The sequence below is a fragment of the Catharus ustulatus genome, chromosome 4 (assembly GCF_009819885.2).
Source record: "Catharus ustulatus isolate bCatUst1 chromosome 4, bCatUst1.pri.v2, whole genome shotgun sequence".
NCBI classification, from domain to species: domain Eukaryota; kingdom Metazoa; phylum Chordata; class Aves; order Passeriformes; family Turdidae; genus Catharus; species Catharus ustulatus.
The window spans coordinates 41614117-41686205 of record NC_046224.1 but is presented as its reverse complement, the minus strand read 5'-3'; the positions used below and the strand labels follow the sequence as shown (position 1 = coordinate 41686205).

Genomic DNA, 72089 nt, shown 5'->3' with positions numbered 1-72089 from the left:
CCACATCACTACTGCTTCAACTGAATCACATCTGTCATTGCAAGAGGACTGCAACCACCGATTTAATAGCTACCAACACCCTGCCTGACAGGGTGTCAGGTTGGACTCTGACTTTGTCTGGGTTTGGAGTTTGTTTTTTTGTAGTACTGTATTTCTATTTTAATTTCCCTAGAAAAAAACTGTTCCTAATTCCCATATCTTTGCCTGAAAGCCCCTTGATTTCAAAATTATAATAATTTGGAGGGAGGGGGTTTACATTCTCCATTTCAAAGAGAAGTTCCTGCTTTTCTCAGCAGACACCTGTCCTCCAAACTAAAACAGCAACTTTTCATTCTTTGTCTATATATAAGCCGCACCTGGTTATAAGACGCACTTTATGTTAGGACCAAAATTTTAGTCAAAATGGTGCGGCTTATAATCGTGAAATTACTGTAACTCACTCTAGCTGTAACCAGGATACATGTTTTTAAGAAGAAAAAAGTTAAAATAACTTTGACAAAGAAGACTGATTTTATTTTAGAAAGCCCAGAAATAACTGCTTGATGAGTGGTTAGGACTAGATCTTTTGTCATGACAAGGACATGTGCCACAGTGCATTCTGTGAAGCAACTCCAAAACAATCAACCAACCAAAAATACCACAGACTGTTTAGAACATCCTGTGGAACTAACTGGAAATGTGTTTCAGTCAAATTATGAAACCCATATTTTGTGGACTAGAACATTTGAGACACTAAGCCAAAGTCCATCAATATCTTGTCCCTTCTAAGACAAAATATTTTCTCCTACAAGAAACACTGAATTTTAGTGATTTCCAGTGGGAAAGCTAACCATTGCTAAAATAGCAAGGGATGGAACTGGGACTTTTCTTTGTTAACCTAGGAGAGAAGAGTGACAGAAACTGTTTTAAAACATTTTTCTCAATATGGAGAACAAGGAAAGAAAGCAATGAAGCAATTTAAGAAGGAAGGAAATGCTTCCTTGTCCTACGAACAGTGATCAAATCCTAAACTTAGAGGAATGAAGTCAGGATATTTCATTAAAGGTATCTGTCCCCTCATACTCACACTTCTGGTGAGAAATTCCTTGCTAAATATCCCATTTGGATATAGTGTCCTCAAATGGTTTAACCTGGACCCCACAGGTAGATGAAAACCAATCCCACTTCCACAAACACAGGTTATATGTCAAGTCTGAAGCTCAGAATTCCACAGCAAGGCAGGAAGCACGGTGTGACAGACATGATACCAGCATTCCCCAATTATTCAAAACACAGCTCTTTGCTGTGCATTGTGCAACCTTGTGCTCAGATAACATTTCCACCTAGGTCTCCCTTTCTATCTAGACCATGAGAACCATGGTGTCTTCAGTGTATATACACACAGCCCTCTGCACCCTTTGCTAGAGGATGGGGCATCCAGAGCAGCACTGGTGTGCCAGACATTGCCTCCTCTTCCCTGATGAAGGCTGTGAACAAGCTGAGCATCCCGGGATGCTTTCAGTGGAATGGGGGTGTGATAACATGGAAAGTCTTTTTGAACTGTAAAAAATCCAGTGGTAATGTTACTAATATATCTTGGTATCATCTCTTTAACTTCCTTCTCCCAAAGGATCTACAGTCTTCATACCTTCCTCTCTCCTCTAATGCTTTCCGGCTTCACCCACTCACTCCCCAGTGACATACAACCCACAGCCCACTGCTGCTCAGATTACCTCTTCCCTGACACTGTTTCCTCGGAGGTTTCAATTACACCAGATTGCCTGTTTTCTGCTTTGCTGGGAGATGACAAGAGTCAAGGGGGAGGGAAGCAGGCAGGGCAGAAAGTGGCTTTATAAGCAGTTGCCTTGGCTCAAGGCAGTGAAACCCCAAGGGCAGGAGAGACAGGGATCGAAGGTGCCTGATCAGGGTCTGCATAAAGGATACCACCACTGGGAAAATCTCCTTCCCCTTCCTGCTGAGCCAGGAGCTGCTGTTCTGTGCTCTTTCCATCCACTCCTCAAGGGCCTTCTCCTCCATTATTAGGCTTTTGGTAAAAATCCTCTATTCAGTGAGTGAATATGACTATTCTCTTTTCTGATGGACTTTCAACATCCCAAGACCAACAGTCCCTGCCCCATTGAGCCAGATCTCTTGTCTCTCACCATCTCTGCTCAAAGCACACCAACCCTACTCCTTGTTACTCCTTGTGTCCTTATCTCCCATGCATTTCTTCCAACTTACTAACAGTCAGTGCTTTTACCTGATACTTCCATATCTATAATGTTATCCTGTAACAGGAAATCAAATCTATTTTTCTTCTCATGCTGTCCAAAAAGATTTACACTAATTCATAACTGGTGTCTCAGAATTACTGACTTGATTTTATAGCAAACCTGAACAGGGAAAACACACTCACTGAATTATATTTTGATGATGCTGGTGAAGACTGTTCCATTTGTAAACCACTGATAGAATATGCCTCTTAGTTAGATATCTCTTTAACTCTTCACACTTAAAGCATTCATAGTGGATCATCAGTTAGTATTTTTATTTCTCAGTTCTTTTTGCTTATGCAGTAGACTTTTGCCATTATTGTTATTATGAATATTAAAGCAAGCTACTGCTACAGGAATTCTGTGATTCAAAAGTCTATACAAGAATATCTAATGAATTCAGCTGATGACTGAGAGTGTGTGAGCTATAGATGTGTCAAGGGAAAGCAAGTTCTTGACTCTCCTGATTCATTCTGTGACAGATGTTACATTCAAGGAGTAGGGGAATGTTAGAAATAAGCATTTATTTATTCATTCCACAGTCTCCTGCGGCAAAAAAAAACTAGAGTAGTGACAGTGCTCACCCACACTGAATAGCTTAGAAATGCCAATTTATGATTAAAAAGAAATCTGATTGTTCTGTTAACATGGAAACTTTTCAGAACACAACAAAGGAAAAAATAATCTACTTTCAGGGCCCTACTGGCTGCACAGTATGACATGTATCAGAGCATGCAAGTTTTATTTATTTCAACGTGCAGGTCAGGATGGCAGACATTTTTCATGCAAGCCTAGAACTCACGCTGGCCCTTTTCAGGGCCCAATATACGAGATTTCTCTATAAATAGCTCTAGCATTTCTTGGCAAATAGGTGAATTTCATCCTGAATACAGATGATACTTCTAGATGAATGACATTCCCACCTCTTCAGTCTCTTCCTGGAATATACACTGACACAGGTGGGTGCCACTAACAAAATCAAATCAGTGCAAGATGAACTATAATTCTCACACTTTCCTCAGTATCTAAAGAGCCAGCAAAGGACAGTCATATGACTTTAGTATCCAGTAGCTTTGCATATTTTGGGATATCAAACTTCCATTTCCACTGTGATTCTGAAAAATTTGTGATCTTTGCAGGGAGACAGTGGACGGAAGTGGATGATAGAGAAGGGTGCATTCGAAAGAAAACCTTACCACTATGCTGATTCCGTTTTTTTTCCTCTAACTTTTTTCTTTTTTTAAGAGATGAACAAATGTTTGGCAGAGAGAAAGACCTTAAAATCATACGATTCAGAACTTGCAGGAACTTTACCCTTTGCTGGCCCATCTTACCTTCAGCCTCGGTTGAAGCTGTGGAAACTGCTGGTGATGCCATGGCACAAGCTGTGAGTGCCCATGTGCCTCAACTTTACCTCTGAGCCATGGGCAGACTATGATCCAATCTGCTGCTTCCAACAGTTGTGGGAAATCTGTCATTATTGATCTGTTTAGACCATTATACTGTCTAGAAGCTGTGTTAACTGTTGATAATGAGAGCTCACTGCGATCTCCTTTACTCTTCCTTTCCATCTCCTCTGACTTCCTTCAGCAGCCATGAATGTGGAATGATACCTGCTTGGGTGTATTCCCAAAGGATAATCTGGTAGGGAAATTCAAATGCAACAAAGCAACAAAGCAACAGCTCACTGGTTGTATGTAAAAAATGTAAAGCCTTTTTTCTCCTGGGCTTTTCAAAATAGCCTCTCTACAGTAAAGTATAATTTTAAAATATGTCATTATTAGTGTGATTTTGTTGTGGTTTAGGAATGGACCCCCCAATGTACTGTTCCCACTGAAACCCCAAACCACATGCTATTAACTCTCTGTTCCCCTTTCCCCCTTCCCATCCCCACTGTAGCAGACTGAAGAGGAGAACTGAAGGCACAAAATGCAAATACCACACATTGAGACAGGAAAAATGGAAATACTAACAAGATATGAAAACCAACAGTGACAGCAACAATATTAATAACAAAAGTGTGGAAAATAGAGTGAAGAGCTCGGCTCAACTGCAGCCACTCACCCCAACTGCTTCCCCCAGCTCAGGACAAGTGTCACCCCACTGCTCTGCCCACCACACTTGCTTGACCCAAAGGAACCCTTCCCTTCTCCCTGGAACAGAGTTCCTTTACCCAGCCCTCAGCAATAACCTGAGGTTGTATGGAATAACCTCTGTGCTCTAGCAGCCATATTCCCTCCTGGCTAATGCAAAAAATTAACCCTGTCCTTCCTGGTACCAGGATAGATCTCTTACAGAAAATCTCTATTTTTAAATTCAGGCAATATCCCTTTGTATTCTTGTTTATTTCTTTCCTTATTCGTGAAGGGCATATACAATGGCTGTCTCCTGATCCTGAAACTATGCAGCTTCATTCTTCAATGAAATCTGTCATTTGCTTTATTGCTTTATGTATTCATTAGTTCACCATTTGCTCTAGTTTTATATATTCACTAAAGGTCTGTGAAACCTGCTATCAAAATATCAAGCCCCTTGCAGCTCTGATTCATGTCTGCCCAGTATTCAGGTATTAGTTCCAGCAAACCTTATGTGAGCTTTTAATTGCAGCTGGTACAAACCTTGTGTTCTCCCTGCCTGTCTGCAAACATCTTTTGATACTGTTCTGTGATGCATTTGAAAGGTGAATCTTGTCTTTCTATAGAAAATGAACACTCTTCTTTCCGTTTCTCTGACTGAATGAAAGTGCTGTCAGCACCTCAGAGGATCAATTAGAAACGATTTCACTTGTGTGACTATAGAAAGACAATCGGAGCTCTTTCTCCAATGGGAAAAGAATATCAAAAGACTTATTTATGTCAGTCCTTCCTTCTGAATTCATCAGAGCTATGAATTAGTGGAGTTATATTTTCAGTCTTTCAGAAAGCCCACAGGCAGACAGTGCAGTATGACAGCAAGACCACAAATGGTCCACCCCTTAGATCACCATTCCTAACCATGCCCCACAACTGGTTTGCAACAGCCGCTCTAAACCATGTCTGACTGCAGTACACAAGCACCAGAACATCACTGACTAGCTGTGACTATGTGACATACCAGAACTGGTGTACGAGGGCAAAATTCTATGTGCCTTGTGCCTTAGCACGGCTTTTCTTTATCTTTTCAACCTTGGTGTATCCAATTATCTACATCCAAAAAGACAGCAAGGTCCTGTTCACCAACTGTTAGTTTTTCTGACTGAAGTACAGTGATTTTTGAACAACACAATGTCTTAAGGAATGAACAAGACATCTGTAGGAATGCCTACTAACTGGAAATTAGGAAACCACAGAGACTCATGAGGCACACATGGAACTTGTGATAGAGTATAAATATCCCTGAGTTATGCAACCACCCAGAAAGTAAAAATGAAGGGTTTAATTAACCTTCGCTGTGAGCAAGCAGATTATTAGATATAGCTGCTCAAAAACTTTATTCCAGGTTAAAATAAAAGCAACTGCTTATTCCTCAGACGAGATTTCTGTGGTACACATAAGGGAAGCTTTGGAAACAGAGACTGTCAGTCAGGGAAAGTAGAAAACAAAGCAAGGAAAACAAAGCTTCTTCAAATTTAACACAGGGTTTCCACAACAAAATCAGTAGCAGAAGGTGCAGTAGAGCACATTACAAGCTTTTAGAAAATATATGGTTTCCTTGCAGAGCTATATAACTGCTCATAATGCATATTGGTACTATAAATTCCCAAGTTAGAGTGAATTAGCAGAGATCGTGGCAGGCAGGATGCCTGCCCTGTCAGAAGTGTCTTGTGTGGATATCAGCTATGTCTAGTGGTCAAACCTTTTGTGTCATAGTTCTCCTGCTATGAGTTACTGTCACACAGCAGCACTCCTTTTCCCCTCCACCTCCATGACTTCTAGAATAGTTTAAAATACTGATAATCTCAAGTATTTGTATGTTGGTTGAAAGGAAATTAGGGCTGTGGGAAAGGAAAATCCACAAGGAACTCCTCTAATGGAGGAGCAATAATGAAACTGCATACCGCTCTCCAAGCTGGAATAGAAACAGAGCGACCATGAGGGAGAGGAGGGGAGAGGAGAGGAGAGGAGAGGAGAGGAGAGGAGAGGAGAGGAGAGGAGAGGAGAGGAGAGGAGAGGAGAGGAGAGGAGAGGAGAGGAGAGGAGAGGAGAGGAGAGGAGAGGAGAGGAGAGGAGAGGAGAGGAGAGGAGAGGAGAGGAGAGGAGAGGAGAGGAGAGGAGAGGAGAGAAAACATAATGTTTTCCAAACAAATAAGTGTTTATGAAGCTATTGTCCAGTTCTGCTTTGAGCAGATATGAAGATTGATCTCCAATAAATAAATTACTACAAAATAACATATAGAACTGCTCCTGTACCAAAAAATAGTTTTTGAAAAGGTAAGTAATTTCCCACTTCATAACAATACTGAGTCAGACTCTTGTAGTTTTTCAAATGCAGTGGGAATACAGAAACTGAGAGTCTAATTACATAGCTTTTCTTCCTATGAATCTTCCTTTCTTTCTGTTAGTGTGCAAGCAGAAATTTAAATGTAAATCTAAAGATCATCAGGCCTAGTAGTCAAGATTGCTATTCCGAAAAGGTCATCTTCTTACATGCAAAGCATTTAGAGTGAAATCCAAGCCTTGGTAAGTCTCCTACTGATCTCTTTTATTTCGGATGCATACACTGATCAGGAAAAACACTTTTCAATGAGGAAGGAATTGAGCTGGAAATGTAACTTTCTGAATAAAAGTCTTACATGTTACTGCTACAAGATTTTCCTTTTGCATTTCAGGTTTTAGACTGAATACTATTTTTTTAATTCTCCGAAAAGTTGTATTTAGTCACCAATGCTACTTTATGGCACTTTCTTCAAATCTAGCTTCTATATTGGAAAAAAAAATCTTCTGCAGACATTTTAACCTGATTAACTCATTTATTTTGATTTATTTTTTGATTGCCTTCAGGTACCTGACCCATTTCAATTAATTACTACAGATGATAAAATAATAATCTTATTAGCTGGAAGCTGCTGCTACCATGGTACCATCATTTAGTATGCTACAAAGAAGTCATGCAGAAATGAAAAGTTTTAGAGAAATTCTAAATATACACAAATTACTGGAAATATGAACTTAACTCCCAGATCTACAAAATGTCTTTTATAGCTGAATTTTATAGTGTCTGAGGACCAGGATCTCCAAAAGAGTAGACCAGAATTTGGACAGGAGATGTGCTACTGTACTTCATAGTTATCAACAAAAAATCCTAGAACAAAATATCCCTACAAGCTAAAAGTAGAAAGTCAGACAAGTTAGATTTGAACAAACATGTGCCACCAAATGTACTGCAAGGTCCCTGTGTTATCTCATCTATTACTATAAAAAATTAAAAGGCTAAGAACTCATTTGTATGTGATATTTCTAAAAACCACATTTTTAATTCCACAGTAAATTTGTCAGACACTAAAATTTAATTCTTTACATATTTCCATTCAATCTGGGGGAATGGTTTGGAAAAGGAGATAGTTATATCCTCTCCATCAAACAGGGTGAAAACTGTAAGCTCTATGTCAGGCAGAATGTTGCCTTCTCCAACATCCCTTTATTTCAGGATCAGCTAAAAAAAGATTTGAATGATGAAAAAATTGTGAAATGTTATAACCTTTTTGTTGTTGTTATCTTTGAAATGAGTCAGTTCTGAAGTTCTTTCATTTACAATTGAAAATGTGAGTGAAAGGGTGAAAAAAGTTTTTGAAAGTTGCAAACACTTCGGATACTAAGAGAAATCATTTTAGTTTGACTGCACAACATTTAAAAAACCATTTTCAACAACTAGAAAAATCAACTATTCTCAAAGTCTTTTGTGCAGCAAAAAAAGTATGGGTTAGAAAGTCAGGGTAATGCCCCTGAATTGAGAGTCCGAGTTGGAATTTGAGTGTGCCAAAGAGATCTCAGTGCTACTGGAGAATTACTGCCTGTTTACTGGAAGTGCATGCTCATTTAAAAATACAGAGGATCACAAATGAGATTTTTTTTAAAGTTCTTAGGCTTCTCAGTTTCTCCTTCTATATCTAAGTTAAAAGTGTCTCCTCTTGTTTGCTGTATGGAAAGTACAAGTCTACGTATTAAGCAAACTATCAGTTCTGCTTTAACTTAATTTCCTTTCTCTAATCACGATACATATCAAGATGATAACAAGCATGCCTCAAAATAGCAAGGACCAAATCCATTATCCTCTGAAGAAAACTGCTTGGCGTTTGTGACTTTTAAACCCCATTCTTAAATGTAGTCAGGAATTGTGGTGAGGCATGATTGTTCTCAGTCAAGCAACACAGGATATCAGTCTGTAAAAGATGGGGCAGAGATGCTCTATAGATCACAAAATATGTCTTAAATTACTGACAGTCACATTTTGGTGTAAAACTATGAACTCTTCAGTTTTTCTTTATTTTTAATCATTAATAGCACAGAACACAGTCACCTAAGGGTGTTCCTCTTTTGCACGGAGCAAGGATGATGCTGTTTTCCACTTTTCACAGACCTTCTGGAGAAACCTGTAATTAAATAAATCAGAATTTAGATTCTGGATCTGTAGGTGTGGGGCTGCAGTTGCTAGAGTTTTACTTCACCCCAACAGTGCAATATTAGAAATTATTTCATTTTCAGCAGTTTTCTGAAAAGTCTAATCTTCTACCTATAATAGGAGTATGTGGCAGAAGGGCTAGAGCAGTGAATTCCAACTTGTGTGCAGACATACTGAAGGAGGCAGCTTTGTGACTGAGGGCTGGATGAGACTGGTGATGTAATTTGGAAAATGGTACATGGAAATTTTCAACGCTCTTGACTAAGAGCACATGCTATAATTCCTGGGCCACCTTAGAGAAAAACCTCTCTTGACAGGCTTTCAAGCTCAATCAATTGCTGTGAACTCTAAAAAGAAACAATAGAGATTTGTGTAAATGCTTTTACTATTTACAATCATAGATTTAATTACATTCCATTTAATTACAGTGGAGTACTGCTGATGCCTGTCTTCTCTTCATCTGTCTCCTGTCAGTCTTAAAACCATTTCACTGACATGCCTGGAAAATAAACTTGTTTTTAGAAAACTCTTCCTATCAAAGCTGGATGAATTGGATTCTAAAGAAAAAAGAAATGACATTAAAGTAGTCAATTGTACTTCTAGGTTTTATAGCATACATAATATTTATCAAATTAAACCTTGTCAATAGTAACTATTTTGTTTTGGTAATAAAAGCACCATGTTGCCTTTTCTTGTGTTACCATAATTTCTTCCATCTCAGGACTATCAAACCATCAAACCTATATATGTGATACACCTTTTCTGTAGCATTTTTAAAATTTATTTTATGGCAACTTTATAGGACTTCTCTTTAAAGTCCCCCATGAATCTTATTGCCGAAGAAGAGCTATTGAGGTGGTTGCTTTTACAGCCATTTCATTGCTCACTTTCTTAACATACACATGCTTTATTTTGTATTTTGCAAGAATTTTAAAGCATCTTGTCAAAGAAAAAGTATTTATATTTCCATAATTACATGTATATGTGTATGTGTATGTGTATGTACATGTGTATGTGTATATGTATGTATATGTATATGTATATGTATATGTATATGTATATGTATATGTATATGTATATGTATATGTATAGTAGTAGTTCACTGTCCTTGTTACTGTTTGTCAAGTTGCATTGGGTTAAGTTCCAGTGGTAGTAAATAAATCTTTGAATTCTTTAATATAGCGAGGTGCAGTAAGAAAAATCTATGGCATAATATTACGTGAATTTTCTGTCGAGACACTTCAAATCTCTCTGAAGATAGAGTGGAACTAACGAATTACTAATATTCACTGTTTCTAAGGCATGTTTTTAAAGCCCTAGCTATGTCACAGATCAGTACTTCAGAGCAACAAGAAAAAGGAGGAAAGTATTCCAATGATGAGACCAAAAATCAATTGTTTTCTGTCAGACTTGATCTATATCAGCAAGTCAAATTGAGATGCTCCAAAGAGTATCTTTGAACAGAAACCAAAACAAAATAAAACATTAAAGTAACTAGAATTTGAAATGGGAAGATGACAATGTCATCACTGATCACCATAATGAAGTCAAAACCATTATTTTTAACTTCCTTTAGTTTGAGTTTTCATTCATAGATACACTTTTAAGTGGTTTCTCAGATGTCTTTTAGCTATTTTAGTCCATGAATAAAAAAGTTATACCTCCATTGTATCAAAAGGAAAAAAACAAACAACAAATCAACTTTAAATTCGTTTTAGAATTTAGTTTGAATTTTTAGTGATAGGGGAAGAAATCAGATTCAGTGTGTATATTATGGCACCTAATGCATGGATCTCTAAGTAGAATTTCAGACCTACAATGAGTAAGGTGTGTAAACTGTCATTACACTGGGGAAATCTACATTCTATTGTGAGAATAAAATTTAGATGTCCTAATCTTTAAACTATATTTTAGCTATGTTTTACATTGTTATTCATCTTGAAGCTGAATGGTGATTGTTTGAGACAGTCATGCAAAAAGTCTCCGGCTCCTTTATGGAGGGGTAAATAAAAGGTGGCATGAGACCCCTGTGATGATCTCTCTGAGCCTGAATTTGGTAATTTTTGGCTGTTGTGCAATTTGCCTAATTCAGTTTTTTTCTGTGACCAAAAGAAGAGAAAAATAATTGACAAAAGGCTTGAGGATTGACTGGCTTTCAGGCTATGCATGAGGCTTTCAGGATACAGTTATCAAAAGACTACAGACATCAGTAACCATCTAGACTAGCAAGCTGAATGTATTGGGGACCATCATCTGTGGTAGTAAACTCTTATCTGCTAAGCAGAACAACCTTGCAGCTGCCTAATGAGAGCAATACTCGACCCATGTGAACCCCTGAACAGTGCTCGGGAGGTGTTTGGAGCAGGGAGAGCTGACTTGGGCCAAATCACCCCAGTAGCTGTTATAAAAATTTAGAGTTCTATGCTGATTGCTTCAGGGCCTGGAAATACATCGCTGTACTCTTCAGTTTATTACTAATGATACAGGGTGTGTGTTTCTCTAGCAACACATTTATAGAGATGTATAAAATGCTGAGTGTTCCTATGCTATGGCTGAAGATGTATTTTGATGCAATAAGACCAGCACACCAAAAGATATTTCAGATATCTCTTTAAAGAAAATGAGCAAGATTGAGACTCTATCTAGATGTGCAAGATTAAATATTGTAAAAGAATGCTGCAGATGAGGATCAAAACTATAGAGATAACAGAGTTTTAAAGGAAAGATCTTGGAAAATATCCAATTTTCAGTTACTTCAGTAAAGTCAGGATAGCACTGCTATATCCATTTCTCTCAATAACCCTAAATTGATGAGAAATAGAAGATGCCTAAAATGTGCATAATTTGAACTGAATCTTCCTTTTAAAATATCCAGCAATTTCAGAAATTTAATCTATAAAATTTTTCATATAGATTAATTTTTTTCATCCTCATATGCCTCCTCATTTGATTGCTTTGGATTATCTTTTTAAAAACTTTTTAATACTTTATTTTTCAAGTTTTATTTAGTTGGAAGGATAACATACTTAGCAATGTCTATTTCTGTTCCCCTGAAGTAAAGTAATTAAAACTTGCAGCACTTTCAGTTTGTGTGTTTAGTAGATATCTGTCAACATTCCCTACCTGGATTTTCTTTTTTTCTCCTGTGTATTTTCAGTATGTATTTGCACTTCTGCAGGAATTTGAGCAAGGGCTGAATGTTAAGCGGAGAGAATGTCTGTCACAAAATCCGAGTAATAGAATGGCTGAAGCTGGAAGGAATCTCTGGAGGTGATCCTGCCCCCAGCCCCTTCTTAAGAAGATCACCTAAAGTCATTTGCCCAGGACCATATCTGGATGGTTTTTAAATAGCTCCAATGTAGAAGTCCCCATATCTCCTTGGGCAACTTGTGCCAGTGCTCTGCCAACCTCACAGCAAAAAAGTGTTTCCTGATGTTCAGGAAACCTCCTGAGAGTTTCAGTTTGTGACCATTCCCTCTGATGCTATCACTGGGCACCACGGAAATGAGTGGGCTTACATCCTCTCCCAGTCACCTGCCCTTCATTCTTTTACATACATTGATAAGATCTCTCCACAACCTTCCCTTCTCCAGGCTGAAAAGTCCCAGCTCTCTCACCTTTGCTCATATGTTGGCTGTAATCATTCTTGTGGATCTTCTTTGAACTCTCTCCAGCGTGTCCATGTCTGTCTTGTACTGAGAAGCCCAGAACAGGACCCAATACTTTTAAGATGGCCTCACAGCACTGAATAAAGGTGAGGGATGGCTGACTCACATTCCACATGGTGTCCACCAGGACCCTCATGTCATTTTCTGCCAAGCTACTCTCCTGCTGTGAGGCTCATGGCACATTTGGGTACCTGGGCTGGTTCTTCTCTGGGTGCAGGCCTTCACAATTCCCTTTGCTGAACTTCTCGAGCCTCTTGGCAGCCCATTTCACCACTCTGTCACGGTTCCTCCAGATGGTAGCACAACCCTCTGGCATATCAGCCTTTCCTCTCCATTTGGCATTTGAAAAGTTGCACTCTGCCCCATCATCCAGATCATTAATGAAGAATATTAAACAGGAATGGCTCCAGTTTTGATCCTTGGGGTACACCACTAGTCACTGGCCTCCAACTAGACTTTATGCCACTGTCCATCACCTCTGGGGCCAGTCATTCTTCCAGCTTTCAATTTGCCTCACTGTGTGCTTATCCATCCATGACTTTGGTAAAGCCACACTGACTACTTTTGATGACCTCCTCATTTTTAATATGCCTGGAAATAGTTCCCGGAATTACCTTCCCAGGGACCATCCTGTAGTTCCTCAGATCCTATCTCTTGCCCTTCTGGAAGACGCTGGGGACATCTGCTTTCCTACAGTCTTCAGGAACTTCTCTCAGCCACCATGGTCAATGACAAGTTTCTTAACTATTCCTTGGCCTGATCTTCTTCCACTAACTTATCCTGCTGGAATTCCTGAAGGCCAGTCTTGTTAGTAAAGAGTGAGACAAAGAAGGTATTCGGTCTTTCCATCTTTCCTGTGTCCCGAGTCCTGTGTAACCAGGTCCCCAACTCACTGAAGAATCAACCCAGATTTCCCAGTCTTCCTTTGGTCTCCTGTGTTTTTCAGGTTTCTAATTCCAAATATAGGGCCCTTTGCACTATCATAAATTTTGTCTTAGGAAAGGCTTAACATGCAGGAATGTTGCTTGGCATGCCAAAGTTCCAGCTGTAGCGCAGCCCTGCAATCCTGTTTCTTGTTTTGTGACTGCAAGTTCCAGATTCTGTTGCATCAGGGTCATATCCTGCACAAGGACAGGTTATGATGTTGGAAATGGTCATGTCCTGCTGTGCGAGGGCCAGGGCACACCAACAGACCTGTGCAAGATGTGGCAATGCCAATGGTCTCACCTCAACATACACAGGTCCTGGTCTGACTGTCCTGGTAATGCTGTCTGTGAGACTTAGCACCATCATGGAGAGTGGCAGGCTCAGTGGAGGACCAGAACAAAAGGCTTCATGGACAGCAGGTCCTGGACACATCTGCCTTCTCTATTCTAGTTTAGGGATGGTTCTTGGTTGAGGCCAGACGGGACATACAATTGGGAGGGGCCACCCACATCCTATAGCTTGTCCTGGATAATTTCTGTATTATAAACACAGTGATTGATGAGTAGCACATGCTTGGAAAGAATAGCAGGAGTGAAGTTGAAAATAAAATACTTCAAAGCATTTTGCTTGGGTGAGCCTGGTGATGCCAGGTTTTTATAACCTGTTTTTGAGCAGAATTTACTTTATTCTTGTTCATGACCCCAAAATAAAAATAAAAATAAGATCACAGTTATGGTAGTTATGGTCAATGTTGTGTATTGGTTTTTTGTGTTTCAGTGAACTTGGTCTGGTAATTAGAAAATAGCAGCCTTTGTTAAAACTCTAATTCATGTGACACTGGTTACTAATAACACAGGCGAAATAGGAAATTCTGGCAACACTGAGTGGATTGGAATGATAGTTGAATTAGCACAGCGTATCCCTGATACACATGTTGGTAATGTATATGCCACCACTTGCAAAAATAATTTGCTAGAGTAGGTGGTATTTGTCACACAATGTATAATACCATTTTCTTTTTAAGGTAGTGAAAAAGTAAATTAAAGTCCTCAGAGAGGAATGGAATACAAGCTTTAATAGCTTTGTTAACTTAAAGAGTGGCTTCAGTTCACAAAATCTAACACTTAAAAGGGAAAAAGATTTGCATGTGACCTGACTTATTCTTTATTTGTGCCTTTATGAAAAAAAAAAAATTAAGAAAATCTAACCATCTTTTCCAACTGATCCAAGTAACAACCTTTATTAGGTGAAGACAGCTTGGCTTGATTCATTAAGACAGCAACACTGCAGATACTTCCAGTGATTCTCACTCATATTTCTTTTAAAATAAGTTAATCAATGATGTGATCTAAAAATTTAAAGTTTTAATTTTCTGACACTTTTTATTGAAGAGCAAGTTGCATGTAAAAAATCAATGACAGACTCTTATCATTTTTTTCCCCAAAAATACCTTCCAAGGAAAGTAGAAAAACCTATCAGAGATTTTCTTTAATCATATTGATTGGGTCTTGCCATTTGGCTCCAGAGATTGATTACAGAAGAAAAAATATTATAAGGTTCAACTACCATCTCTGGAGGGAAAAAAAAATTGATTTTTCATGAAATTGCAAGATTTTAGTACTGAATATTGACAAAAATTAACATTTAGTTTGTTTTTAGGAGTATTGTGTACTGAGACATTCCTTAGAGTACAAGGATGTGCTTCAGGAATTTTGTATCAAGAAATGACTTAATATTCTGACTCTAAAATCTCTTGTTCTTAGTTCCTTAAAATTGAAGAATTTACATCTGTCCTCCTTGTGAAGAATAAGTGAAAAAATACTGCAAAAAGAGCTGAAGAGTTGCAAAAACCTGTTAAATTATAAGTTTCTTAAGACTGAACTTCAAGTTAAGTCTATTTGTGAGTTTAAATAGTTTTATGAATGGATTTAAAAAGTAAGTATATTCGTATTAAAATTAACTGCTGAATTGTAGGCTGTGCTAGCTGAATTGTGTGAAGACCATGAAATTTCTTTTCCTTGGAAGCAATGTATATAATCTGACAACAAAAATGTCTAAAATTTACAATTGTCCCTACATTATGAATTGCATCTCCTTATTGCTGTGATGCAGTCCTCAACCTTTCTGCCACAATGCCCAAAATGTACATTTCGTGATCATATTGCTCTAGTGCTGCAATTTTATCACGGTGGAAAAAAAAGGACAAATAAAACAGATTTTGGAAAAAATTCCCTGGGACAACCAGATGGAAATTCCACTAATGTGAAGTTTTAGCAACTCTTCAAAATGTGACTGCACTTTTTTTTAAAATAGTAATTGTTTAAATGCTACACACAAGGTAAAGATTTCATTAAAGTTTTAAAAAAAACCAAAACACAAAAAACCAAAATAAACCAACAAAAAAACAAACAATAAATGAAGCAAATATTGGCCACTTATCTGACATGTCTGGGATAGTACCTTAGACTTGTCTCCAGAAAATCCACAAAGTCCTTATTTTTCACGTTAATTATATCTTACCAGTTTTCTGAACAAATGACAAAATACATGCTAAGTTTTATCCAGTGTTGCATTGAAATTTATACAATAAGGAAATTTTAAAGGGGTTTTGTTTGCTTATTTGATGATAAACTTGCTATGTGTGGATTTGGTGTTTGCTTCACATAAATACTCGTCTGCAAATAATGCTGTACATGTACAGAATAAATATTCTTAAACTTGCAACAAATATTTTGATTTTTATTCAAGATGCACATTTGAATCATAGCCTGCTGCCATGATCAATATGATTACATATTAAGAACAAAATTTTTGTGGCACAGCATCCACTAACCTTTCTCTAAACAAATCTCCCAAAATAGAAATTTCAACCATGTTCCAGAAAGCCATCATTCAATCCAGAGCAAGCACGTATGAACACCTGCTCTTGCACACTGGAGAAGTCTCGGAGGCAAGAAAAGAGGCTGTCGTGTGAATCCAAAGATTACTCAGCAATGCCTGCTGGTGTCTTGAGCAAACACAATGTCTCTTGCTTAAAACAGATGCAGGTCACGTTCTCTGGGCCAACATGTGCAGACAAGACTGCTGAATTGCCATCTGTGCTTAATCTGTCACTGAAGAGCAAACAAGGCTGTTCCAGCCTTTCAAAGGAAATGCTGACTGGTAGGAACATGTGCAGCATTAAAAAGCCCTCCAGGACTCTGTTCACTTATGCCTTCTGTTTGATTGCTTTCTTAATCAATTATTTGGCCAAGATATGTATCTTAATCAGTGTAGACATTTATTTAAAAGATTAATTGCTAAAAAAACAGGAAAAAAATTCCCCTTGAAGATTTTTTTACAGTACACTACAGTAGTTATGTAATTTCTGAACATGTCTGTTTTAATTATCCATCTTCTTCTTTAAAAAGTCCTAGGTTTTTAAAACATAGGTCTCTGAAATTACATGCTTTGGGATGTAAAAATGTACAAGAACTTTCAAGCTACTTTAATGTTATCTAAGGGGGGTTTTTAGAGACAATTCACACCAAAACATGGTTCCAAGAGAAATTTCTGCCAAAACCATTGGTTTGCCAGTGGGATTTTTAGTCCTCTTTTCTACAGTAGAGACACTTCTGTGGATTAAAAGTAGACTCTACCTTGCCAAAATCTTTCTCTTGTCTGAAACTCTCCTACGTATATACTAATTCATGCATCTCTCTCTATCTTATTGCCATCACCAAAGAAAGGATGTAATTTCACAAACCATGTATTATGACTCAGCTACTGCAGCAACTAGAAAAACATATCAAATTACTTTCTCTCTAGGGGCAAGACATCACGTTGATAATTAGGCAAGATGGCAGAAAAAGCTGGTGGGAAGATCAAAACAAATCTGCATACATTTTAAATAATATGGATGATGTATATTTGTATAAAGTGACAGAGTTCCACTGATATAAATGGCTCTCTTACTAATATAGCCTGAAAATTAAGCTTGATGTGTTCTGGATTTTTGTAATTTATCTAGCAAGCTGCTCAGTTGCCTGCTGTCATGGGCTGGGTGCTGAGGGCAGGGAGAGAAGATAAAATATAGCCAGGAAGTTTAGCTCCTCAGGCAGTTAGAAGGTCATCCTTCCCGCGAAGTCACATGAATAGTAGAATAATTCTGTTTCACCTTCCATTATGCCACATACACACAGCAAACGGGACAATTTGCTAGCCTTTAAAAAGTCTTCATAAGCTTGGTTGCCTATGAAAGACAATATTATGAGGACAAAGACTTCTGAGAACAGTTTATTGTTTCTCTCTGCCAGTGCATGAAGCTCTCGTGAATCTTCCATGATCTCAGACATTTTCTGGTCAAGCATCGCCTTTTTCTGAAAGTTACTGTTATATTTTGATTTGCTTCTGTCTCCTCAATTAATGTATTATAAGTAGGTTTTCTTCTACATTTAAGATCAAGGTATCTTGAACCTTTATTTAACTGAGCCTAAAAAGGAGAAAATTCAGCCCTAGAATGGTAAAACAGTTTTTTGCATCAAACTGCCAAATTGCACCAGTTACTGGTACATTTCTAAACAAATTTCTCTCTCTTTTTTTTTTTTTTTTTTTTTTAGGCTGTGGGCATAAAATAATCACTGTACTCAATGAATTCAGGATGGTTTCATACTCTCAAGCTCTATGCCATAGAGATAATGACATTAAAAAAAATCAGTGCACGGATTTTTATTAAGCCTCCATAACATTTCTGAAGTAGTTCGTATGCACTCTTTGTGCTCTATCCAGATAAAATGGCAGCCGAAAAAATCCCAAAAATCCACCCCAAAAATCCCCCATAAATCTCCTTGAAATCCCCCAGAAAATCCCCAAAATCCCCCTCAAAATGCCCCGTAAATCGCTTTGAAATCCCCCAAAAATTCCCATAAATCTCCCAAAAATACCCCTTAAACCTCCTTTAAACCCCCCAAAATCCACAAGAAAAATCCCCCTTAAATCTTCTTTAAAACGCCCCAAAAATCCAAAATTCCCCCAAAAATCCAAAATTCCCCCAAAAATCTTCCTTAAATTCTAAAAATGTTCCCCTAAAATCTCTCCCAAATTTCCCCAAAATCTTCCCTAAAATCCCTCTTAAAATCCAGGGAGACTCCTCTTCAAATTCCAAAAAAAACCCCTCAAAATTCCCCCAAAATTCCCCCAAAAAATCCCAAAAAAGTCACCCAAAAAATCCCCCTGAATCTCCCAAAATCATAAAAAAAATAAAATCCCCCAAAATTCCCCCCTAAATCCCCCAACCCCGCCCACGTGACCCCTGGTGATGTCATGTGGCTCCGCCTCCCAGCCACATGACCCCAGGGGCCATTTTGGGGCCTTTATTGAGGATTTTGGGGCAATTTGGGGGGATTTTTGGGCTTTCTTTGGGGAATTTTTGGGGGACTTTTGGGGAGAATTTTGGGGCTTTCTTGGAGGAATTTTAGGGGGATTTGCGGCTGTTTTGGGGCCATTTTGGGGGGACTTTGCGGCCATTTTTATGGGATTTGGGAGGAGATTTGGGGCCTTTTTTAGGGGGAATTTTAGGACAATCTGGGGGGATTTTTGAGGTCATTTTGGGGGCTTGGTGGGGGGATTTCAGGACATTTTTGGGGGCTTGGTGGGAGGATTTAGGGACATTTTCAAGGGAATTTTGGCACTCTTTTTCAGGGAATTTTTGGGGCCATTTTTGGGGTGATTTTGGGGACATTTTGGGGAGAAATGTTGGGGGATTTGGGGAGGAATTGTAGGGCCATTTTTTTGACCAATTTTGGGCAATTTGGGGGCATTTTCCAGTTGAATTTGAAACCCTTTTAGAGCTGATTGTTGGGCCATTTTGGGGCTGATTTTGGGACTATTTTGGTGCTTCCTCTGGGAAATTTTAGGGTGATTTAGGGCCATCTTTGGGGGAGAATTTGGGGACTTTTCTGGGGAATTTTAGGGAGATTTGGCTGGAATTTTAGGTCCATTATTGAGGCCATTTTGGGGGATTTTGGGGCCTTTTTTGAGGGATTTTTGAGGCCCTTTTGGAAGTGATGTCACGGCAACCCCAGAGCGGCTTTATTGGGGTGGAGGAGGGGCTTATTTGGGGTGGAGGAGAGACCCCCCAAAAAATAAAAAAATCCACCCAAAAAATCACTAAAAATAAATCCCTCCTTAATCCCTTTTAAATACAAAAATTCCCATAAATTCACATAAAATCCCCCATAAATCTCCTTTAAATTCCCCAAAATCCACCCAAAAATCCCCAAAAAAATCCCTCCTGAATCCACCTTTAAATCCCCCAAATAGTCCCAAAAGTCCCCCAATTCCTTTCTGAATTCCTCCCAAAGAAATCCCCCCAAAATCCCTCTTAAATCTCTTTCAAATCCCCAAAAAGATCCCCCCAAATCCACCCAAAAATCCCTCTTAAATGTCCTTTAAATCCCCCCAAAAATCCCCCAAACCCACCCAAAAATCCCTCGAGTTCTTCCTGAAATCCCCCCCAAAAATCCAAAAATCCCTCATAAAATCCTTCCTGAATCCTTCTTTAAATCTCCAGAACATTCCCAAAACTCCCCAAAAACTCCTCCTGAGTCCTGCCTCAAATCCCAAAAGAAGCTTCAAAAATCCCCCAAAAATCCTCCCTGAATCCTCACCTAATGGCAGAATGTAATGGTCATTTTTCGCAATATTTTGGGGTACATGATGTAACTTGATCCTGGTCTTATAATTTACAGAAAATACAGTTTCTTAAAATTCATGCTAATAGAAATGAAAAAATATTTGGAAACAAATCTATAACATCCATAACATCCATATGTCAATGGAACATACAATGTTCCATTTTTCTTTTAGTGGAATCTCTCCTCTATCACCATTGTTCTTTTCTTAACAGTGACAATTTTTCATTGTGAATCTGAACTATGTTTTCATTTTTGACAAACTGTGTTTTCAAGCATGAAAATGCTCTGTTGGGCTCTCTGACCAGCTCTGCATACTAGAGATGAGCAGATGGAAAGCTTGTACTACTCCCACCAGCAGTGAGATTCAGCAGGTTGTTGCTTTTCACTTCCCAGGAATTTTTACTGGCTTCAAATTTTTCTCCTCCCACTCTCAAGCCTCAATCCTCTTTGGGGCTGAAACCAGCCTTTTCTCTTGTCTTTCAGTTCTTGCTTCACAGTAACATTCAAAAAGACTCCCCACCTGAAACAAGACCTGGGATGAGGCCTGGATACACGGACATTTTTATTTCTTTTGCTGTGTGAATACAGAGTTTTCCAAACAGTTGATGAATAGATTAAACATGCTGGCATATCCAGCAGCCTCTAGTAAAAGACTGCTGCTTTTTCTGTAGAAAAATCAAAGTTTAAATTTGTTTGGCAACTCTCTTATCACCTTTCAGAATGCCAAGACTAGGATGGAGATTGAAATTCAGGTTTTATATGGCTGAGGGAAGATTATTCATGCTTTCTTGAACTATTTTGTTTCTTAACCATTAAGGCTATTAAACTATTTAGGAGACTTGTCCTAAAATGACTGTCCCTTCCCTGTCCAAATAGTGGGATGCCTTAGTGCCCAGGTGCCATTTGTTATGGAAATTGAAAGCATATTTTGAGTTTAATCTCTTCCTTTCAGGCTGCAGTGGTGCTAAAAGCTCTGCTGAACAGAGACGGGTTTCAGTGCCAGGAATGAAAGCTCGGATCTGACAAAAAGCTGCAATCGCAAATAAAACCTTTTTGCTGCAAAGGGCCTGCCACTTTCGTGGTGACAAATACGTGCTGAAGCGACAGTGACGAAAGGCGCTGCTGCCCTGTTCGGCAGCGCCCGAGCGCAGCGGAGCGCTGCCGCTGCTGGGCACGGGCAGAGAGGCGTGCTGCGGAGCTGGCAGGAGGAGCAGCAGCCGTCCCCTTTCCCCCTTCCCCTTCCCTTTTCTCCCTTCCCCCTTGCCCCTTCCCCTTTCCCTCGCTCTCGGGCACGCAGCAGCCCCACCCCAACCCCTCTACACAGCAATCAGGAGCAACGCGTTCAAGAGCAAAATGTAGGCGCTGGCAATTACTCATACACAGAAGGAATAAAAGAAAAACACCAAAACCTAACAACACAGCACCACGACAGCCTCTCCTCCCAAGCCCACCACATTTGATTTGGTTAATGTCGTCATGTAATTGTGTCGTCATGTAATTACTCAAGGATTTCCATCCTTGAGATAGAGTTCATTCAAGTCAAAAAGATGCCAAGCTCCATATTGGAGATATACACATCTGCCCAACAGTGCCTTGTGCATTTTACTTTCCTCATGTAGATGAAGGCTTCTGGTGGTAGTGAGGTGGGAACAGAGAAAACACTGAACAGCTCAGTCTTGGAATATTAGAGAAGATGACTGAGTAAGGAGTCTAAACAGGACACATAACTCTGGGAGAAAGCTGGCTGTAGAGAAAGTGCTTACCATGGATGAAAAGCTCCTGGATGGGGAAGGCTGGGATATGAAAGTATTTTAATTGCAGTCTTTGTAAACAACTATATAATTTTCAAATACTGGATACTTATCTCCTAAACATTTATCAAAGTAAGGTGCCCAAATCTCTGTTCTGATATCGCAATAACAGCAGTCAGAGAGAATGATAATCAGTCTGGGGCTTTGCAATCCCAGGTTAGGTTTCATGGATTTTGAAAGATGTTACATTCTTGTGTTTTTGTAATTATATAAATACATAATAGAAGATAAATCATGTGGATATCTCATTCGCAAAAACAATTTAAGCTAAACCAAATTTACTTTGTTTGGATTTCTTTTAAGCATATCCTTAATGTTGCAATTTCTTAAATCTATGTGGCATAATTTGTTTAAAGTTTGCATTTCAGATGTATATTCTAAGCCACAACTCCCATTTAAGCTGTAATTCCTGCAGGAATTTTATTGCTTTTTGAAAAGTTCATTCATGATCAGTAGGAAGGTAAATGCAAGGCAAAATTACTATGCTCTCATGAATACTGTGGAACAGTTTTTTTAGTGGAATCACAGATTTACTGAAGTAGTGCTTAGCAACTAATCTGTGTTGCTAAAGGACAAAAATACAGCCAAGGTAAAGTGCTTACAGAATCACACAATGGCTGAGGCTGAGATCCATTTGTGGAGCCAAACCCCAATGCCCAGAGCAAGTCTGCTAGAACAGGTTGCCCAGGACAGGTCTTGAAGATCCAGAGACAGAGATGCCACAGCCTCTGGGCAATCTGATTCAGTGCTTGACTTCACTGAGTTGGTCAGTATTATATTTACACAAGATTGCTTATATATCATTTTGTGACCCTTGCTTCTGGTAACCACTTGGGCACGACCAAGAAGTATCTCCATCTCTGTCTTCTGTACTGTCTTCCTTACACATTCACACACATTCATAAGATTTGCCTTTTCTTCTCTTTGCTGAAATGCTAAACTAGTGGCTGCAAGGCTCTTCTCAGCTTTTATTTGACACTGTTTGCATGTAATACCTGAAATGAAACACTGATGAGTTTGTTCTCTTGCCTCTGGCATGTAAGATCATGGAAAGGAAGAGACGCCATCTTGCTGTGCTGTTTGTATGATCTGCTCTCAGGGAGAAGGAGCAGAAAGGCTTAACTTGTTCTGTCAATATCCCATGTGATAAATGAAGAATGGGTCTCTCTTGTCAGGCACCACTGCCAGGATTTAAGTAGTAGTAAAAATAGCCTCGTTTCTTCTTTAGTGTGCAATAGAGAGATACTGCCAGGTCTGAGGACTGCCATTAATGGCATTCCACAGCAATACTCTGTCAGGCTCAGTTACTAAATTGAGTATATATTTAGTTATGTACAGTAAAAGTATTAGTGATTTAGATTTTTGTGTAATGAGCTTTTTTATAATGTGAATCAAGCTACTCTTTATATACCATCAGATGATATCAGAAATACCTATTAAGACACAGTTCACAATAAATTCATGTTTTAGGGAGTGTGTATTTTGGGAGATATTAAGGAATTTTATTTGGGACGCCTTTTGTTGATGTGCTACAAATTTGAAAGTATTTAGACGACTTGAAATTAGATACTGGTAGTCGAGAGACCTTCAATTTAAGTTGTATTTTGATAAATAAGATAAATTCAAAGTGTTGCTATGAAGTTAGGATTATTTCATCTTCTTAACTGTGACAGCACTTCAGAGCAAACTATTTTTCTATATTAACCTGCATTTTTAAAAAAAAAAAAAAGGTAGAGATGGAAGAAGTTATTATTTTTTATCAGCTATTGTTTTCTACTAGAAATTCATATGTGTAACTCATACCCTCTTGGGGTACCATTATAAATAATCAAAGCCTTTAATACAATTTGCCCAGGCTCTTTACTATTAAAAGAACATTTTCTATCTTTCTTATTTCTCCAATTCAGAGTAGTAAATTGCAACCCAACAAATTTTTCCTTATGCTCTTGAAATAAAATAATATTCCTGAACACCTCTCCTCTAACAACTATGGTTTCTTTTGTCAGAAGATGAAACTTTAGAAAGTGCAATAATCTGGCATTTCAACCTTATAACTGAACTTCTATTCAGACTCGTTTAAAACAATATCCTGTGAGCAGCACAGCATCAGTGGTCCACCACTGAACTCAAAAAGATTATATACAGCTTGTACACTGTGAATGATATGCAGCTTGTACACTGTGAATGGAGAAGATATTCTGCAATAATTTGAACTTATTCAACTGTGTATCAAAATTATAAATATTTTGTACTAACTGTGGTGCATTAAATTGTCACTTTTTTCTAGTGCAATAACAAAGAGAGAAAGGGAATAAGCAATTCCAGCTTTATAGAGCCTTGGTATTGTAATGACCAAAGAATTCTTGAGTTAAGAAGCCAAATTTTTTTCCTGAATTTTGAATGCTAATTGATGTTGCTTGAAATATACATTCAACCATTAGAAATCAAAATTAAGTAAATTGGACAAATCTTTCTCATCCATAAAAGAAAATAAAGATGTTTATCTTAATCCTTCAATTGAAAAACTAGTAAGAAAATTTGAATAGAAACAGTCTGAAGTAGAATGTGAAATACTTGAGAGTTACATTTGAAATATCTTTGGGCAAGCTTTGTTTTTTGTTCTTATGATGCCAAAGTTCTTGTTAACCTTCTGATAGAATAGAATAGAATAGAATAGTTTTCATTTGGAAGGGACCTGCAATGATCCTCTAGTCCACCTGCCTGACCATTCCAGGGCTGACCAAAAGTTAAGGCATGTGGTTAAGGCTGTTGTCCAAATGCCTCTTAAACACTGACAGGCCTGGAGCCTCAACCACCTCTCTAGGAAGCTTCTTTCAGTGTTTGACTGCACTCTCAATAAAGAAATTCTTCTCAGTGTCCAGGCTAAACCTTCCTGGCAGAGATTCAGACTGTTCCCATGCATCCTGTCACTGGATACCTGGGAAAAAGAGACCAACACCTCTCTCCTCACTTCCCCTCCTTGGGAAGCTGTAGAAAGTAATGAGACACCTCCTCAGCCTCCTCTTCTCTGAATTAAACAAGCCCACAGTTCTCAGCCTTCCAGCTCTTTCCTCAACTTCATTGCCCTCCTCTGGATGCATTGAAGGATCTGCACAATCGTCTCAAATTACAGAGTGCAGGATTGCACTCAGTGCTCCAGGTAAGCCCACATCGAGTACAGTGGGACAATCTCCTCTTTTTCCCAGCTGGTCGTGCAGTGTTTGATGCACCCCATGCATTTTGCCCTCTAGGCTGGCAAGGCTCACTCACTGCTGACCTGCGTCAAGCCTGCTGCTCACCAGCACCCACATATCCTTTCCTGCAGGACTGCTCTCCAGCTGCTCTTCTCCCAGTTTATACCTGTGTCCGGCATTACTCTTCCTAGATGCAGTATATGGCATTTGTACTTGTTAAATTTCATCCCATTTATGATTGCCCAGTGCTGCAGTCTATCAAGGTCCCTTTTGATAAGCCAAAGTTTTATGAAGGTTTTTATTGTCTTTCAAAAGCAGAAATATACCAAAAGTAGATGTTATAATGAGACTATAAACCTTAAATTTATTCAAATTGTTTTCTTCATGATTAGCGAATTTGAAATCATTTTTACAGACAGTAAAAGGATAGAAAATTACACTGATGGAGGAATAAATTTAGCAACAAGGTTTTCAATTAAGCAAGGGTTTGTCAAGTCTAGCATAAACCTCTGCTCATTAGTTTATGGCATATCAAAGTTTTTCTTACTTTACTGCCTCTCTCTTACTCCCTCTATCAATACCACCCTGTCTTACTACAGTCCATGATATCATCTTGAGAGCTGTGTCAGGATATGGGAGCTTAAAAAGAGGCTTTCTGCCAAATAAGAGATTTGCATCCTGCTAAAGGTTCAAGTTCTAATGGTTTAAGAGGTATTCTATTAACTATCAGTGAAGAAGAGTGTGAAGGAGGAAGACCAAAAAGTATTAAAGAATTATGAGATTTAAAGACAAACTTCAGGAAGAGAATTTAGGACTTCTACAAATTAGTCAGAGAAAAAAGTCCAAAGAAGAAAAATATATCCACAGGTCTAGGTAGGTGTGTAATTTTATGAGATATTCAAGAAATGTACATACGTATATTTATATATACAAATATATACTTATGAATAGTTACTTTGCAAAGAAAACCTATCAATACCTATAGCAATATTGTATTTAATATTGATTTAATTTGTATTTTTAGTGGTTTGTTTCACTAGAAACATGAAAAACTGAATACTAGTATAACAAACTGAATTTTAAATCTTCTCTCAATTTAGAGCAAAGTTAGAAAAGTCTTATGGCACCTCATTTTATCCTTGGCTACAAATATAAGGATCAGATCCACAGTCTTTTCCGCTAACATTTTTCCTTCTCGCCATTTTAAATCAGCACATTATCTCTCAAGCACCTTCTTAAGCCAAGAGTTTTTGACTGTTGGGAATACTAGTATATTTGTGATGGTTTCCGTGGCTGTAATTTCAGCCACCTTAAAAAGCAAGGCAACAGCATATCATCGAGCTTCTGCCTCTTCTTTACATCTTCTAAAAGGAAAACTATTTTAGCATTCACAACAGGTCAAGGTGCATGCTCTGTGATCTCAACAGGATTTTTTTTTTCCTCCAATTTTTGCAATGCATTTTATTTGTTTACCTGTATATATGCAAAATCGTACTTCAGCCATCAATAAACAGGTTGTAGTGTCTGTTTATGGCAAAAAGTATATTTATTTAACAAATACTCTTTTTTCTTCTAACACTCAGAAAAGCCTTCATTCAGATGTTTCCTGAAATACATTTTGGGATTTTTAAAAATTTAATCAGTTAGGCTTTCTCTTTTCAGTATAACAATAATGTACTTAAAAACCTTCCTGGATGGGATATATGTACCTGAGGGGAGCAGAGGGTCTCTAAACATAAATCGCTGGAGTAACAGTTTTGACCACTTAGGCGTATGCAATGCCAACCTTCTTCTGGTTCTTATTCTGCTAGGCTTCTCTTTGTGTGTGTGAATCATTAGACAGTAGGCAGCAGGCTTAGAAGTACAGATATATATATATATTTATTTAGGGATCTGAATGTCAGGCAGTTCCCTGCTCTTAATAGCTGATGATTTTACAAGTCAGACACTTTCCTTGTGCTGTCACTCCGGTTTAGGTTTCACACGAGATATCGTCTTGGCACTTGCAGTCTTGGCGGGCATTCTGTGTGCTCTCCTCTTCCTCTTCTGATGTGCCTTCAGCCTATTGATCAGTGGAAGGGAAATCATCCATCAGAGTGAAATCCTCATCTTCAGTGCTGCAGTCAGTATCTTCTCCAGACACCTCCCCTGCCACTTCATTTTTGTCCACGTTCCTGTACTGGTGGTAGCTCATGTAGTATTGGTCATTGTTGTGGGGTGTGCACATCCCTGGAAGGCGGTACCCTGCCAGGTTCATGGGCCGGAGGCGCGTCCTTGCCTCTTGCTGTATTGCTGCTGGCAACTGTGAGATTGTGATCCAGCGGCGCTTCTTGGCATTCCAGAGCAGTTCTGTCTTTTGATCATTGCCACTCTGCTCACCTGCCTGGTCTTGGTGGAGGGGCTCAGTGCATTGTAGTTGTTGTTGCTCCCAATTCCCGCTGCAGTTGTGATTCTGCCACTGTGCCTTCCCAGGCTGCTTCTGCTGTGGTCCATGCACAGGTCTGCTGGGCTGGCCACGCTGTCTCTCACAGCCATTTGAGGAAGATGCACAGGGCTCCTGCTCCATGAGATCCTTCTCTCTCTTCCGTTGATCATCTCCGTTAACGTGCCTACTGCCCCTGTGCTTCCATTCCTGCTGTTGTCTCTTGCCAGCCCTGTTGCTACACAGGAGCACAATGAGCATGTCTCTTGCCTGTACTTGCTGGCACGGCCTTGGTCTCTTGTCCTTGTCCTGACCTTGCTGTGCCTTGTTGCGCTGCCCAGCAGTGACTGCAGTCAGCACCATGGCACGGCTGGGAGAGCTGTGCTGGTTTTCCCTCCAGCTGCGGCCTGGCCCTGCGGCAATGGCCCCATGGGGGGTGTTCACCTGGCAGGCCCGTGAGGGAACCTTGCACCTTACCCTCGCCATGCTGACACCCTGCTGTCCAGCAAAGGTTCTTCGTGTGGGCACTCTGTGACAGACGGCATTGCCGCCCTGCCTGGAGGAGCCAGCGGTGCTTGGCAGTGACATGGAGCTGGTGACAAGGGCACCGTCCATCAGTCAGTAGGGGGCTCCCTCCCGTGAGGGCCCTGCAGGCCCAGGCCAGGCCTCACTGGAACAAATCCCATCTCTGGCCCAGATATCGTTGCCAGCCCTGATACCATCACCAGCCCTGCTCTCGGCTTCCCTCCGAACACCTCATGGGACTGAGGGAATGTTGTCCTGGGCACCAGTGAAGAAGGATATAGAAGGACTAAGTAGTTGTCATGAGCTGGCACAGAAAGTCAGCACCTTCCAAAAGCCTTTCTTGCCCTCGTGACTCAAAATTCTGCATCCAACCCTTCATGTCAGCTTGAAATGAATTCCTACTTTTCCAGTGTGCAAGGTAGAAAGACAGGCATATCATACCAGGCTTAGCTCAAGATTAATTTTCTATACACATTATATTTGAATAACACCAGGTACTATTTGTAGAATCCCTCTTGTTGGCTTTTTGTGATACAGAATAAAAACTAACAAATACAGAATCACAGAATTGTGTGACCTGGAAGGGATCTTAAAGATCATCTAATTCCAACCTCCCTGTGATGGGCAGGCACATTCCCACTAAAAACCAAGCTTCTCAAAAACTCCAACCTGGCTTTGAACACCGCCAGGGATATGTATTTTAAAAGAAAATAAAATCACTATTTAATTTTTTTTTGAAAGTGTGTCTGTTATGGTCCGTTAAAGCTTTATAGATGACAGTTAGGCCGAATAAGAGAGTGTCCTCATTCTCACCACACAAAGATAAGGATAGGACTTTTGGGGCCGTGTTTGTCTTTGGAAGTTTGCACATTTTGCACTGTTATAGGTGGTTTTTATGGTTTTAGGCTCCCCGTCCATCCACTGTTACTGTCAGACCAGCCTTATGGTTTCATAGTATGCGATGCATATCCACATTTAGACTAGAAACTATGTTTATCTTTTGCTGAGAGAGATCGTCAAGGACTCTGAGTTTTTCTATGTCATGATTAGACCATCTGTATAGTATCATGCCCTGCAACATAAATTGTTCTGATGGCATTTATAGCCTACTTATTTAAGTACAAAATAAGAGAAATATTAGAATTTTTTTAAAAATAGATAAAATACTTGTTTTCAATATGCTATACAAAAAGGAGATATTCCTCTTTTTAGGTTTTTTTAAAATTTTATTTTCTAAGTTGATTTAAAAACCCCAAACAAAATACCATAACCAACCAAAGAACCCCCTCAACAAAAAACAAAACCAAAAAATTTCATATAATCTTCCTTTATTTTTTTATCAGAGTTTTCCATTTCCTCAGTTTTCATTAAAGATGAAAGGGAAAAAAAATGTGCATAGGGTCAAGTTTGCCAAACAAGTAAAGAGAAGTCCCATCTACCCTTAGTATCAGGTTTTAGTATGATTCAAGTGTCACTATTTATCAACACACGATGGCAGTAGCGGTCCATGGAATCATTAGCTAACGCTGTACCTTATTGAAACAGTAATCTGCTTAAGGCCTTTTTCTAGAGTCTTTGCTTATGAATATTGACAGCTCCATGGAGAAATGAAAAAAAAAAAAAAAAAAAAAAAGAAAGTCTTTTCTTGATCAAGGTGACCGATCCCAGATACTGTTTGTGATCCCCATAAGAAGTGACCGATTAACCGTGATGACTTTTGGGAAAGATTTCTGGCTTATAATGTTAACTGTAGCAGGTTCTGTAGTTATTCTTTATCTCCTGGTCAGATTGTAGCATTCTGGGGATCTTCTTAAATCAAAGATTTCTCTAGCAGCCCATTTAGCTGATAACGCTCCCTTATCTGTAATCAGTTTTGAGTGAGGTATCAAAAGTGCTTACTGGAGAGTGATATTGTCTAAGCAAATATAACTTCACTTCTTTCAAATGCACTTCATTTCCATTGCATCAAGGAAAAGTCTTTTAGACAGGTAGTTTAACCCTCACAATTATGGGTTTGATTTAATGTCATTACTTGTCTCCTTGTTGAACCCGATAGCTTCAGCCTTTCTGCAGAACATGTCTTCATGGATTTACTTTCAGGTGAGATCTTTAATAGAAACTAGATGTTTTACATCCCTGTAACTTGAAGTAATTACATGGTTGAGATTCTTGTGGGTCTCCCAAATCGAGTCTGTGGCTGAAGGAATATTTGTACTGGTCAATGGATTGTGCTGCTGAGGTAATCCTGTGTACTTCCCAGTTCCAGAACCCAGCAGCAGAAATAGCTGCATCACTCCAAAAATCCCAAGTTAACAGAATTTAGCAAGAAGATCTCAAGGGTAAGACAGCTCTGTTGTTTCAGACACCTTATACTCTCCCAGTACTCTTCAGCTCCCCAGGCCAAGAAATTATTCAGAAGTTCTTAATTTCTCCTGTGAAGGTCCTTGCAGATATTCTTAAAAGATGTCAAGCACACAACTGCTGCACTGAAGATAAAATATATGAAATGCAATAGCAATCTTTTAAAATCAGCACTGGTTTTACTTTTGTGATTCACTAACAGGACCTTTTCTGAGGACATTGTCTTTCCAACAGAGGCCAAGTGGCAGAAATTATCCCTGAAGAGAGAGGACTCTGCTCACTCCCATGACTTTGGTATATGTCTGGACAGGAATGGCAGAAAACTGTAGCAGATTGGCCCATACATGATTCAAATGTAAGCTTGGCATTGTTGCTGCTACTAACCTCCAAACTGTTATCTGAAGTGGGAAAAGCAGCAACTGTGTTACCTCTGATAATAGTCTAATGTGGTAAGGGAAAGCACATGCACACACACAAAAAACAGAAAAGATATAGCTCTCTCTACAAGAGCTCCGGGGCTGATTCACAAAGCCTGTGAACTCCCTGGCTAGACTTTCACAACCAAATAAGATCTGCATTAGATGAGTACAGTTGACCACTACACAAGAGAGGGAGCTCTGGTCTGTGATTTTGGAGTTTCTTCCAAAGCAGAATTTAGAGGGATTATATTCCATTTAGTATTTCTTGACTTCCGGAGCGTAACAGTTATTTTTTATTTATGGTATACCCATTTCTTGCTGTCCTTGATCTGAGAGGATCTTGCAAAACAGTCTTGACATTGCAGGTTTGCACCATGGGATATGCTCAGGGATCGGACATCTGAATATCCATATTCCTTTGTATAATTGAGGTGCACCATACTCTTCATGATTATCAAGGCTTGCCCTCTCCAACACAAATGTATCTTCTCTGAATCAAATGTGCTATGGGCAGCAAATCCGTCCCCATGGCATGGAGCTTGACCTCTGCATAAGAGCTCATGGGCTGATTCAACTTGCTGCAGCAACTGTGGAAGGGGCTTTAGTGCTGTCTCTCATCTCCCCCTCAACCTTTGAATTTTTATCCTTCCCTGAGCAGACGTGTTCTGCTGGGAACATGATGAACTGATGATGGCATGAGAGGTGGCGTGTGGATAGAAAGCAAGGGTTAGAATTTCTTGAAATTAAACTAAATGAAGCTAGGCTCTAAGACTTTTGGAATTTTGATGCTCTCCCTCTGCCTTTCAGCAAGACAGGAGAGAACAAGAATGATCTGTCTCTGCTCTCAATACTCTCTTGCCTCATCATATCACTCCACATCCTATCCTCACCTCCTTCCTCCCAGCTCCAACTGTGCCAGCTTTAGTCTGTTTGATGTTCTGTGTGTGTTCACTTCTAGAAAGTGGCAGTGAAGGTGAAGAATGAGGTCTCTGTAAACAGTTTCCATTGTCTGGCCCAACAGAAATTTATCATTTACTTTTTAAATGAGCATAAATGTTCAACTAGATGAAAGGGAACTTAGATAATGAACAAATACCAGATTGTCTAGGTTGATTTGTTATGGTAAGGGATTTTTTTTCCCAAAGTCTTTTATCAAATCTTTATCACTGAAGATGTGCAGGTGTTATTGGCTGCTTGTCACTATAGAACAGAATGAAGAGGTACCTATGTTTTATCTATTCGATCCTTCCTGGGGACTTTCCCTCTAGGAAAATGTATTAAGTCTTCTCCACTAAAGGAGAAGAGTTATTCAAACTATCCCAAGAGGGAAATTTTCTAATCCTTACCTGGAAAACCTGTTAAACAGTAAAGCAGAGATTTTTTTATGAATCAAGTAATTGGAAATTGATCTCCACAAGGTGGTTTGTGATTTTGGTCTCTGAATCCTGGTCTTTAGTGTATTAAAATTTTCTCTATGTAAATATGAAAAAGGGAGGGTGTTTTTTTTTCCATTTTCTATGCAGAATAAAATCAAGTATTTCTTAAATAGGCTATATTATGTGAGATTTTTATTACCATATAATGCATCAGGCAAGTTTATCAGTGATACAGAAAACAACTTTGGGTCTCATCAACATTACAAAGATAAATTATTACTGCAAAAATATAGATAGATTATGGGAAGGTAATCTGATGCTTGAGATTTGAGCTTGATATTTCATTATTGATTCAAGGAAAGATTCTGTTCTCTGAAGAAAACATGGTTTTTGGAATATTGCTAGTACTTTTCCAAAATGAAGGAGCCTTTAAGGAAAGAAGTAGAAAAATGGACGTATCTCTGAGAGAATAATATTTAATTGAAATAAAACCCAATAAATAATCAATTATGTATACATATTTTATTTTTATTGCTTTATTTACCATGTAATAGTTGGGATTTTAATGTGTAAAATTATTTAAATTTAGAATTCATACACTAGATCTGAACAATTCAGCAAAAAATTTGGTATGTGCATTGTTTTCATAGTAAAATATTTTTCTTCACATTGCTAAATAAATTGCAGTTGGGTAGGTTATGGATTTGTCTTTTAGCATTTCATAATCTTCTCAGTATCTCAGTAATCAGTTCCAATATTAACAGAACTATTTCCCAAATCAATGATATTTGTATAAATTCATCTAGGTTAATGTAGCAGTGAGTTAATGATTTTTCTTTAGAGGTTCTTAGAGCATGTGAGAGTCTTGGCTGCTGTCAAAGCTTAGATGAGGTTACCAACTGGCAAACGGGGTAGACACATGTATGCATAAGGTGTTTTGCTCAAATTGATGGGATTACCATCCAGTCTGATGTCTTCAAGAGCCCTACGCACATAAGTAAAATCTCTCATTTTGCAGAAAGTATCTTCATGCATCTCTTGAATGTTGTTGTTCTAAAAGGAAACAAGCAAACAAAAAAGCAGCTATCAGAGTAGTTACCCAAAAGTAATTTTTTACTCTCAAACACCATTTATGGATGTATTTTCAGTGTCTAGAGAGGTATTTGCTTTGAACTCAAGGGCCCAGATTGTGGCAACAAGTCATCAACAGAGAAAGCTACCAAGCAGGGGAAAATTTCTTGGCCAGTGCAAAGCTTCAAAACTAAGTAACTCAAACTATGTAGCAGAGACAGGCTTTGAAGGAGGAACCTGGTAGAAGTATAGAGCATTTTCATTTCCAGATTATAGTGAAGAGACTTATTAAGACAAATTTGATCCATGATAGGCCAGTACAAAAATTACAGAAACATAATTATCATCCTGACATCTTAATATGCCTCAACCTGCAAAGGTACATCTCTAATTTGATCTGTGGCAATTTCTTTCCCCCAGGCCCTCTCACATTAGTATGCATCCATGTATATACTGGGAAAATTGAATGGTTTTGGTTTCATTCCTTTGATTTAAATTGCTCTTACATGCCTTATATTCACTGAGCTTCCGTTCTTGAAGCAAACCATTCTCAATATTGAATTGCTGGAATACACCATTGTCAGGAAACTGGGACTAAAAGTTCATCACCTAAAATGAGGGCTGTCTGAAAATTCTTCCCTTCTCAATTCCTTTGCTGGTCAAAAATTGGTTTAGAAAAAGTCCAGCTCATTAACTTTTTTCTGTAGCACATAGCACTGAATATTTAATTTACAGGCACAAACTGTAAATTGTTACTAGAGGAGATAAAGGGGAAGAAGCAGCAGGGGAAAAGATTTGAAAGGAAGAATTCAGAAAGAAACTATTAGATAATAGCAATTCTAGAATTTGATTTTGAAAAATATTGTATTACAAATTCTGAAAATTAAGGCTTAGCTGAGCTAAATTTTACTTCTTTGAAAGACTGCAATCACTAGTTAATTTTATGTTTCCCATAGCTTGTTTAGTCGAGTAAGAACACTTTCGGATAAACAGAAGAAACACTACAAGACAAATATTTGCCCTTCCCAGTTGTGCATACTATTTGAGCATGATCTAAGGAGCTATTTCTTTTGTAGCCTACCTGAAGATGAAGAGCTTGGAGGCTTTCAGGGAGTGGCAACGGAATGTGATCCAAGTTATTGTCAGTGATATAAAGATGCTGCAGTTCATCCAGATTCTAGAGGAAGATGAAAAATAACCAAGGGGAAATGACAGACATACTGGAAAATCTCTGTCAGGTAAGTTTGAAATCTATCACTGCAATGAGCACCACAAAATATTTTGTTTCAGCATGATATGGAGAAAAGACAGAAATTCAAAGACAGTAATCAACTCTGATTTGCATAGGCTGAGAATGTTGCTGATAAAGGTTAGGTGTTCAGATTAAAATGAAGGGGAAAATGATGTTTTTCAAATATCTACAGAATTACTAGAGATGTAATTTTAATGATGATGTTTCGATGATGTTTCCTTTCTTTTGTGACAAGACTACTCAATTTTGCAGAAATATATTGTGCTGAAGCAAATTATAACCACATAAGAAATGCCTGAGCTAAAAATACATTTCTCATTCCATTTCAAAAGGTAAATAATTTTCTCCCTTGACTTGTTGAGGGAATAAGTGCTGCAAGATCTGGTATACACTGTAGCTAGACTGCTCACAGTGGTCTTGTAAAGGTCACAGGGATCAGGAGAAGTGCCTGAGGGCTGGAGGTAAGCCAGTGTCACCTCTATCTACAAAACAGGCAAGTAGGGAATTACCATCCAGCCAGCTTCACCTCAATTCCTGGTGGAGCATCTCATTCCAGAAACCATCTCGATCTCCAGGGCTGACAAGAAGGTGATCAGGAGAAGCCAACATGGATTCACTAAAGGTAAATCATGCTTGACCAACCTGATTGCCTTCTAAAATGAAACAACTACCAGAATGTATGAGGGGAGAACACTGAATATTTTCTACCCTGACTTCAACAAGGCTTTTGACACTTTCTCTCATAGTATACTCTTAGCAAACTCGGGAAGTGTGGACTGGAGAGTGAAGTGGATTGAGAACTGACTGAATGATCCCATAATCATTGGCACAGTCTAGGGTGGCCTGCCACTAATGCTGTCCCTCAAGGTTTGGTGATTTGTTCAACATGTTCATCAATGACTTGGGTTTAGGGTAGCATCTCTCTTAAGAGAATAAGCTGCACTTCTAACCACATCCTCTGGAGAGAGGAAGAAAAGATTTTCCCATCACACCCAAACTTACTTTAAATGCCTCATTTGGTATTCCTCTACGACCAAGCCTGTTCTTACTAACGTCAATGAACGTTAAGGTAGACGGTAACTCAGGGAGTTGCCTTATCCTATTGTCACGGAGCACCAACTCCTGAAGTTGGGGCAATCTTCGGAAGGCATCCTTGTGGATATCTGATATGAAGTTTGCAGTCAAATCGATCCTCTTTAAATGGTCTAGCAGAGAAATAAGATACAACAGACTTATAAGAATATATTTCCTCAAATTTAAAAAAGCCCTACCCCTGTCAGTCTTTATACATCTTTCAGTAAAAGACTTCCAAGTTGAGTTTTAAGATTTCTGTGTATTTTGGGAATCTTATAAATTGTCATTTGGAAAAATGACACTTAGAGGGAAATAAACACATTTTCTACCTTGTGCCACATTTCTTTATTTCAACACTTTCCTATACATAAGAATTTTGATGTATTGACTTCTTTATAAAATACAGTCAAGCACCTTTTCAAATTAAAAAAAAAATTAAATTTAATATTTGGGGGGTTTTATTACTTTTCTGAAGATGATTGCAAGTAACAGCAAAAAGATCAATGATCATTGTAATTTATAATTTATAATTCAAAAGTTAGACAGAGAATCTGCATCTAACGTATGGACTTTCATGCTCCAAAGTAGCAAAATGCATGTGCATTTATGTGTAAAATTTACCATAATAAAGTATTATATAAAATGTATATCGCTATATTTTTGGTTGGTGTGAGCCAGAAATAAGCAAAGCTGATTTTAACACTACTGCTCTCCATACTTAAGTTAGCAAAGTCATTTCTGTTGATCTTCTTGATTCTGTTATAGCGTGAATAGAAATACGTGGTTTTCTTAGGCAGTGGTGGAACGGCATCAAGCTCACGATCATCACAGTAGACTGTGGTCCCTAGGCATGTACATAAAAGGCAAGTGGGAAGACCTATCAAGGAATTTAAAAGAAAACACTGTTAGAAAGACCATGTATAAAAATCATACATAAATTACTATAATGAAATGTTCACATAAGTACTTAACGATCAGACTTTGTCTATGGTAAAGTTCACTTCCCATTCTGTTTTGATCACCAAATCATATAATTGCAACAGTAAAATGATTAAATTATTCTTGAAATGAATTTATTTTTCTCCCTGTGCCTAGAAGAACAATTAACTTGTTCTAATAAATTGTTTCTCAGACTATAATAGAATATTCAGTGACAGCAACCAGTCAGAAGTTGATTTCCCCTTAAGTTAGCAGGTATATACTTCCATCTAGATGGAGGAATAATAGCTGATGAATAATATTTTATACTTCATCTTTCTCTCTGTCACTCTCATTCTCCTCCTCCCTGCTTATATTTCTTTCTACCTCTGTCTCTCTCCCTCTCATTTGCTATTTAATAAAATTCATCCTATAGACTTTGTCATATGGGCTTGTTTGCACCTTAATTCAAGGGGCATACCTCTATCAATTTTAATAACCAAACTGTAACACTTCTGACACTGACTTTTTGATTAATTTTTTCCTTGATTATGAGTATAAATCAGCATCTCTTTATCAGTTTTTAATCCCATAAAAATACTTTTCTGATTCATGTTTACCTCCTCCTTGTGGCAGATGGGGTTTTCGCTCTTATTATTTATAGAATAGGATAATTCAGGAATATGAAAATATTTTTCTTGCAGATTAGTTTTTCCTCTAGATAAGATGTGGCTAGAGGAGAGATGCACCTTCTTAATCTGCCCTAATTACCTGTAGGCTATTGAGGTGCCTTTTGAGGCAAGATTAAAGAATCAGTGACCAGAGTACTCTTTTACTTTTATGTGAGAATCTCTACTTGAACATCCAGGAATGCAATTTCTAGAGACATAAGTATATTTTCATGCTTTCCCTAACTTTCTTCACAGGGTAAATTGAATTGGCTACAGTGAAGAGGTCTGACACTGCAATGCTAGGCCTAAATGAATACAGAGTTAAGGATGGCTGATATTTTTTCGTAATATTACAATATAGTGCCATAGTATGAAGAAAGAGTTTCACCCTGTCCTATTTTTGATCTTGGAGGAGTGATATTTTTTACCTATGTCTGACATAGACATAGGACACTGAAAAAACCAGAGGTTGGGGAAGGATTCAAAAAGCTACCAACAAGAAAAAATAACTTGGCTTAATGTTACTGAGCCTTATAGTCTTCTATCCAGTACCAGGCCAATAGCAAAAACATCTGACAGGAGAACAGGTTGCTAAAAAAAGGAAGACACAAGAGAAATCTGATTTGATATATTCCTATCTTGAGCATTTCTTTAGCTGATGCACTACTTGATTTGCATTCGGTACTCAAAAATGTTGACAGATACAGAATTCATCATAAACAATATTTACAGGACTTATTGTAACTTCTTGTAATTTTCAAAGTTGAAAAAAATAATGGGCCTTTTTTGAATTTTCTTTCTTTTTCTGGAATCTCCTGGGAAGTTCTCATTGCATTTTTATTATTTTTGACAGTGTATGTTTTTGCCTGGTGAAGCTCACTTGCCTAGTCAAGCTCACATTTTTCTTCTGTGACACTCAGGTGTAGTGTTAGGCATAGTAAAAAGTAGGATTTTCCTGTTACTTATGTTGATCACCATAAAACACAAAGATCCCTCACAGCAATGGATAAGTCTAGTGAGCTTTACCTACTATAATTTAGAGGAGCTTCTGACAGATGCCAAAATTTAGCAGTTCAAAATTTGTATGGGAGAGGGACAGATTAAGTTTTGCAATTTTAATTCCCCTGCAAGATTATAAACTTCTTGCTTCATTATAGGTAGTAAGAAGAACTGAAAATCATCTTCACTAAAAAGTCCTAAGTAGTTCCCTTTCCTTAAGTTTTTCAGTTTATAGTTTTCATGGTCAAAAATTCTTCAACATTTCAGTTATACTTTGTATGAATACATTTATAAAAAACATGTAGCAAATCATTATAAGACAGTTGATAATGGTATTGAAATATAAGACAGAAAAAAAGTACTGGTAGCATTGCCAGCCATCAGCAAATTTTCAACTTGTAAATCCTCACTGGCACAGTTGTTTTCAATAGTATGGAAACCTTTTGTCTAAGGCACTTGTCTGGCTTTGGCGGATTCAAGATCGGCATGTTGTATCTTTCTTCATAAGAGACATACAGGAATTACGTACTTCATTTTCAGTAAAAAAATTAAATAAAATGGGCGTGCTAAAAATCAAAGCTACACACAAAAAAATTCTCTTTCCCACTAACCATCTTTAGTCTGGGGTCCAAGAACCCCTGACCCCTGTGCTGAAGACCCATCAATTAATTTTGGCGTTGACGCTTCATCCTCAGTTTCTTCGGTCAACGATACAGAAGAAAAACTCTCTTGAATTACAGAAGGTAGTTCTGCCCCAACATCTGTCTAGGGAAAATTAAAAGGAAATGTTACTGTTTACGTCCCTTGGAAGCTGTTTCTCTTCAACTTATTCATATTCTCCCACTAGAGGTCACATTTTCTGAGGCTTAGTGCTTGAGCTGCATTTTATCCAGGAGTTATAATAAATTCTGATATATAAACAATTCATGAAAATCCAACATACTTATTCACATTTTATCTTCGTGTTTTGAATGTTTTTTATGTATGCACACATGCATATACTTCATTACTGGGAATATACACTAGAAAAATTATTTTTCCATATTTATTTAAAGATAAATTGGATTTGTGATAAAAATGATAAACTGTGTGTGAGGAATGAAAATTGGCTGTGAAATATCAAAAAGATGCAAGTCATTTAACATAAAATGGTGAATTGTACCATCATAAATCCAAATCCATTACAGCAGGCTCTGCTCAGAATACTAACATGATGAAGAATATTACTAAATAATTCTGAACTCTGATTTCACATACAACTTTCTAATATGTTAAAGACTCTGGTTAACTTCATTCATTAGTACCTGTATTATGTAGTATGAAAAATATATATATATAAAAACATTGGATAAAACCTTGGTTTTAAAACACTTATAAAATTTGGAAGATCCTTGTGTGGAACTAGAAAACTTATTCTTTTGTCCTGCACTTTAAATAATTAGTCAAAGCAGTAACCTTTGTCAGGTAAACTTTCATTCTAAAAGTGCATTCTGTTGATTTGCCTATATGACAATTCTGGATAAAAAGTAAGATGTATCACATCACCACTCATAAAATGAATATTCCAGACTTGCCAGGCTTGTTGCAGAGAGGTCTGTTAGCAAAGAGGCAGAGTTGTTTTCTGTAGTCACCCAGACATAGTTGTGTGATCTTTCCCAGTTACTTCCCCAATGTATCTTCACTTTCCCATGTGTAATAATATTGTTCAACTGAGCCAGAGTCCATTTGGAAAACACACTCTTTATTTTTTAAATCCAAAACAATTAATTAGGGTTTTGCGCCTCTGAGGCGCTGTTAAAAATGTAGGCAATGCATTTAATCCTGTGGGTGCTGCACCTCTGTGCTGCAGTTAGAGCTCCTTATCTTTTTCTAAGGCACAACAAATATAGGAGTTTTGTCACAGTATCATTATTCCAAGTGCGAGGGCACCAAAGCCCAAAATTCTGCTTCAGTTTTCATCCACACCAGATTTCTAGCACAACACCACTGCTAAACTGTTGAATCCCTAGTCTTTCACCTGACCAAGCATCTCCTTTCTTGAGATCATCCCACAGCTACTACTTTCTTTGTTATCCATGAGGAACCAGTTGTTGAAATCAATCGCAGTATAGTAACTTTTCAGTACCTAAAGGGGACCTACAAGAAAGCTGGAGAGAGACAGTTTAGAAAGACGTGTAGTGACAGGACAAAGGGAAATGGCTTAAAGTTGAAACTTTTATATATTATTAAATTCTTACTATGAGGGTGCTGAGGCACTGGAAAAGGTTGCCCAGAGAAGTTATGGATTCCCTTGCTCAAGGCAACATTGGGTGGGACTTTGAGGAACTTGGGCTAGCTGAAAGTGTCCCTGCCCAAGGGGGGGTTGGAAGTTGATGATCTTGGTGACTTCCAAGACACACAATTCTATGATGCTATGAACTGTGAAAATTTTGGGAAAAAACACTTTACATCTCGTAACAGACTATCTTGCAGCATATACAAGCAGTATTAAGTAATATCTAAAATTTAATTTTTTGCACATAAATTATTTGGTCTATGTTATATAATGGTAATGGGTTCAAATATTTTATCTTAATTAATTTCACTGAAGACAGAGGACATGAAAGTAATAAAAAAACCCAGTAAGCACTCTGAACCACATAGGCTCAGATTTTGACTAAGAACATTTTAGGTTTTCTGTATATGCTGTAGTTGTATTGTAAATTGCCACAGATACTATTAATTATTTGAGTTTGTGGATAAAAATGCCTCAATACCATTGCCAAGGTCATAACCTCAGAAAATAAAAGGTAATCAAATGAGTAAAATGACCTTGAGTTGAACTGGGTAACTTGAGTTGATGTAAGTAAGAGTAAGGATGTACCTTGTCATTTTGTGCAGACAATGCAACACAATGTTACCATCTGCAGCACTGACAGTAGACAGCTTAACCAGGAATGGACTTGGGGACAAATCAAAAGAACACTTCGGGAACAAAGGAAATGGGACAGCTGTTCTGCGAATGGAGGAAGCCTAGAGGGAGAGATACATTCCAGACTTTTATTGAGCCAGGTTAGTACTGCACTAAAGTTCTTGCACATGCTGTCTACTTCTTCACCACATTTGTGGAAATCAGATAAGAATCCCTCTTCTTAACTTTAGAATTAAATCTGGAGATTTTAAGATCTGTTAATGGCTTTATATCCAACTTTTGTTCTACTCAAATAGATAGATACGCAATATTCTGGAGAAAAGTGTTTTCAAGACAGACTTTGTAAATAGACCAAAGATAATTTTCCTTCCACTTGTTATGGAATTTGGGTCATCTACACTGACTGCCACCACTCTGCATAGTTGGGGCATACTTTCTGGAACGTACTATATTGGGATTTGCGATTTACTTTATGTTTTCTGAGGGTTCTTACTTGATTAATCACTGTAGCTGTTGGGTATTAAAGCAGAGGTGCTAACCTCTAGTACTTTAATTTCTACACTGTTATCTCTTTCTTACTGTTGGATGTTACCTAGATTTGCAGATGCACAGCTGAAAGTCTACCAATTGAAAGTTTTCCTGTAAATGTACAAAGTTTGCAGTTTAGAGAAACTGTTCCAAGTAGTTAGCATTATTTATTCTGTCTCCCATAGTTTCTTATTTTCATGAGGAAATAAAAATTATTGACATTAACTTAATGTAGTTGCAATTTTTATACTGTTAACAGAGCAGGAGTTCACTGATATATGTGTTTTACATACCAGACCCAGAGCATGAGCAGTATTTTGTTGCTGTACATAACTTGGACTTGAACCAGTGACCTAAAGGTAAAAATCTGTTTCTCATTATTGGTCATCTGATTCACGTAGCTATCTTTTACAAGTTTGATAAATCATGAGAGATTGTATCAAGACAAAGATGTTTCTTGGATTATATACTGTACAGAATAATCCCTCATCTTCCAGATGTTTGCATATCTTTGGCAACTGGACTTTACTAAAAAAAAATATAAAAATTGAAACATAAATGATTGTATATCACTTAATGGCATTATTTTCCATAGGGTTTTGTGGAGGGAGGAGGGAACCTGGAATTAGTCAGAGAGTGAACTTGTATTTCATTTGCTACTTTAAGAAATATTCTTTGTGAAAAATCACAAAACAGGAAGAACATTGTAGAGAAATACAATAAAGTATGTTTCTCTTTGCCAATAGATACAAGTCTTCAAATAATAATCTGCCTTTCAAGACGGTTTTAATATATGGCATAAGAAAAAACTGAAGGGGTATCACATTTAGACATCTATGTGGTAATAGTTACCCTACTCTGTCTTTGGAATCAATCGAGAGATTTAGAGAATACCAGTGCAGATTAGTCCCACAGCATGCAAATGGACAGTGATATCTTTCCTAAGATTGCATGAAGTACCTACTTTTTCCCCCCCATTCTATATTTATCTAAGGTGGCTCCATTCTCCATTCTAAGAATGAAAGTTCTCAGTGTGACTGGCCAATTTAGAGGCACTTTCAGACAAGGAAGTTACAGAAGTCAAGAACGCAGAAATCAGAACACATCATTAAGTGATAAAATGCAATTGATAAAATCCAACTTGCAACTTACCATCCATAGGCTGGTAATTTAGTTTATATTAGCATCACTTGACAGTCAGTACAGTACTTCTGAAAAGCAGTTCCACACACTGGCTACAGATTTCCTTTCTGGGTGGGCTCTTTAGGTATCTGTATCTCACCATTGACAGTAAAGGAGGTGAGACAAAAGGTTAGGAGAGGCTTGGGAGTTTATTTTGTGTGTCTTTTTTATGTGTCTATTTTATGACATCTTTTAGGATCAAAGCTTATGTATTTCATGTGATAAGTTTAAATCCACAAAAGAATCTGAAGTGTGTTCTGTTTCAGTGTTTCTTTTACTGCAAAAAATACATTTAATACACATATAAAAATTCAAAATTTAAAAAAGAGGCATTTTTATCTCGAAGGGACAATTTTTCCACACATTGACCCATCAAAAGAAACTGATTTCTCCTATAGTTGTTCTGAACTACCAAAGGCTTACAAGAAAATATCTAATTATGGTAGAAGTTATTCATAGAATCACAGAATGGTTTGGCTTGAATGGGACCATAAAATATCATCTATTTCCAGCCCCTTTGCTATGGGTAGGGAGGTTTGTTTTCCTTTCCAAAAGTAGCCTATATTTGTTCTTGAATTTTGCATTTAAAGGCTTCTTTTCTCCTATTGTCCTATCTTAAAAAGAAATAGAATTGTTACTCTCTGCAGAAAAGTGAGTAACAAAAGCTGTAGTCAAAACCTTTCTGGAAAACTAAAAAAATCCCTATTTGAGGATAAAGTTTCAAATGATAAGTTTGATTATCTCATCAACTATGTGGCTATCTGATTTGTACATTACTTGTACAAATTAATATGGCTTTTAAAAAAATGTATATGATGTTTTGAAAAGTCATTGCATATCCATGTTGAAGTCTCTTATTTAATCAGATACCTACTACAAAGATAGGAACAGCATTGTAAGCATCGCTCAACTCTGCAGAATGGCAAGAGTGAGTTCTTGTTCAAGTGCAGCTCCTCTTCATGTGTGTTATGCCAACAGGAGAGGTGGTTTGTGTGTATGCACACAAGCATGAGTTAATGTGTGTGGGGAGCTCAAGTTCTGAGTTTTTTGCAGGCACCAAAATTCACTATTATTAGTTTGATTCAAATTCAACAAGCTATCAACTAATGCTAAGAAAAATGCATAAAATATTAGACTTGCACTGTGTTTCTTTCTGAATATTTTGTCAATTATACTTCACTCACTTCTTTTGTGTAAACAGACCTAAACCAACCTGTATTTAACTCCCTTGCATTTCTGTTTATTCACTGCTAGGCAAACCATTTTTAAATGCTCCTTCTTTCAGCCCCACTGATACCCTATCTTAGCAATGAAAATATTTTTCTGATGCTCCTATATTTTTACTTCTTATTTTTCTTAGTTCTTCCTACCTAAAGAAAAATTGACTGATTATGTTTGACAGACACTGTGATAAAATTGCAGTGCCATTTTATTAGGCATCAGTAGCTGATGAATACATGAGTGCATACATAATCTGAGTACATACATAATCTGAGTACATAAGAATCTCTCCCCACAATTTGTTTTTCTCATAACTTGTCCAAATAAAGTTTTAGTTTCAAAGAGGGAAAAAGTAAGAAGTTCACACAATTCTCAATTCCTTTGAGATTCTGGATTGATTCTATTAATTTTAAGAAGGAACTCTCTCTTTGAATATGTTTTCAGAGCAGTTGGGAGACCCAGTCTTGACCGTGGTCTCTGGACCCTATCATGATATAAATATTAATTCAAAATACTAATGAACTGTAAAAAAAAGGGAAGATACATCAGCTCATGTTTATGCTGTTGTTACTGTCCTTTTCAGAAGATAAATCCAACACAAAGCTTGTACACTTCTTTGCCGTATCTTTCTCCTTGAAGACCATAATAGGTTTTTCTTTCACACTGCCTGTTTTCAGCCATTATCTGGAAATAGTTGATACTACTATCTTAACGTCTCTACACATTTTATTTCTGTGATATATTACTTACAGTTTTTCTTCAATATTAGTAGTAATAATTTCCATTTGGATGTAAAGCATTAGCTAGGTCTTATGTGTCTCACTAACCTGGGATCTCGGAAACCATAGATTTCATAATCTATAATGTCACCTAACACATGGCAGTGCATAGCTTTGATTGAGGATTCAGTCAATTCTCACAAGTAATTCACGGCTACAGTTACTTTCCTTATGCAAATATTTGCATTTTAAAACGTATTCCATGTATACATTAAGTAACCTTCCCAACCTTAAGATTATTTTAGAATCTATGACAAAAAAAAGCTACAAGTGGAAGAGTATCAGGAGCCATTATCTAGAAGTGTTTTCAGAAAAAATGTTTTCAATCCAATGAAGTGTGTGTGTATATGCACACATGCATTCTACACAAGAAACAATACTTCCAGAGTATGAGAAGTAGCAAAGAAGTCATGAACTTGGACTCAGTGACTCTTAGGTAACTGTATTAAGGTGAAATTCTCATACTAAGCCTGAAACAGATGTCTAGGATTCATCAAAAGTTATTTGAGGAAGATGAGTGTATGAAGTCAGGATGGGATGGAATTAGCTTTCCCTATGGCACGCTCAGCAATGTGCTTTGTGTTTTCAGCTGAAAAGATGTTGACAATGCACCGGTGCTCAGTGACTGCTGAGCAGTGCTGGTACAGCACCAAGGCTGTCTCTCAACATTCCCCTCTCACCGGCAGGGCAGGAGTGGTCAGGGTCTCAGGAGGGGATACAACCAGGACAGGTGCCCCACGCTGAGCAAAGGGTTATTCGATGCAGCGTCTGGTCAGCAATAAAAGCTGGGAGAAAGGAGGCAGGGAGGGCAGGGGCGTGAGCTTTATTATTAAGGTGTTTGTCATCAGGAACACCTGCTACACATACTCAATCCTACTTCCCTGGAAGTGTCTGGCCCTCACCTGCTGATGGAAAGTAGAGAATAAAACTTTTGTTTCCCTTTGCTTCTGCATGCAACCTTTGTTTTTCTTCATTAAGCTGCCTATATGTAAACTCGCAAGTTTTTAACCTTAGTTTCTTCCCCTGTCTTTCTGAGAAGGGGGAGTGAGAAAGCATCTTGATGGTCACCTGGCAGCCAGCTTAGGTCAACCCACCTCAACAGATATCCTAAGAGAATGATTCGTACTATTCTTGGAGCATGGTCTTGGGATACCAAGCCTAATTTTAACCAGATAAAATGAGTAGAAATAATTCCTTTCTGTCTTTAGATCTTTCCTCACTTTGGTGATTGCACATCGAATATACCTAATGGTCTGGAAAAGGACATGCTGACACAGGTGCTTTAACACCTTGAGGTGCACAAGTGATTAATTCAGAAGTACTAAAACTGGTCAGTCTCCTGGACCTTCTGCAAATCAGTTGGATAGAGACCCTCGGAAAAGTTTGCATTTTGCCAATGAGTCTAAAAATGGGTTAAGCAGAATGACTTCTATTTGCACATAACTGAATTTTAAAATCTTAAATTGAAAACAGCAACAACAGAAAATGCTATTTGAGTTTTTTCTTCACTGTTTCAGAAGTCTGAAGACATGATTCAGAGCTCTCTAAAGGGAAATTCAAGTCTTAAAGAGTTACTGCACACAGGCTAGATCTGTTGAAGGCCCGCTGTTTGTCTTGGTCTCTGTGGTATTGCTCATCATGTAAACTATGCATAATAAAAACTAACCTGTGACCTTGAATAAATATTGAATTTTACACATAGACCCACTTGTGCTCTTTCCATGATTATGCTAACAAGATTTTAATCAGTAAAGTCATAACCACAATCAAGAAATCAAATGTATTCTGCTTAAAACTTGAGTGGCATCAATAATATTTAGCGATCAAAATATAAGTTGCAAGACTGATATGTCCTATGTATCAGTACACCGACATATCTATAAAATTTGCTTGATTTCTACAGCACTGACCACTCATATCTCCTGGGATATGGGGAACTATGAATGCTTAGGGTTCTCTTGGGTGGTGTATGTTATTAGGAATGTAAGCACAAAAAAAAGATTTTGGCTAAACATCTACTGAAAAAAAGGCTCTCACAGGAAGGTCCATCCATATGCAAAGCAAAAGCTCTGTTCAGCTACTGTGATGGATGAACTTCACCTGATGAATTTTAAAAAGGCTGTCTGAAGAGCTCAGTAATGGAAGATCATCCTGCTCTGGAAAAGAACCTTACCAGTTTACCCTGACTGCCTACTCCATGCCTTTAAAAAAAACCAACCTGTGGTGGGATCTCTTGTGTCTTTTCTTTTTTGGGTGCAACATAAGCCATCCTGAATTTCCTTTCAACCGGAAAAGAGCACTGAAGCCTTGCTTAATCCCTGTCCTTCACTCAGAAACTTGGAAAGGGCCACGCCATGTTCTGGTGTTATAGGACCTCACAAGGAGCACAGCACAGGAGAATCCCACCTACCATGCATTGCATCACTAAGAAATCTCATGTTTGAATGAGAAAAACTCAGTGATGAGGCTCATTCAAAAAAACTTCTCCCATTTCTGGGAAGGAATGATAAAGGCTTCATTTCTAAGAGCAAAGAGAGACAGAAACTGTGGTTAATTATGTGAAATAGAGCACAGTGACTAAAATTGTTAGTGATTTTATCAGGAAAACAAGCTCAAGCAGAATCAAGTAGAGCATAAGAGTGGCACAGGGGAAACAGGCCAAACACATGGTAAGTTCCTTACAGCAAAGTTCTTCTCTATCTCTCTTAAATTGAAAATTTATTTCCTCCAAATTATAAGATTCTGATCTCAGCGCTATCTATAAGGTTATTTTTATCTCTTCAGTTCTGTTTTGGAATATAGTTATTCTTAAATTTTCTTGGTGCTTTGGTTTCAAAGCTGTTATCTAATTTCTATCTCACACTGATGAAAGAGTAGCTCCTGTCCCTCCTGCTGTAACCATGAATCTTTCAAAGGCTTGTATTTTCATGAATTATGCATTTTATGTATAAAAATGAAAATACCATATTATTTAAATGTTATATTTTTCACTCAACTTCTATCACACATAATCCTGAATCACAGGATGCTTATATTACCTTCAGGGAAGTTGTGCGATGTCTAATCAGCAGCATGAGAATAAAATTAGTGTAGCCTTTTAGTAATTGTAAATAAATAAAGGATTGTAGAAGAGGAAGGAAGCATTTAAGTCAAGTGGAGTCCCTTGCCTCTACAGGTGACATATCTTACTGGCTCATACTGTATCAGAATTTCAACAGTTTCTTCAGTAATTTGTCTTACTTTCCTGTGTTTAAATTCAAATGCTTTCCCTTTCTTTTTTATTCCTTCTGCACTTTCTTAACAGCAATAGAAAACATTAGCATTTATCACCTAGAATACTTGTACTGAACATAAACCTAAGGAAACAGCATTTTACAACCTCATTTAATGGGAATTATGAAAATCCTGTCTCAACTGCCTCCATGCATCACCCAGATAGATAAATCAGAATGATGATCTTCAACAGAATTTGTGGCATTACATGGAGACCTGAGGAAAGCATGGTCCCTTTTACCTAAAGATTAACACCAATAAAACCCCCAAAAAATCAGAATATATTTTGGCTGTGTTTTTAGGTTAGGGAAAAAGTGAATGAACTGCAAAGGCAATAGAAACCACATGAGTAGATTTGTCTGATAGGTATTTTCGTGGTGAAGAAAAACTGATCAGTAACTACTGCATTTATGCACTTTGGAAAGACAGAATAAATTAAGTTCTAATTACCTCTACTTGGTCAGACTGCTTGTTTTTATCATAGGCAAATGGATGAGGCAGCTCTCCAAGTGGTATGTCATATAACTCAGAATCATAAATTATGGTATCACTGATAGGGGCAGCTCCAACAGACTCAAAGATAAAAAATCCCAGAAAAACATTTACAAAGGTCTGCATTCTGTTTTCTTTTCTGAAAAAGAAGAAAATGGATAGATTGTAGGTACTCTGATATTGACAAGGAACCTATGACAATTTAATGTCACAAATACAGAACTTATATATAAGCCCCACAATATTTCTGATGAACAATCAATATTTATTTATGGTGACTCAGTGGTTTAATTTGGTTTTCTTCATGAAGAGTCCCTGGATCTGAGAATTCTGCAGGCTGCTTTGGCCATACTCATGGTAATATAATTTAGAAAAGACCTATCGAACTTTGTTGGTGTAAAAATAAACTGACTTCAATGAGAAAGAGTCTGAATGGTGTTTTCCCCCTTTCATCTAACTTCAACTATTTTAATTGCACTTAGATATAAACTTTTGAGAAACTAAAGGTAAATTATCATATTACTTGTCTTTATCACGGTCAATAATCTTTTGCAATTTATAACAATGTAATATTATATCTCTCCTCCATCATAAAAAAACCTAAATGGAATCAAACAAACAAACAATAAAAAAAACCCCACAAAAAACAACAAAACAAACAAAAAAACCACACAAAAAATCCCAACTCAATGAAACAAAAACCAACAACCTCCCCTCACCATGCTATTAGAAAACATTAGAAAGTATGTTATCTCTGGATAAGAATAATCAAAACACTTTTCACTGTCGTTTTGTCAGAACAAAATCTTAATTGGTGTGGCATATTTGGACCATACTTCTGTTAATGTCTTGAGAGCAAAATAAAAAATAAAATGTGTCCTCCACAGCCCCATGGGCAGTAGACCCAGTATTCTGAATTCCTTTGTTATTTACTCAACATCATTTTTAAAGTAGTGAGAAATTCTGGTGTAGTGTATTCACGTGCTCTCCTTGGAAAACAGAATCATAAAATTGAATTAGCACCCATTTAAAGTTCTGTAAAATTAAATTATCACCTATTTAAAGTTCCAGAATTTTGTAAAACTGTAGAAAATTCATGCTTGGCTTGAGCACTAGTGTTTATATGTTCCCTTTTCCTTGTAAGTGATGCATTCACTATTATCGTGTAAGATGCCTGACACAAGGCTCTATTTAGCATGCTTTACTTACACCTTTATTCAGCTACAGCTCACATTAATTTCACCAAAAGCACAGTGATAGAGCAATGCATAAGTCTGATGAACTGTACTCCTACACTCTCTTAAATATTTAAATTCAAAATTGTAGCTACTTAAAATAAAGTATAAGAAATACGTGAAACTTTTTTTTTTTTTTTAATGTATGTACCGGCCAACAAGCTGAATTTTAGCTTCATGAAAAGAGGTCTTTATAAAGTTGGTTTATGCATGAGGATATGAAATTCCTCTGGGGATGGTCAGTAACACAAGGCGTTCATTTTTCTCTCATTTTCTTTATTCAGAAAGACTTCAGCTGCTGCTGGAAGAAGCTAGAGTCACTGGGTCTTCTCTTTGAGAAAACTTAGATGAATTTCGCCTTTCAGTATTCGCTTCCAATAGTACTAAAAGTATTCTGGTTTATTGAAAAAATAAGCTAAAGTAAAATAAAAATGCAATCAATCTCTGAAATAAGCAATTATGCTAGAATTATCAGGTTCTTGTGTGTCTTTATGTTTTCTGCTGCCTATTTTTGACAGAATTGGTTTTGGTCTTGCTTTTCTTTCCCATGTCACTTATCCCAGACAATTAATCTACAAAGGCTGCTATCTATCAATCTAAAGTGTAGTACTGACATATGTGGTGTAATTTTTCCTCTGAATAAATAAATCTTAAATAAAAAATTGCTCACTATGCAAAATTGTTTTCATGTTACAAATCCTAAAAATAAAATATTTTTGAAGGGTATAAGCCTTGATAACTATTATTTTTTGCGTATATAGAGACAAAACCAGCAAATACCTGTGGAAAATCCAATGTTTACCTATGGCTATAGTATCTGCACTAATTTGCAGTGTTTGTGTGTCTCTATTTCCCTTTCATGTAATATATTGGAATGCACTGAAGAAATACTGGCATCTGCAGTAGCTGTAAGATCAAATATTTTGATGAAGATTATGTACACCTCTCACAGGAAGGAACTAAGACATATCCAGGGAAAAATAAATAACCTCCACAATCTGAGAGCTTTGAATCAGTATTAAGCATGATAAAATAAAACAAACAGTAGTATTTCCAGCGATAAAAATTCAACTAAGAGAGAAATGCCAAAACTTACCTTGAGCTTCCACTGTCTCAAATGGGATGGAGTCACTCAGAATGCAGAGCCACTGCTATTAGCCCCTGACCAATGGCAGTGGCATTCTGGGACTGTGGGAGGTAATACAGCTTCTACCCTCAGCTGAAGACCTCAGCCCAGGGAGTTTCTCAGACTTCAAATACATTTATGTATGATTTTGCTGAACTGAATTTTTGGAAGGCCAAACAAAGATTTGTTGTAAGGAAATGGCACTTATTTCACGTGACAGTTTTTCACCCCTTCCCCTCAAATGTCTTACTGCTCCTACCAATATACCAATAAGGCTCTAAGTTGTATTCTGGAGACAACTTTTTTGTATTACCTGATAACATACGAATATAAATTTGTTGGTGTCCAAAATCAAGACTTAAGCAAATTGGGTTATATATTAAGATTTTTTCCGATCTATAACATCTCTGTTTTGTGACTTTTTATATGTGATAATGTTTAATGAATTTCCATCTACTGCAGGTATTATCTGGTATGTAATCAGCCGTACTTTACCCCCCCCCTTTATTTTCTGTAAGTACTTACAAGCAATACTCATAGAATATTCTATTTCCAGTGTTTTCCTTCTGAGAGGAAATGCCACTTTCTTAATAGATGTGAACCTCTATCATATGCTGCAAGTGATGGGCATACACTGTAGTATAATGTTCTCTAAAAAAGTTTTACTATAGTAGTATGTCAAACTATCTCTTTTCTTAATTGTTTGTGTTTATTATCAGTTCTTGCTTAATTCTGTGCTTTTATATTAGTTGTACAACATGCACGTATTCCTCTGAACATTTTAATCATTTTTCCAACTCTTCAATGAAATGTATCTCCTAATACCGTCAACATCCAACAACAGAACCTCTCCTGTATCTCTGGAGAGATGTAAGATTCATGTATAAGGCTTCAACGTGCTAAGGAAACTTTATTCCCTTTGCTTTATGTAACTTCCACAACAATTTTTATTTTTTTTTTCCAATAAGGCCATCCTAGTGGACCAAATTTGCATGAGGTGCTGAAAGCACATGAAGAATTTCAAACCACATGCCTTGTGACAAAAAACCAAGATGTCTGGCAGGGCATAAGTACAGTGAAAACACCACACGGTTGTGTCCTCTTGTTCTTCTCTTTCTTCAGATAAATAGCCTCAGTTTACTCCTTAATTTAGTGATCTAACTGCTTACAATGCCTGTGTGTGCTCCTTCCTGACAACAAAGAAAACATCTGTACCTTCTGCAGCAAAAATTCATAATTCACCTTCTTAGTGCTGCTGATAATTGTTATGATGCTCATTTGCAAGTAGTTAATATTATTTCGCTTTTAAGTATAGTATTTTCTGCTGTGCTTGGTAACTTAAGATTTATTCTGCTAAATCCTCACTTCCAATGTGTCTCCTTCATTTACAAAACATACTCTCTCTAGGCAGGTCCAATATTCACTGCTTTCATTTGTGAAAAAGATCCCAGATTTTTGTTCTTTATTGAAGGAAAATTCTTATCTGTAACGAGTTCTAAATATAATTATTAATTTTTTGTTCATTCTTACAAAATTAAGTCGATTTAGGCATACTGAGATCTTGGGCCTGAAACCTTTGTATCTTTTGGCCTGTAGGTTTGCTTTTTTTGTTTCATAAGACCTCAAACCACTTTGTGTCTGCATCTTAACTTTGATTTAAATGATATACTGCATTCCTGTCAGAATACAATATGCTTTTCTGTCCTGTTTTTCCAGAAACAGTAAGCAAGTGAAATTAATTGAAGGCAAATGTTAACTTGCAAATATTTGGTTTCTACTTTTTTGCTAGAGCTAGGGAAACTTATCTGAAAAAAATATATATTTTATATAAAAAATTTTTACAAGTTTGCAAGCACGATAGTTTGCATAGCACACAAATAAGAAAACAGGTTTTTTTTGTTTTGATTTATGCTTTAAAAACAAGAATTTGGAGGTTTAGTGGTGTATCTGTAGGGGACATGCCTTAGTTGATACTGAAATTAATGTTTGACAATTTGTTTGTGCTTGGCTGGCAGGGGTCCTGATGCTAGCAATCCTAGACCAGCTAGAAACTCAAGAGACCCAAAAAAAAAAGATAAAAGAAAATAAAAGACTACTAAGAGGCCCTATGGTATTGCTGAGCAAAAACCCAAGCACGTAAAAAAGCTCACAGAAAATTTTGCTTGGGTTAGAAACTGATTCAGATCACTGCTTGCGTTCTCTGAATCCTGTTATCATAGAAGATAATGAAATTCCTGAGACTGACAAAAGGACATTTGGGAGTGAGCTTTCCATGTCCTCTAATTAGTCCCTTCACTGACACTTGGGTTTTTTCCAGATCCTCTGGTCTTGTGCAGTCTAAGTTACTGTCTTGTGAACTTCCTCAGCTGTCTTTAAATCTTGCTCTCTGACTTAGTTGGGCTTGATTAAAAGCTCACTGAAGTTAATGGAGAGTTCCATCACATTCAGTGGTTTTTGAGGCGCTGCTAAAACTGGAAGCATACCCAGCTGTGACCATTGCCTAACACATTCCTAGTCAGCATGCATTCCCACTGCACAATTTCTGGCAGTAGTAAATGAATTAATTTATTCCCCTGTTTTTTTGAGAGGGCTTTGTTTCCATTTCAGTTCTCCCAGTTCTTGGAGGTGCAATGACTCCTAAGTGTGTTCTTGAACTCAGTGCCAAAGCCTCAGGGTCGTCCTATTCTTGTTTTTCCAAAACTTTGATTATAAAGCATTGAGTCTTTGATTCCGACTGTCAACATTCCCTCGTTATAATTTTTTCTTCGCTTTCTTTTCTTTTGCTTCTCACAGATTCATCCCAAGGAATTTACGATAAGAAAAAAATGTGTGGAAAACATGCTGCCATTGCCATAAAATGAAAAATCCTGTCTGACTTGCAGAAAGAGCTTGGGTATTGTACCAGCTTACCCTATTGTCAACTTCTTGGCCTGCCAGTCTGAACAGAAGCAGAGTTCTTCAGATTCTGGAAAATTCTAGTACTGATTTTTAAGTAGAGCAAGAAATGTTCAACTTTGAAAGGAATCAGAGGGGAATCCCAGAATAACTTGCTCATTTTGTTGCTTCACCTTGACACCTGGCTAAAAGATTCTCCTGGCCTGAAGCTATAGTGTAAGAGTGAAAAAGCAAAATAAGTTAACAGGTCGATGTATTCTCATCTAGAACAATAGTAACAAAAATAAAAGATCACCTTCCCCTGGGCCAGGGAACAGTCCTGGGAGGTAATACGTGAGTGTTCCAGTAATGGTGACAGTAAGTTCAACTGTGGGTTATGTAGTCTCTTAAAAAGTCACATTCGGTTTCCTCCAACTTTTTCATATTCTGTGACCAGAAATGCATCTGTCAGATGAACAAAATGGGGTCACTCATACTGTGTGACAGAGACAATTGTGCTTTGGTCAGATGAGGGAGGTCCATGAGTATTCATTTCTCAAAATATGCTATGCCTCATGAACTTGTTAAGGTTATTATGAGGAAGCAAATAATTGTTTTTTTTTCTTTTTACTGTAGACGAGTGACTGCAAAGTAGATGTAACTCCTACAGACACTCATTCTTTGGAAAGACATACATTATTGTGAATTTTAAAAAAATTAGGATTTAAAATATGTTTTTTCAAACAGTATCCTTTTACCTACAAATATGTACCTTTACCTAATGCAAATTGATTGGTTTTAGTTTTCCAAATAAAACTAGTATTTAGTATTCCAGATTATGCCCACTGAATGAAGAATTTTACTGCAGTGCATAGCAAAGAGCCCTCCTTTTGCACCTAGATCAACCATCTTTGACATCCTACTTCTCCCAGTTATTTAACATGAAAATCCTCCAATATTTTCATGGATGCTACATGACGTACCAGTGAGCCTGCTTCATGTCCAAATAAAAGTTTTTCTCACCTTGTTTTTGGATGTTATTATTTCCTGAATCATTATTTATCGCTCATTTTCCAATCTTGAACACTGGTCAGAATCATGCTGGACAAAGGAAAGGCACAGTATGACATTCTGGAATCATTGAAGTTACTGCAATCAGTTTCTGGGCTAAAATTCAGGCCAGTATTTTAGATTGGTTCCTCCTGCAATACTGAACACTCTTGACTATTTGTTTGTTTGTTAGTTCTGTAGGCATAGGGAGAGGATGGAGAGGTAGGAATCTGATCTGATAGATCCCTGTCTCAGTATCACTTGCATTTTATGAATTTGCTGGATTGTGGAATTTTGTTCACCCTAGGGCCCTGGGAAAAGAAGAGCATCATATGAACCTCACTGGGACTAGGGAACAAAGGCTGGATAGCAGAAAAACAAATATCTCAGAGAGAAGGAGAAAGGAAGGAAATCATGTGTCTGCAGAAGGGATTAGCATTTCCATTTTGCTCATCAAAGTTTAGAGAAGTACAAAAGAAGGATTTAGAGTGCTCCAACTGTTCCATCCCCTGTGCAAATTAGCATAAACAGCAGGGAAAAGAGAGTTAAACAGAAAATGTGAGATAGCTACAACTGTTTTTGCTAACAAAGTCTTGTTTAGATTTAATTGTTTCTGCATAAACAGTGAACGCAAGCAATAAAGAGAAGTTTTTTAATGAGTCACAGAAATAACTACCCTTTATATACGGATCTACTCAAGTGCCTTATTTCTCATATTTGCCTGATGTTTTGTTCTTGATGGCAGATTCCTTTTCAATTCCTGTACTTCTAAAGTCTATTTTATTTTTTTCTTTTATGGTTATGTTAATTATCACCTCTTATTTCCTTGGTTGATGCAGGCAGACAGCATATGACTTTTTCCCTGTCCTTCCAATATTTATTGCTGCTTTCTTTGTACTGCCTGTCCAACTGTTTGGTTTTGGATTTGGGGGTTTTCAGGGTTTTTTTTTGGTTTTTTTTTTTTTTTTTTGTTAGTCAGGGTTTTTTAAATCTTTCAGAAAAAAAATAACATACCAATTTGAAATTCGTCAGATGTATGCTAGATCCGTCTAATATTGCTTACCAACAGTAAAATCACAGAACATGTTCCTGCAGTGTCGTCTACCAGACTGATGAATTTCTAAATGAGCATACAAGGTATTGTTTTCTTGCATATGGAAATACCATATCTATATAGTCTTTGATACATCATTGTGTTCAGCATACTTGGAATTTCACAGTTATTAAGATAAAGCTTTAGTTGCAACAGAGACCATGCATATTTGCAGTAGAGTCAAACCACCCATAGTTACAACAACAGGAATGGATGATTCCCATTTTTCTTACAGAAAGGGTGATTTAAACCTTCAATATCTGCTTCTGAAATTACTAAACTTTGTTGCAAACTGAGCAAGATCCAAAATTTATTATTTTTTAATCACTTTAAACCAGGCTTGATGTAAAATTCAAATATCCTCCTTAAATACATTGTAAATTTTACATCTCTAACATTTGTTTGTATAATAAACCCGTAAGTTAAAATCCATCATAGCATGCTATTCAATCTTTCTGTATGTTATAAATTTTTAAACAAATGAAAAGTTTGTCAGATTGTTACTATATATTGTATACGTGTAAACCATATTGTTAGCCTAGAAAAGCACTTTGGAAATCAGAGAAGTCCAATTATTCAAACTCTGTGAAAACAGGTCTGAAATACACTTTATTATAAATTATACTCCTTGTACTTCTTTTTATTTGATTAAAAAGTATCAAGAGAATATATTTTTAGAAGAATATTTAGTAATTTTGATTTTGAAACAACTGGAAAGTAATACTGAAACATAATGTAAATTGATGTTGGTGCCTAAGTTAAAATTTTTCCCTGCTCCATGCAAACACACATATGAGAAAAGGAAATATGATTTCTTTTCTGAAGATTTTGCTGGAGAAATCTTAATGGGTCAATTTTTTCTACCTTGTTCCTACTCCTTTCACACTTTTGAAATTACTTGGCTTACAACACACCTGGCTTGGTCTGTCGAGTACGTGCATGCACACAGATCTTTGCAGGTTGTACCAGAGCTCCTCAATGAAGGCACTTTCAGGAATTCCCAGTGTGGCCAAAGGCAGGAGTCAGAGCTCCAGACTCACATACTTGGGTTCTGTCCCACTCCCATTAGACAGACTGTCATTCTTCTAAAACCAAATTTACAGTTTGCTGTTTAAGAGGTATAATTTACATCAGTTTTGAGAAGGAGCAGGGAAAGAAATTGCTGTTCTTTCTTTAATCATGGTTGAATATAAGATAGCACTGCTGAGTATGCAAGCCTGTGGTGGTGCAAAATGGTTTTTATTAGCATACAGAGCTATTGTCTGCTGTTCCAGCCCACCCTAAACCCTTTCAGGAAAATGCAGTTCCTGGCCCCAGAGATGGAAAATTTCAGCATGTTTTTGCTTAGCTAAACAAGTACAGTTCAGAGCTGGGTTATCATATTTATCGCTAAAAGAAGAATGATATTTTGCTTGGGATTGAAAAATAAACCAGAAACAAAGTTCAATAAGACAAGGATTTGGAATTCAGTAGAGCACAAGCTTTGTGTTGTATGTTGACATACTCGTTTATTCAAATGAAATTGTGAACACTGTTACAGTACATTTTTTTCATGGATATGAGATTTTATGCAGCACAGTGTCCTCAATATCTTGAGAAAATTTGAAATTCATATAATGAATTAAAGTTGGTTTTCTTATTAGCATAAATATTTCCCAGTTTCCTATGAAGTTTGAATATGAAATTGTATGTGTGCATGCTCTTTGGTTTGCATTTTGTATTACATTTATTGCAGTGGTTTATACAGTCTATATGTGTTTCCAAAACACTAAAAAATGTTTGTAATGAAGTTGGCATGGTCATTTGCATTTGACTGTCTTCAGCTAATCCTACATTTGCAACATAAAGGTGTCCTCTGCTTTTAATAAATTTGTTAACACATGCATGGATATTAATAACTTGCAGTATATTAAATTTTATAACAGTACAACTCACTAGCAAGTAATTCTCACACACAGTGTTTCAAAAAAGTTCCTTCAGACTGGGAATTATTATTTCAGTGTATAAACCAGAAATTTTAATATTTTGCTCAGTCACCAGTGGGTTAGATATGCAGTTTGTATTCATGTTCTCAAATATATCAGTTGCACCCTTCAGTGCAATATCTTCATTGTTTCCTTTTGACTGTTTCTTCTAGTAGGAGCCAAGGTAGGGTCTCTGATGGCTTTGATCTCAAGGGAAGCTCTACTGCCCTTAATTTGCATTGCTTTGGTCTAGTATATTGGAAATATATTAATTCTCTTAAGGAATCAATGATTGAGTATGGGTCCTGTAGATGATCCAGCCCTGGCTATAACACAGAATTTCAGGCTCTATCCAGCTTTTGGATGGTTCAGCTTGCAGAGCTGAAGGCAGAGAAGGAGCAGTGGCAGGCAGTGGCTGCACGGGAGGTGGGTGCTGTGCTCAGGGAGCACGGGGCAGAAGTCAACGAGCCAGTGGCACAGAGTGAAACAGGCATAGCTGGTCTGGCAGGGCTAACCACAGCCTGACTCCAGGACCTCTGGCACTGTAAATAAGAGACACATCACCCTTCAGCCCAATAGCTCTGTTTATTTGGTTTGAATTTCTGGTTTAAGCTGTTTCTTTTCAGAGTAGATGTGGGAACATGTCCTTTGAGACACTAAAGTACAAAGAATGTCAAAATCTTGATTTTTCTCATAGGTTTTAAGGAAAATTATTAATTAGCTTTAGTTCTCAGAATGACTATGGATTTATTTATTGCTGATAAAATAATGTGACTGTGAAGGAGAATTAAAGATGTTTTTAATCAGACCTTCATTTATACAGAATAAATGTTTGGAAAACATCTTTTAAAAGTTTGGAGAAAATATCTACACAGATAACATTTCAGCAAAACTGCATGTTGCTATGAGCATGACAATGAAGGAAACTATTATTTGTTAATGAGCAGTGTGCAAATTTCTCTGCTATTTTGCTGGTCAGACATTTTTATTTTAAAAATGCAGATATCCAAGAAAAATACTTAAGTTATGACTCCATGCTTATGTATGTGGTTGAAGTATTAAAACGTTGTTTTTCAGCTCTATTTGAAATATAGGTGGTGTTTTCCAAAAGTACTTTTCTAATTCACACACACACACATATATCGTGGTAACTTCAAAAGATCTCAAGATAGTACAACCAAATGGCCTTTAAACTTTTGATTAGTGGCATCATTTTTTAGGAAGTTTCTTTGTTGTGATCATTGCCTGCACAAGGTGTCATTGCTTAAAATCAGTATTTACTCAGCTCACAATCTCCATCAGGTTACCCTGCGGTCTCTACTCTGCAAACTCCACCATCTCTCTGTTGCTGCTAACAGAAACAGAATCAGAACAGGTTGATGAAAGGCCTTTTATCCAGCACGGTCAATACAGCCAAAATACAGGTAAAATGCTTCACGAAGTGAAATCTTGCTATTGGATATCATCCCGAAGACACAAACAAAGCAAGTTCTGAGCACCTGATCTAACCAAATGTTGGGAAAATACACAAGGAAAATGGATGACACACAAGAAGGGAAAAGGGAAGTGTTAGGTTTCCACTGCAAATATAGTGTGTGTCAGTGTTATTTCAAGGTTGCTTATGTCCTGTTTTCACACAAAGCTGTGCTGATGAATGTGGGAAGGAATCATTCCTGGGGAAGTTTCAGCTTGTGTGTTTCCTGAAGTCTACAAACCCAGATTAATCTGGATTCATCCAGCTTTAGACTAAGGGAATAACTCCAACTCCAGGCACATGGGAAGCAGTGTTAAATTTCACTGTATAAATGGTGCTTTCTTTTTGTTTCTGTGCTTTGATGAGCAGTGCAGTGATTATAATGTTGTTTGCCCAGATGTCTGCAGTTATTTTGCTGATTCGTTTGGTAGTCTTTTTGTCCACTGTAAGTAACTGGGGGATAAATTATCTGCTGGCACCATGGCAAAAGGTCTTCTGTCAGCCATATATAAATTCAGGTGGAAACTTTAAAGTTTCCTAACTGTAAGAGCAGTAGAGGAATTGTTCTATGGTGATGAAAAGCCTTTGATCATTTTGGTGTAAAATCACAGAAATGCCTTAATTAGATGATACAATAACAAGTAATGCAGATTTTTACTCCAAAGGAAGAAGTTGTATATGAAGATCACAAGGAGTTCTTTTAGCATCTGGGGAAAGGGAGTAAGTGGGAATATTCAGCTATAGCCTGATAGTCAAAGTGGCAGGCAAGGAGGAGTATTTGAAACTGGGTGTTTATAACGTATGAAGTGTATCTGAATGACCATGTATGAGTAGCGAAAGAAAAAAAAGAATTGATGTAATGGAGATCAGAAGGAAGATATTTTAATAACAGAACTTTATAAAAATACCGACAAGAACCATGCACAGAAGTAACAACTCAGGTATACGATACAGCATAGCATGTAGTGAAAAAAATTCAGACCATAGAATAGCAGTACCCAAAAGAAGAGTGGGTGAGATATTAGCATCAGTAAGGAAGACACATGGATGGCATTGTGGGGAATTACAGAAGAAGGGTAAGCTTCATTTTCCCCATTTAAAATTCCAGTTTCTTTAATATAGTTGTTAGCAGCAGACTGGGGAATCCCTACCACAGAGGTTAAAGATCAAGTAATGTGAACCAATAAACTTGTCCAAGGAAAATGAGCAAAGGGTGATCAGCAATGAGTGGAAGAGACTGAGGGAAGGACTAAGAGCTACTGAAGAATGACCTGAGAAGCAAGAAGATCCCAGTTACTAGTGTTGCTGTTTAACCCATAAATAAGACGCAGAAACACCACTTTTTCACATAATAGTTTTCTAGAAGGAAAAAAGACATTTCAGTTTATCTCTGTTATGAAGAGATGTATGTGTTCATCTCTTTTGTAATTTCTAGTATTCGTAGATTTTCTTTGCCTTAGTAAATTCTGGGGGTCAAAACTTCAGCTGGTGAAAAATGGATTAATGAGAGTTGAGTTCTGAACATTTTATGGTGATTTAATGATAGCTAATACATAAGCATGATAGGCCAAAACTAGTTAAAGAACAGTGCAGTGTGACTTGTAAAACTACATTACTGAAGTAAAGCCATCTCTGAGGTAAATCACTAGGAGCCTGTGGTGAGCTTAGTCTGCTGGCAAAAGTCACTGCTTTCATTTACGCCTCTGAAACCCCATTAACAAAGGCAGATTTTGGCCCATGTGCTATTTAAATAGAATTCAAGGGCAGTGAATAAGTCAGACACTTCTATCATTAAAAAGAATCCTGCTGAGGGGACCAGTCAGCTTTGGTTGCTACTCTATAGTGCCAGTGACTGTCACTGTATCAGCTGCTACAGAGAAGTTTCTTCCTGAAGGAATTAATGTAAGAGCATTTGAAATAGTTTCATTTCATTACATCTGGAATTTTATATCATTGAATAAAAAGATAATAAAGGGAGTAGAGGAGAACTCCATAATATATAGTCAGAGAAGAATAACCAAAGGCAACAAAAACTTTCCCTTTGGCAGTTAGTTTTTTCCCTTTTACTCCATGAAACATGAGAACTTTCATTATATAAAACTGTGCTTTCTTGTGAATTTTTCCTTTAGGTTTGCCAGTGAGAGATGATGATTTAATTCTTTCCAGATATTCAGTTGATTTAATATAATTTCTTTCATGTGGAACAAAAAGGGATAAATGGGCACAGATCCTAGAATATCTATTATTTTTCACAAATCCTTAAGGATACATTTCATGGAATCACAATATATTTTTGGCACTCAATTCCTGAAATAATTATACAGTGTTTGATTATAAAGTTGTTTATTGAAGATCATATGGTGTTTTCCTGTGTGCTTACCTTGGTTTTTTATTTTGTTTTAATGGACTGAGATGTATGCTTGAATTAGAAATGCTGTTAAAACAGACATATTTAAATAAGAAGCCCTCTTTTCCAGGTTCTCTAGACACAGCTGTTACTTTTTCAAACCCAGAAGCTTTCATGTACCTCATTCTTATTTCATTTCTATTGGATTATTTCCAGAATAGCTTGAAGCATTGATTATGGTTAAAAGTTTCATTTTCCACTAACTAAAACCAGTTTCATAAAAGTCTTCATTCCATAGTATCTTTTATTCACTCTTGTGCCTCTTCCTCTATCCTGTATCTTTTACGTGCATGCAGTATGTTTCTTTTGTGTGCTACACACATTTAGTTGGAAAAAACCATACTGACAACGAGCATATGTATCACTCAATTGGGAGCTATTGACACAAAGAACAACCTTGCCACTGTGGAATTCTGGCAAGAGGATGAGTCACTGTGGAGAGGGAATGAATAATCCAAACCAACATTTTATTCCCTAATTAGATTTTGTATTGAAATAAAAATATGTTGTGTTAAGGTTGAGCCAAAAAAGCAGTTCTTGGGTACAGGGATTTGGTAGGAGAACTGTTGAGTATTTTCTTCTCAGCTTTCCCTTTCCTTTGAAATTCAATTTCAAAATTAATATCTTTTTTAACTGTTCTATATATGATTGAGGTAGAAAAGGGCTTAGAGAAATTCTGAGCTTACCTTTTAGCCCTTCCTTTTCCCTTAGTTTTTTAATAGGAGCCCATAGGATCCTCCTCTCTGTCTGGGAACAGCTGCTTCCTGACTTCATTGTCCCGAATGTGGGAACAGCTGAATTTTGTTGCTATTGCTGTTTTGGCAATTTCAAAACAGTGCTGCTGTTCTCACTGTCAAATTGTTGACCAGAATCCATTTGGGACAAATGCAACCCAATCTATGTGTATAATAAGAAATTCCCTTTTTTGTTCCTGGAACCCCAGAAGATATAAGATCAGATGTTTATCTACCTTAAAACAAACAAACAAACAAACAAAAAACCAAAAAAAAAAAACCTGAAAAAATGTTTATCTTGGAAGGTAACCTGCTCTTCAGTGAAAAGAAATAAAATATTTCAAGTCGGATTTCTGACATTCTAAAACATGAATTTAAATTTGGTCCATAACAATCAACATTAAGTATCCAGCTGTTTTCCCATCAGGAGTAAGATGACTTTGCAAAGTCATCCCATTTAGACGGCCAAAGATTTTACATTAAACAGTGTTTGGACAGTTCTTAGAATTTTTTTAAACATTTTTTTCTTCCTTTTTAAACACTTAACCATCAAATATTGACTTTTCTCCTTCAGCATGGACAGTTTTTTTCCAGGGTTCCTAGACAAAAATAGGAGTTTTTCATTGCATGATGTGAAATGGAGGCTAGCAAGAAGCAAAACTTTGATTTTGATCTTGTAGTACATCTGAGCCATGATTCAGCACCTGAAAGTATTTAGGGGGTCATAGCACTTCTGTAAAACCTGACAAATAAACATGCATCTGAAAATTAGTAGACTTGGATCTGACATCAGCCAGTGTCTGATACATCAGCTGATAAAGCTAAGTTGATAAAGGATGGTGAAGTATATGGTTTACAGGACGAAGACTAAGCCTGAGAAGCTGCCAGAGCTGATTTGCCAGCTGACTTTGCCTCTTCATGTGGTTTCCAACTAATGAAATTGATGGTTGTGGCATATTGCCATATTCCTTTTGGAATTCATTCTAAAAGGCATGGAAAAAAAGCATGAAACAGTGCATGGAATGCAGCAATGAATGATCTGAAGAAATCTCACAGGCGTTCATCACACATCTGCACAGTTCCTTTTTGTTTGGGCTGTGTATTAATCAGTGCTTTAGTCAGGATTACAAATATTGACCACTGAGCTGTTGCTGTCATACCAACTCCCAAAAGAGGTAACTCTAGACCAGGCTGAAGGATTATAAGTCTCAGGCTATAAGCACCTTTGTGGACTGATATTTTCCAAGATTTCCAACTCCCAATTTTCCTCCCTAAAAGCACATGAGTATCTTGTGTCTCCTTCCCCATTCTTTTACTCTCATGCAAAGGGATGCCCAGTAAGCAAGGCCTCACTCAAGCTACCTTCTTTTCCAAATAGTTTTCCTTCTTTCTCTTTTGTCTCCTCATAACCTGTTTTTCCTCTTCCCTTCCTAGTAATCTCTTTTATTTTCTCTCTTCTAGTATTTGATTTCTTTTTTCTTCCTTCTTATCGAAATATGGTTATTTGATTACATGAAAAATGAAAGATAAAGTTGTTTCTTGTTCAGATACCGGCCACAACAAGAGCCTTTTCCTGTATCTGGAAGTACTGAGTAAAAGTGGTAACTACTAAGGCTTCTGCACATATTTTTGAGATCTCTAAGATTTCTCCCTAAAAAAGGCAGTTTTTCTACAATTACAACAATGTGAAAGGCCACTTTTTTAAAAGTGGGAAAAGGCCATCTATAGGGCTAAAGTTATATACCTTTCTAAGTAAAGAATGACATCCACAGCTATTTGACTGTGTTCTGTTAACTGATTTGTGATTTGTTCATATCACATCACTTCCTTTTCATTACAGTGTGTCTCTGCTCCCAATTCTACAACTGACAAAATCACTCTGTGATTTTGTGATGCAGAGGATGAAGTTTCACCTAAACCTGGTCCACAGCTGTACAAGCTGCCTAATTTTATTTCAGCTTTTTTTTTTTTTTTTCAGTGTGGAAAGGACAAGGCTTCAGAATATTCAACTCATCTTTAGACAAGTTAGAAGGAAGCAGTCTGAGGGCTTAGTCTCTTGAAAGAACAGGAATTTATATTCCAAGCAAGGAAGTTAACTGGAGTCAACAGCTCCAGTGATTCCCAGTACATCAGGCATTTTCTTGAATTTGAAAAGACTCTTAAAATTATTATATGTGTCACTGCATACACACAGAGGAGGACTATTTAGAAATATTAAATGTTTGCACTGAAATGGGAGGCAAATATTCCATACTAAATGTGTCTTCCACCAATTCAATGTGAAAAGGTTTATCTATAACTTTTTAAATTATCTACTTCTGGTAAGATATGCTTGTTCTAAGTTTATTTTCTTTTAAATAAGGCACATGAATTCCTCTGAAAACAGTCTCTGAAATAATGAAAACTTAATGCAAACTGTAAGACTACTTAGTATATTTTCCCTGTAAACAATAACACTTTCAAAGAAGAGGTACTCTTTTTAGTCTGTTGGGTTTTTTTAAAACAAGTTAAATATTTACATGAACTTTCAGCAACACATATGACTGCTGGGCCATGCCCAAACTGGTGTGTTTTAAACAGATTCTGGAGATCTAGAAATGCTGCCTAATGGCTGATCACACTGATCAGTACAGAAAAAAAAAGTTTCAAACAAGCCCTGTTGACAACCTACTGTTTACCTGTGATAACATAAACAAGAGACAAATCCTTACACACTAGCAGAAAACTCTGTGAGTGTTAATTCAACCAGTGCAAACAAAAGAGGCAGTAAGAGGCAATAAAAGTGTTTCCATTTCTGCATTCACAGCTTTCCACTGTTTCTTCTCTCTGAAGTCCCTCTGGGTTTATGCCTTAGCAGCAATCTGCCCAAGCTGCATGATAGGTAAGACCTGTACAAATACTTGTGAGTTTGAGTTCATACTTTTGAGTTTGGCAGTTTGCTCCAATTGCACCTTCATCTCTGTCTGTCTTGCTCTAGATGCTTTTCTGCCTTGCATGTTTGTGACGAAATAGACTTTACTGAGTTGTTGAACCCATTTTTGCATTGATTCCTCCACATAATTCAGTGCCTTCATAAGTTGATCTGCTGGTTATTTGCTTCAGCTCCTCAGACACAAGACACCCAGGCTGTCATTCCCTCACCAAACCCAGATGACCCATGTCAGAAGCAGCCCATCAGAAACATGCCTTACAGTACTAACATTGGGAAAAATCCCGGTACGGAGCTAGCATTAAACCAGCAGGAATTAAAACTACATGAGCACCAGGAGGTGCAGAGGATATAAATATAGGGAAAGTACTCACCACAGAAAGCCTTGAACCCCTGGGAACACCCTGAATAAAATAGGGACCTGTAGTGCAGGGTTCAAAAAGGTAGGAAAATACATGCACAAGTCTTTTTAATGCTTTGAGGAAAATCAGAAGCATGTATAAAACTGCAACTGAAATAATTCTCAATGTTCCTCAATACCTAATAAGTCTGCTACTTTGACCCCAGACAGAATGAAGATGTAAATAATGAACAGTGGAGGTAAAAAATAAAGTATGAAAATTTTGTCTTGAGAACAGAAAATTCGCTTTTCCGATTGTCTGTTTATTTGATGGTCAGTCCAAAGTAAAAAGTATTTATATTTATTTGAGGAGGAATTAATTATTTCAGTCTTCTTCTTCATATAAAAATGAAAAAAAACCCTCGCACCATGTTCATATGTGGTATTTTAAATTTGATGTTAAAGAACTTGCACCAAACCAAAATAAACACATAAATAAGTAGCTTTTTAAAAGACACAAACCACTGGGAATTTGAGAGAAAACCTTCATGCACAGCTTTTTCTTCCCAATTTGATCAGCAATTCAGAGGCAGGGAATTTGGGGACCTTGTTCCTGGCAAATTTGTCAAAGACATTTTAAGTGTAATTCACTTCTATTCTGCTGCTAAGCAGAGTTGAGAAGGCTCACCATCAGTCTTCTTCATTGGGAGCAGTTCCAGTCATTAAAAGAAACAAATCTTTGGATTCACAAAGCAGTCTGAGTCTCTAGTCTGGTGCTGAAAACAACCTCCTCAGAGAAAAACACAAAAATCAGTCTGCTTCTGATTCAGACAGGGTCTTGAGCCTAGATCCTGTAATACCATGAAGCCTATCCTCACTGCCAAGAGACAGAATCGGTGATTATTTCAAATCCTGTAACAAAGTAGAGCATCACAAGGAGAATACCGTCCTCGAAATAGGCTTCCTAGCACTGGGAGCATGATTTCAGACAAATTCAAGCTTTTCATTAACTGGTGAAGGGCATGGATGTCTTAGCAACAAGAATATTAAGTAAGAAGCATGAACACTATTTTTTTTTTTCTTTCCTTTCCTCTGGCTGAGATTATTTTCATTTTTTTTTCTGAATCCATGAACATTTCATAAAAATTGTGACAGACCATTTTAATGAATAAAAAATTATTGAAAAATCCTAGCTTCACTGAGAGCTGAGCCCATACGTCACTTTCATTGCCCCAGTCCCTAATTAAGAATGGCTTTTCTTTGTGGAATATGTAATTCCAGTTTCTTCATAAATTTTCTTACAAAAAGGATTGGCAGTGGGGAGAGGAAGCCTTGGAAATGAGATTTCCAGATATGCTCTACCTGCAAGACAGCACCAGCCTGGGTCTGCACACAGGCACCAGAGGAGGTGTGAGAGCTGTGAGCAGTGTGGCTGTTCTGCCGATGTAGCTGTGTCCAGTCAGGACAACCCTTTCCATGGGGAGTTCCTGATGGAGCTGAACTGCCAGGAAAGGCCAGGACACCAGGACAGACATTAATGCCACACACACGAAGATGGATAAACGAATGTTGAAGAAACCAAACTTAATCAAGCTGACAGGAAGATAGTTTGGTAAAAAAAACATAGAGTCATAGAGTGATTTAGATTGGGACAGATCTTTAGGATCTAGTTCCAAGAGCTCTGTCATGGGCATCGAACCTTCCATCACACCAGGTAGCTCAGAGCCTCATCCAACCTGGCCGTGAACTCTTCCAAGCATAGGGCACCCACAGCTCCTCTGAAGCCTTCTCTTCTCCAGGCTGAACAGCCACAACCCTCTCTGCCTCCACAGTAGAGTGTTCCAGCCTTCTGATCAGCTTAGTGACCCTCCTCTGGGCTCATTCCTCTGCTACAGAAATCAAAACAGAACCACTAAGAAGAATATACTGGCTGTTGGCAACAGTGCAGGGAGTATAAGAAAAAACTGTTTTGGCAAAGGTTTTGAATCCATTAAAGTGTAGGTTTACTGGAACTAGCACTGCTAGAGCAAGCACAGGGCTTAGAAACAATATCACTTCTGCTAATGGGTCAGATAGTAAGCTAGGGCAGAACATGACATGAATTATGGATATTGCTTCATACACTTGATCTGAAGTGGTTATAACTATTTCTGAGTATCAGTACACAGACAGTGTAGTGTTCTGTAGTGTCTATTGCCATGAATAAATATAGGTAAGCAATTCTGGGTAAAAAAAAAAAAATATTTGTGCTGGAGTTAGTAATAGTAAACATGCAAATTAGTTTGCTAACTGTCTTCCAAATTTTTACCCCAATGTTTTGTTTCTTCCTTCAGGTGTCATACAGGCTGCTGTGGTCACTAGCTTCTATGCATGATTGTTATGGTGGTTTTTTTCACTCAAAATTTGAAGAATAGTGATAGCACACTGGACTCTTGAGAAAGAAACAGAAAATGCCAGACAACAATAAGGAGCAGGGAGAATCATACATGTGGCTAAATTTTTAACTATACTGGCAACATCTGAAAAGGACTTTTCTTCCTGCAGAGACAGCTGTGTTATAAAACCCTACAGCCTTTTGATAGATCCAGCATGCCAGCCTCCAATCATTCTGGCAGACATGTCAGAAACGTCTGGGTGTTTTTCAGTTCTTGAGTCTCTCACTTTGCTTTAATGCTTTTCTTTACAAGGCAACTGTGTGTACCCTGGGGTGAGGTGATAGTACATCTGTGTTAACAACCCTAATTCCAAAATTACCTAATATGTAATATAGATTTCTGCAAAAAGCACTAGGTGTTTGTGGTTTGATTGGTGATTGACCATGGTTGCAGTACCCTTACCCTCCTCAGCTTCTCATCCTTGTAAACGTCTTTTGTTTCTGTATACAGTATTCCATTCAATACTGTTTGCAATGTGTTCTGACAAGTAAGGGAAGTAAATGGCTGTTTTATTATGCCAGCTGCACTTTCAGACAGGACAGTTGAGAGATGTGTTCCTCCATTTTTCAGAGGAAACGAGCACAATTTTTTCTGAACCAGGAAATATCAGTGGGAATTCTTAGTGAAATCTTGGATTAGGAAGAATTGCCATCAGACTTTCAAGAACAGTGATGCTTTTTGCATTGTGTTAGAGGGTCTCAGCAATGGGAAAAAGACAATGTGCTTTAGATATTCCTTTACAGTCTTCTGGCACAATGAATGAACTGACTGTGTAGTGGCTAAAAGCCTACATTGTTTAGTGCCACACAATAATGCAATTTAGGTCTGCTACTATAGTCTGAAAGGAAATTTCACCAACTTTCCCAGGATCTTTAAGAATATTAAAATGGTTGCAAATGCCTGTGTACATGCAGCAAAAAGCTTAACCCCAATCAGTACTGATTTATTTTGTGAAGGTCACCGCAGCAACTGTTTTTTGTTTTACTTCACGAGTAGAGCTGGTTCTGGGAGAGAGCATCAAGATGGATCAAATTAGCCTAAGTGAGAATACTTAAGATTTTCTCCTTATGAAATAGTTCCCAGATGTGGAGTCAGTGCATTGTATCAAAGGTATGGAATACAGAGCACTTGGCAGCAGCAGCTCTTCAGCCCAATAGACATTTGTCCTGGATGTGTCACTTCACTTAGATTAACTGGGATTTGGCAGAAACTGATCTTGGGCATCAGTCTGCATGTGTTCTAGAACTGTTGCATAGGATAGTACCTACTATTTGAAGGACCAATCCAGAAGGATTTCCACATTACACTGAGCTGGAAAACTAGCAGTACACTTGGTGAAAATTAAAAATTCTTTCATCAGATCTTGTGCTCCTGATTCTATCACATAATGCAGCTCACGGAGTACCTTGATGCTCTAGTATCCTTTTATGATTTTACATATCAACCTTTGCCATATGTAAGCTTAACATCTCTTTGGGGAAGGTTTAGTCTTTTCTTCAATGTGTATACAGCGCCTAAAAGGGTAGTAATTTTTTTACTGGATCTTCCAGATGCTTTGCTGTACAATTAGAACTGTAAATAATATCTATAAATGCAATATATGCCTGTGAATGTTCACTTTGGATTATATGTGTTTGTCCTTTGTTTAAAGTAGAAATTAATGCCAAAGTACAAGAACATAATTATTGTTATAATTTAATTAGTAGTATTGTCACATAATTCTTTATCCAAAAATAAATTACTGTACTATTATTGACTAAAGAACATAGCTAAACATGCATATATATTGTAAAGAATCTTTAAATATGGTTGTTTTTTTTTATATGGGGTGAACACAGAGGTACAGAAAATACTTTTGTTAGAGGGGCAGGAATTTCTCAGGAATCACATAAAAAGAACAGCAAAAAATAAATGGTTTAGAGATCAGATTTCTGAATGGGTTATTCCTATGCCGAGTTTCTATACTAGGCTTTTTCCACAAGTTCTCTGGAGCAGAATAAGGCCTGATTTTCAGTTAAAAAGGATTGACTGTCAGAAATTACAGTTCTCAACACTTTTAAATGTATACTTTTAAGAAAATACCTAATCTGCAAAGCAAAAATTGTACCATGTGCATAGTCTTTAAATGCTTGCTACTGAGGCCAGTCTTAAAATGTTAGAAATAGATGGATAGAGCAACTAATTGCTTCTATCTAGAGATGCAAGAAGATTAAAATAATGACTGATGGATAGTCTGTTGTGCTGGGTAGCAGAAATGTCATACTGTCTCAGTGAATAGTACACTCTAATATTGAAGTAATTTATTGAAATGTCAATATTATGAAATAGAAAAAATAAACTAGATTTGATAAAATCAACCATGTTTCATAAAAAGTTTCCTTCTGATATCTCCCTTGTGAATTGCTAATGTATTGTGTTCTAATAATCTGGACTTCTATAAAATCCAGTATTATTGTTTGCATGTATGTGAATTAGGAGATGAATACTGCTCAGAGTTGATTGTATTTGCTTAAATGATACAATTACTACGCAAGTGTTTTCCTACTTCAGTAAATAATTGGGAGGGGATGTATGTCTTGTTTCTCTTTATCACCGTTGCATTAACTAGCAATTCAAATTTTTATGAAGTACCTAGTCTGTGAAATATGTAATCATTACAATTCTTGGTTGTATCTCTCTGCAAACTAAAATTAACCAAATATTCAATGACAATCCCAAAACTGCAGAAAAAACATCTAGAAATTGAATAAAACAGAAGAAAACTGGGCCTTTGAGAAAACAAGATTACATCTCATGTTATCTTGCCCCTGGATTTGAGTTGGATTAGTTTATACCAGTTCTGAAAATCACTGAATGAAACCCTACAGTGATATATATTCAGTATAGTGCTTTGGATGTTAAGCCTCATGTACTTTTTGCCTTAAAAGTATTAGTCTTCAAAGGATGACAGCAATTTATGGGTTATTTGCATGTTCAGTGGTTGTTCACCACGACTCACTATCTGAAATGCCAGTAGCAGTTCTGATAACTAGAAATCATGCAGCTCATGATTTTATTAGTGTATGCATTTGACCAACTGCACCCAAATTGATTGTGTTAGCTTCTATATAACAAAATAAGGACACATAACTTGTCTATAGGAATAATGTTAGTAGGGTAGGCATTGTCACATTTGACAAGAAAGATGGAGTAGGCAAGAAATTTCTCTGGAATATTTGGGATCTTACACCAATGATTTTCAATATATTCACATTATGAGTTTAAGGACATGTTTCACGTCCATACAAAATCCTTTCTGAAAGAAAAACTTTTTCAGTCATAGAAAAGATACAAGCAAAGAAAAAAATAAAGTCAAATAAAGCTGGTACTTCTTGATTTATGAGTTAGAACAAATTTCATTCCAGCAAAACTCATATCTTAGCACTCCTGCAGTACAAGAGTGACACTGCAATATCTTTATATAACAACAGCTTGAAGTAGTCGGAAACAAATCATGATGTCCAACGGGATTGGAGGCTGAATTTCATTTCCATCCAGACGAAGGTATCGGAGCCGAGGGATGTTGCCATAATAACCATAATCTTCCTCTAGGGCAATGGAAACTGGGCATATTTGAGTGCCATTGACACCTGAAAATGTAGATCAACATGTTAGGTTATTTCCATGGGAAAAATTCATGAAGATAATTCACTTAGGACACAAATAAAATAAACTTCCACTGATGTTAGCATGGGAGACTATTGCTTTTGTTACCATTTAAATACTTTGTTGATTGAGAACAAGTATCTTCATATAAAGTGATCTGGATCAGTGAATCACATATTTACTGTG

The 72089-nt window shown here is 37.3% G+C and overlaps 2 protein-coding genes across 3 annotated transcripts in view; both read right to left on the bottom strand.

The window, feature by feature from the left end:
- Positions 1–32894: 32894 nt before the first annotated feature.
- On the bottom strand, positions 32895–51011 carry EPYC (epiphycan). The gene is made up of 7 exons (XM_033058397.1): positions 50929–51011; positions 48556–48736; positions 38823–38976; positions 36342–36500; positions 35552–35754; positions 34379–34474; positions 32895–33279 (listed from the first exon to the last, which is right to left on the bottom strand). Exons 2-7 carry the CDS (start codon positions 48721–48723, stop codon positions 33109–33111), a joined length of 951 nt encoding a protein of 316 aa, XP_032914288.1. The 5' UTR covers positions 48724–48736; positions 50929–51011; the 3' UTR covers positions 32895–33108.
- Positions 51012–70015: 19004 nt separating this feature from the next.
- The window catches only part of KERA (keratocan), an 8954-nt gene continuing 6880 nt past the window's right edge, over positions 70016–72089 (bottom strand). For both annotated transcript variants that reach the window (XM_033058221.1, XM_033058222.1), the window contains exon 3: positions 70016–71887. In XM_033058221.1, the coding sequence (XP_032914112.1) occupies positions 71715–71887 (173 nt within the window). In that variant the 3' untranslated portion in view covers positions 70016–71714. The remainder of the gene's footprint in view (positions 71888–72089) is intronic.

Bases quoted from the DNA above. Each gene is read 5' to 3' on its own strand.
- EPYC (XM_033058397.1), bottom strand. From the start codon at position 48,723: ATGCAGACCTTTGTAAATGTTTTTCTGGGATTTTTTATCTTTGAGTCT. The intron at 36,501-38,822 runs GTTAGTGGGAAA...ATTCCTTGATAG, and splicing joins TGGACCCCAGACTAAAGATG to GTCTTCCCACTTGCCTTTTA. The intron at 35,755-36,341 runs GTATGGAGAGCA...TTTCTCTGCTAG, and splicing joins AAATGACTTTGCTAACTTAA to ACCATTTAAAGAGGATCGAT.